Genomic DNA, 72,089 nt, shown 5'->3' with positions numbered 1-72,089 from the left:
GACGAGTCCCTCTAGGAGGGAATGAAAACACTACTATACTTGCCATCCACCACAATCTAACTTAATGACGCAGTATTTTCAAGCTTTCCTCATAGTTATCTATACTCGTTGCCAGGATCTGTCTGTCTGAAAGAGATGGTAGCCAGCTCATTAATTAAAAATATTGAATTTATTCGTTATGTAATCAGAAGTTTTAACAAATTTTTCACTCCAGTAAGTAGACGGAGAACTTGAGCTGTTCAGAAAAGTGCCTTTTAGTAAGGTAATCTCATTTGTAATGTCAATCAAATCCTTTGTAATTATTTCGCGCCAGTCCTGTTGCGACGACTGCTAATAATTTTGAGCCCGTGGGAATCTGCGAAAATTCTGGTTCGCACAGTGACAGTACTACCCAAGAAATATACAAGTATAGAATCTTTGGTACCACCCCATTCTTCATCTGAGCAGAAAGAGATGGCTATCCTCTCCCAGTGTGGTCCAGGTGTGTGTGTGTGTGTGTGTGTGTGTGTGTAGGGGAGACGGCCAGCCAAGGGCAAAAAAAAAAAAAAAAAAATTGAAATAAGGCCCACTTGGGTGCTGGCTCTCTAAAAAGTGGGAAAGCATCAGCCAAAATTAGGGAGCAAATGCCTTGATACCTCCCTCTTAAAAGAAGACAAGTCGTAGGAATTCGGAAATACAGATGCAGGGAGGGAGTTCCAGAGTTTACCAGTGAAAGGGATGAATGACTGAGAGTAATGGTTAACTCTTGCGTTAGGGAGTTGGATGAATAGGGATGTGGGGAAGAAGAAAGCCTTGTGCAGCGAGGGCGCAGGAGGAGGGAAGGCATGTAGATAGTAATATTAGTAGAACAGTTAGCATGAAAATAGCGATAAAAGATAGAAAGAGATGCAACTTTTCGGGGGTGAGAAAGAGGCTGAAGACAGTTAGTCAAAGGAGGGGAGCTGATGAGATGAAAAGCTTTTGATTCCACCCTATCTAGTAAAACTGTGTGACTGGAACCCCCCCAAACATGCGAAGAGTACTCCATACAAGGGTGGATAAGGCCCTTATACAGAGTAAGCAGTTGGAGGGGTGAGAAAAACTGGTAGAAACGCCTCAGAACACCTAACTTCATAGAAGCTATTTTAGCAAGAGATGAGAAGTGAAGTTTCCAGTTAAGATTATGAGCAAAGGACAGGCAGAGGATATTCATTGTGGAAGAGGGAGACAGTTGAGTGTCATTGAAGAAGAGGGGATAGTTGTCTGGAAGGTTGTGTCGAGTTGAGTTTTTGAGGCATTGAAAACTACTAGATTTTCTCTACCCCAATCGGAAATCTTAGAAAGATCGGAAGTCAGGCGTTCTGTGACGTCCGTGCGTGATCTGTTGACTTCCTGAAGGGTTGGTCATCTCTGAAAGGATGTGGAAAGATGTAAGGTGGTATCATAGTGGATAGGGCAAGAAGTTTGGTTAAGAAGGTCATTAATGAATAATTAGAAAGAGAGTGGGTGACAGAACAGAACCCTGAGGAACTGATCCACTATTAATAAATTTAGGAGAACACTGGCCGTCTACCACCGCAGCAATAGAACGGTCAGAAAGGAAACTTGAGGTAAAGTTGCAGAGAGAAGGATAGAAGCCGTAGGAGGACAGTTTTGAAATCAAAGCTTTATGTCAGACTATCAAAAACTGTCTAATGCTACAGCAAAAATTTCACCGAAATCTCTAAAAGAGGATGACCAAAACTCAGTAAGGAAAGCCAGAAGATCATCAGTAAAGTGACCTTGACGGAAGCCATACTGGCGATCAGACAGAAGATTGTGAAGTGACTGATGTTTGAGAATCTTCCTATTCAGGATAGATTCAAAACTTTAGACAAGCAAGAAATTAAAGTTATAGGACGGTAGTTTGAGTGATTGGAATGATCACCCTTTTTAGGAACAGGCTGAATGTAGGCAAACTTCCAGCAGGAAGAAAAGGTAGAAGTAGATAGACAAAGTTGAAATTAAGAGTTTGGCCAGGCATGGTGTAAGCACGGAAGCACAGTTTTTGAGAACAATAAGAGGTACCCCATCAGGACCATAAGCTTTCCGAGTTTAGGCCAACGAGGGTATGAAAAACATCATTACAAAGAATTTTAATTGTAGACATGAAACAGTCAGAGGGAGGCACATGCCCAGAATCGTTCAAGGTGGAGTTGTGAGCAAAGGTTTGAGAGAAGAGTTCAGCTTTAGGGACAGAAGAGATGGCAGTGGTGCCATCAGAATGAAATAAAGGAGGGAAAGATGAAGTAAAGTTATTTGAGATGTTTTTGGCTAGATGCCAGAAGTCTTGAGGGGAGTTTGAGTTTGAAAGATTTTGACATTTTCTATTTATGAAGGAGTGTTTGGCAAGTTGTAGAACAGACTTGGCATGTGTGGGACAGTTACATCTGGCAAACTAGCCTACCGTACGATCAGTTAGGCGAGCGCCAGGCAGCGTGTAGACAGCTGCCGTACGGACTACCCACGCAGCGTGGTACCACTTGTATTTTCCCCTATTGGAGTAGTATTTTGGAGTGTATCTGCTTAACAGAATAGGAACCTTGTTTGGACATCTCATCTGTTGTTTATGTGTCTCTGTACACACATCCTTGCTACCCACGTGCCACAGATGGCTGGACGAGGGTCTACAGCAGGACAACAACAAAGAACATGGCACAGTGAGACTACAACTGAGCAGTCTACTCCTACTACCAGCACTACAGGTGTGTCCAGTGGCAGAGTTTTGTGGCATAATACTGTGATATAGTGCTATATTGTGTAGTGTTAAGGGAAAGACGAAATTGCTGAGAGAGGCGTTAACATCGACGGGAAAAAAGGGGCGCGTGCTGTACACCCCTGCTCTGCACCTTGCCGGGGGGCACACTGACACGACGAACCACACGCACCGGCACCGCGCCACTCTCCCACCTTGTATCCGCCTCAAGCAGAACGCATCGTCTTTTCCCGCCTACATACACTTCACTTCACAAGCACTTATATTGCCACACTGCCTCTGCCATTGTCTCTTTCTACCATGCCGTAATCCCTATTTGAGTCGTTGAGATGTAGGTTGACTAAGAGATACACACAATCATGGATAAGGGACGTAAACCCATGGAAGACGCCTCACGGCCCTCCCCACCCACGGCAGCATCACCCCCACCGCAGCCATCTCATGCGACCCCAGGCGCGGCAAGTTCAAACGACGTGAGTTTGCCTCCCGCTACGGACCTCGCCACCCTTCTTCAGTGGATCACGGTCAGGGACGAACGCCGACGGGAGGATGAAGCTGCGAGGGAGGAACGTCGTCGCGAGGAAGAAACTGCGAGGGAGGACAGACGTCGGACAGACGAAGCCAGACGTTTTGACACCATCCCCATACGACTTGCCTTGCCACAACAAAGTGCAGCCACTCCACCACGCACGACTGAGAGCTCAGACGATGAGGCGTCAACGCCGCCACGCTGCCACACGGCTCCACCGCCAACAAAACCACCCATGCCCGCCCAGCCCCCACCACCCCTTGCCACAGGTGTTACGTACCAGACTTTTCGTGAGTGGAGACAACGATGGATGGACTATGCTACGATGGTGGACTTGGCGAGGTTGCCCCAGCCAAAGCAACTTATTCAGCTGAGGGCGTGTCTGTCACTCCAAATGCAACGAGCACTCGAGTACACGCTACAGGTGCCCCCAGACTCATCAACTCCAGTGGAGGAGGTCCTTGACAAGCTACAGGAGCATGTCAAAGGACAGAACAACGAAGCTCTACGCAGGCGTGCATTCTCTAGCTGCAAACAAGCCGAGAACGAGACGTTTGACGACTTCTTCGTTAGGCTGAAGAGTGCATCAGAAGAAATTGACGTCTGCAAAGTTCACGCTCGCGAATGCGAAGAGGTGTGGATTAAACACGGAATCCTCATGGGTGTAAATGACGAAGAGCTGACGCAAAAACTCATCGCCATGCCTGCCACTTGTTCACTTCAAGAGATGTTGACAGAGTGTAGGTCACACGAGGCCACCAGATCCGCCACCTCCGCGCTACGAGCCCCACCCGCCATGCGAGCAGTCTCACGGTACAAGAAGGACAAAAAGGCAGCACGAACGCAGAAGACTGACGCCTCTCCTGTTTCGTCTTCAACTCACCAAACGGGCAACGACCACAAGAAGCAGCACGGCTCCCAGTCAAATCCGTCTGTAACATGTGTTTGTCGTGGTTGTGGACGCAAGGGACACTATGCACACACGGACAAGTGCCCTGCCCGAGCTGCCAAATGTGGGACCTGCTCTCGGTATGGCCACTATGATCGCTTCTGCAGCATGTCTACGACTTCTACGAAAACTGACAAGAACAAGCGGTCTACACTCAACGTAGTACGAACACAGCCATCACCTGAACCCCGGTGCAACCCTACGCAGCACGACAGCCACATACGAAGAACGTCTGCCAAACGTCCAAACGCACAACCGTCTCCAACCATCTGTATCGCTGTCACCCACAGCGGTAAATCTGGCTTTCTCGATGCCATACCCGACACGGGTGCAGAGACGACCGTGATAGGCCTGCAGCACCTTACAGGCTTAGGCCTCACCAAACGAGACCTAGTACCACCCTCCAAAGTGTCCTACTACAACGCAGACGGTTCCAAAATGAAGGCCACATTGGGTTCATTCTACGCTGAAATCACCTACGGTCCTGTTTCCTGTCATGGATGGATTGATGTGCACAGTTCTTTATCTGCACCACTCCTGTCTTGGGAGCTCTGCCGAGATCTGAGGATTGTGCCGAAGGATTTCCCAAGCAAATACGTGCCCGGCACACCACCACCAGTGGACATGAGAGGACACACACGAAGCCTAGTGCCACCAAACGGAGCTGCCACGAGGCTGTCACTCTCGACCCACCCTGTCTTCTGCTACACCACTCCCGTCCTTCAACTCACCTTCAGAGGCTAAACGTTACTTCCTTGAAGAGTACAAGGACGTGCTCGTGGACAAAGAAGATCTCAGGAGTGCACGGCTCAAGACCATGGCTGGACCACCGATGCGAATCCACCTACGGGACGACGCTCAGCCGTTCGCCATCCACACCCCAAGGTTGATTCCCCTCGCCTTCAGGGACGCTGTCAAGGCGGAGCTTGACTCCATGATGGCACAGGGTGTTATCACTCCAGCTGGCGACGAACCATCTCCCTGGTGCCACCCGATGGTCGTCGTAGCAAAACCAAATGGAGGCATCCACATTACTACTGACCTTTCCAAGCTCAACAACCAAGTATCTCGACCAGCCCACCCTTCACCCACTCCATTCGCTGCCATACGAAGCGTGGACGCCAAGGCACGATACTTCACAACGATTGATCCATTGTGTGGGTACTGGCAGATCGAGCTTGCTGAAGAGGATCGGGCCTTGACAACTTTCATCACGCCATATGGTCGCTTCCAATACTGCCGTGGCCCTATGGGGTTTTGCCGCGACAGGTGATGCCTTTTGTCTACGCGGCGACATGGCACTCCAAGGCATCCAAAACTGTGTTAAGGTAATGGACGACATCCTCCTCTATGACGAGGACTACCTTACACACCTCAACCGTGTCAGGTTCTGTCTAGGTGCAGAGATAATGGTATTACCCTCAATGCTGCCAAATTTACCTTGGCATCACCTACAGTATCGTTCTGTGGTTACTGGCTCTCAGAACAAGGCATCACAGCAGATCTGGAGAAAGTCAGTGCCATAGCAGACTTCACGACGCCTGCTTACCTGACCGACTTACACTCTTTCATGGGCTAATTTCTCCCCCTGCCATTTCCACTGCTGCTGCACCTTTACGCCCTCTGATGAACCCAAAGAGGACCTTCACATGGACTGTTGATCACGACCAGGCCTTCAGTAACATAAAGAAAGCCCTATCCAGTCCCCCAGTCCTCGCTACGTTCGACCCGGCTCTACCCACCGTCCTGCAGACAGACACCTCTCGCCTCTTCGGGGTAGGATACATCCTCCTGTAGAATCACGGCGGTGGAAAGTTCCGGCTCGTGCAGTGTGGCTCGTGCTTCCTCACAGACGCTGAGATGCGCTATGCTACCATCGAGCTTGAACTAGTGGCTGTGGTATGGGCAATGACAAGATGTAAGTTCTACCTAGCAGGCCTACAGAACTTCGACTTAGTCACCGACCATCGCCCACTTGTATCTATTTTGAACAATTACACGCTAGATGCCATAGAAAACCAATGACTTCAGAGGCTGAAGGAGAAGATCTCGGCGTTTGTCTTCACTGCAGTATGGCGTGCCGGGAAGGACCTCTGCATCCCTGATGCCCTTTCCCGTGCCCCAGTAAGCCATCCAACTCCAGAAGACAGCCTGCTAGACACCGAGACCCACCAATCCATAAGACGACTGGTCACGCAACCTGCCACGGACTCCCTTGCTAATCCTCACCAGAATGACGACATGGTCCTGGAAGAGCTACAGACAGCAATGCGTGCCGACCCCTCCTACGTACAGCTCGTGGAAAATGTGAAGAAGGGATTCCCCAACGACCGCTACACTCTTCACAATGCACTACGCCCGTACTGGAAAATACGAGACGAACTCTATTGCGATGGAGATATTGTCCTGTACGGCGCACGGGTGGTTGTCCCTGCTGCTCTACGACGACGCACCCTGGCCCGCCTACATGACAGCCATCGTGGGGCAGAGGCCACGAAGCGTCGGGCACGACAGGCTGTCTACTGGCCTGGGATCGACGCTGACATCGTCAACACGGTTAGGGCCTGCGAACCATGCCAAGTCATGCAGCCCAGCAAACAGCAGGAACCACTCCTATCAGACAACAAACCCACCAGGCCCTTTGAGTCAGTGTCAGCCAATTACTTCAGTGCATCTGAGAAGCACTTCCTGGTTGTTGCTGATCATCTCTCTGGTTGGCCCGTGGTGGTTTCCTTTGGCACAGACACGACATCTGCTGCCACCATACGTCACTTCCAGCACCTCTTCAGGGACCTGGGAGTACCAGTACGCCTCTGCATGGAGGACCCCCAATTCACCAGTTGAGAGCTCGCCGACTTCTTGGAGCGATGGGGAATACGCCACGATGTGTCAACGCCTCCCTATCCACAGTCCAATGGCCACTCAGAGGCTGCTGTCAAGGCAGTGAAATACCTCATCCTGAAAGTGGCTCCATCTGGAAACATCGACTGTGAGGTGTTTGACAGGGGACTGTTGGAGTTACGTAACACAGGACGCTCCCCAGCCCAGACACTCTATGGCCACCCACTTCGCTCGTGTCTCCCTGCCCACATTAGCTCTTTTGCGAAGGTATGGCAGGCCAGAGCAGAGAGCTGCAACCGTTGCGCTGCCAAACGTGCCCAGGACGTTGAAGCACGGTACAATGACCGTGCTCACCCTCTTCCACCTCTCAAGACTGGATCCCTCGTCTATATCCAGAACGCTACTACGAAGCAATGGGATATAGTGGGTACTGTGATGGGTGTCGGACGATCGCGGGACTACCAGGTGAGGATGCCCAGTGGCCGAGTATGGTGGAGGAACCGACGCTTCCTCCATCCTGTCCCATCCCCAGCTCCAGACTCTCCAGCTGCACAAAAGCACCGCAATGGTGAAGCACCTACACCCCACCCGCCCAGCCCTTGTCGCTCTGAATGACTCAAGGCTAAGTGAGACGCTCACGAACTCTGATGCCTATGAGCGTGAGGGGGATGGGGGAGGTGTGGGACAGTTACGTCTGGCAGACTAGCCTACCATACAATCAGTTAGGCTAGTACCAGGCAGCGTGTGGACAGCTGCCGTACGGACTACCCACGTAGCGTGGTACCACTTGTATTTTCCCCTATTGTAGTCGTATTTTGGAGTGTATCTGCTTAACAGAATAAGAACCTTGTTTGGACATCTCATCTGTTGTTTATGTGTCCCTGTACACACATCCCTGCTACCCACGTGCCACAGACTGCTGGACGAGGGTCTACAGCAGGACAACAACAAAGAACAGCATGATTCTGGGCAAAGATATAAAGTGCGTGAGACTCAGGAGATGGAAGACTCAAGTACCTTTTGTGGGCAACCTCTCTATCATGTATACCACGAGAACAGGCTGAGTTAAACCAAGGTTTAGAAGGTTTAAGTTGAGACAAAGAATGAGGAATGTACATACACAGCCTGACAATTGAATTGCGGTGATATGTTCGACTTTTCACTTGCGCGACTTTAACACTTCATAGTTCACAAGAAATTAACACTCGTCTTTGAGACCGCGATGTACATACACATCTTTGAGATCGTGATGTACATACATACATCGCGGTCTCAAAGACGAATGTTAATTTCTTGTGAACTATGAAGGCGCACGAATGACAAGTCGCATGTTTCACAGCAATTCAATTGTCAGGCTGTGTAATGAATTATGAAATTTCTTTTTGTGCATTGTATTTTGTGGTAAATGTGTATCCTCTCTCCGGTGAACTTGACTGTAAACGAACAAACGTCATTGTGGGGAGAAAGTTCATTTAATATTATTACATCAGTTTACGATAAAGTATGCGGATGTGTTCAGTGTCAATCTGTGGCTGTGTAAAGAATTATGCAATTTCCTTTTGTGCATTGTATTTTGTGGTGAATGTGTATCCTCTCTCCGGTGAACTGGACTGTAAACGAACGAACGTCATTGTGGGGAGAAAGTTCAATTAATATTATACATCAGTTTACGATAAAGTATGCGGATGTGTTCAGTGTCAATCTTTCAAAATTTATAACCAGTGCCTTTGATAACAGCTACAGCTATTATTTTTATAAAAATAAATTTCAAAATCTTTCATAATTATTATTATTTTTTTTTTTATATATATATAAACCCCCCTATTACATTAATGCACTTTTTGACTTTTTATTAAATTTCATATACGTAATATAACTAAACACGCACAATAAATAATTGGTTACTGTAATATTATTTTTTTTCCTTAAGCCAGTTATTAAAGATTTATATTTGTCACGTGAAATACGATGAAAATAAAATGAGAAATATATGGTATATAATTTTTGTTTTTGCGCAGGGATTCCTTGAGACATGTAATTTATTTTTAGGGTTAGGCAAGGGTAAAAGGGTTGTGAAATACTGCTATAGAGTATAGACATGGAGGAGTAGCTAATGTTACCGGTAGCATTCTACAGCACTGGAGCGCTGTATTGTGGAAACAGTAATGAAAAGCCAGGACGCCGGATCAGCCACCGGCCTGCTAACAGCAGCAGCCAGCATGGGAAGGCCTCTCAAAGTGATGAATAGTAGCTTGTGACCAAGGAATATACAAGGAATCCTTGCTCGTATCCCTCATAAGCTGAACATTGCATGATTACTTCCTCTGTTCAGAGTTCATTGTTTTCTATTGCTTCTGCAGTTTGTATGTGTGGGAATTAGTGAGATGACTAATTTAATAATTGTTTTGTCAAAGTAACTCTTTCTCTATTAATTATTTGTTAAATATACTTTTTTACCACGCACATACACCCACCCACACACACACAAGATGCAAGGACAAGAGGACATGAAAAGAAGATCAGGATGAGACAGTGTGTGAAGGATATTGGAAAATAAAGTTTTACACACAGAATGGTGGAAAAATGGAATGCATTAGATAATGAAGTTGTTACAGCACATAATGTGCATAACTTTAAGGAAAAATTAGATAAATGGAGATATGGAGACGACACTATGAGCCCCGCTTGAACCCTGTACAATACAACTAGGTAAATACACACACACACACACACACACACACACACACACAGTACAGGTTGAACCTCCCAAATCCAGCAACCACCGGACCTTAGACTTGCCGGACCATGGAAAATTCTGAACTATAGGTGGTCCCCAAAATACCCTCCATATACTTACCCTACATTATACAAGTGTAGCTGTAACATTGTTTTGATATATGAGGCCCCGCGTGCCAAACAATCGTAACCCTAAAATTTGAGATTTTGAGATAACGGCTGCTCCATGGAGTAGAGGGGTGTAAAAGTCATATGGTGATGCCGCCCAAGCCAAATCTGACCTTTTAGGTACCTACAGCAAGGTGCAAAGTCGAGCGAAAACACCTAAATAACTAAACAGAACTACCCAAGACCTTTCATTTCATGTATAATACTTACATATATTCTGACCAATCTTAGGTGCGTAATCAGTGTTTAACTTTAAGCGCGTTTTACTCAAAAGTAGGATTTTCGGGTTACGATTGTTTGGCATGCGGGGCCTCATATGATAGTTGTACATGAAAATATACATGCAGAAGTATATAGAAAAACATGTAAATTAAGTTCAGCATGGAAAATTTTTGCCTGCGCCATTATCATCTCGCCAGACACAGGGACGTTACTGGCGCGCCGAAGCTTAAACCACAGTATGAGAGCATTGTCTAAATCACTGCTTTTACCCTCCTTAAGTGTTCTACAAACCTCCATGTTCTTCTTGCCCTCACACTCACTGTAAAACTTGAGAAGTTGATTCTTCTGCTTTTTTATATCATAGACGGTTTTTTTTTTTTTTTTTTTTTTTTTTTTTTTTACGTAGGGAAGAGGGCCAGCCAAGGGCAAAAAAAAGAAAGTTAGAAAAAAGCCCACTTGAGCGCTGGCTCTCCAAAGAGTAGAAAAAGTGCCAAAACCATCAGCCAAAATTAGGGGAGCAAATGCCTCAATACCTCCCTCTTAAAAGAAGACAAGTTGTAGGAATTTGGAAATACAGATGCAGGGAGGGAGTTCCAGAGTTTACCAGTGAAAGGGATGAATGATTGAGCATACTGGTTAACTCATTAGAGAGTTGGACAGAATAGGGATTAGAGGAAGAAGAAAGCCTTGTGCAGCGTGGCCGCAGGAGGATAAGTCAATGTTGTACTGTTGGCATAGGATCCAAAATGAAACACCTTTATCTAGCTTCCTCAATAGGTCCACTTTCTGTTGCACTGATATTGTCATATGTTTGCACTTTTTATTTGGTTCACACACATCACTATCACTTCTTGGTTGCTTGGAAGCCATGTTTAGGGGCAAATATTACAGAAAAAAAATTTTATGCACCTGGGGGGATGGTGCTTGCAATGAGCGGCAGCGTGGTACTGATCCAAATTTGACCCAGAATGCCCGGCCTCCAAAACACAGTACAGCGCCAAATTACTCCGGCCAATTAAAAAATTCCAGCAAACAAAAATTTTGCCGGATTACAGGTGTTGCCGGATGAAAGAATACCGGATTAAGGAGGTTCAACCTGTAGTAGTAGTAGTAGTAGTAGTAGTAGTAGTAGTAGTAGTAGTAGTAGTAGTAATAGTAGTAGTAGTAGTAGTAGTAACAACAATTATTATTATAATTACAATTATAATTATTAATATTATTATTATTATTATTATTATTATTGTTGTTGTTGTTGTTGTTTTTGTTATTGTTATTGTTATTGTTACGGTTACTGTTACTACTACTACTACTACTACTACTACTACTACTACTACTACTACTACTACTACTACTACTACTACTACTACTACTACATCATTATTATGATGCTATTTTTTTTTCATGTAAGCCTACAGTGTTGTTATTTTTTTTATAAAAAAAAAACAACACTGTAGGCTTATATGAAAGAAAAATAGCATCATAATAATTACGAAGTAGTAGTAGTAGTAGTAGTAGTAGTAGTAGTAGTAGTAGTAGTAGTAGTAGTAGTAGTAATAACAACAATAACAACAACAACAACAACAATAATAATAATAATAATAATAATAATAATAATTATAATTATAATAATAATCATAATTATAAAAATACATAGTGATCATACATAATGATTACTGTACAGGTAACTCGATTTATGCGATAGATGCGTTCCAAGAGGCATTCGCGTATATCAAAATTTGCGTAAAACAAACATGTAATTCTCATAAGTAGGGGGGATGCAGGATGTGGTCCCCAAAAATTTGTACAAAATACTCTATTTATTTGGCTAAATTAACATGTTTTTATTATATACCATTCTAAATACTAGAAGTGTACTTAAAGTAAAGGGAAAAGCAAGAAATAATAAGAGGAAGCAAAAAATACCAAGAGAAAACAACAAAACAAAGAATACATAAACACAACACTCACTGTGTCACTGCCTTCACCACTCACACCACAGTCAGTAACCATCTCCCTCTGAGCTTTTCCACTTTATCAAAAATCCACTTATCAAAAATAACCCCACATGCAGAAGAAGATGAAGGACGTTTTGGGGCCATCTTGGTGAATTATAGGCAGGCTGAAGAGATTCTGTCTGTACTCAGTGCTAGCAGACTGCAAATGAGGCACGAGAAGAGGAAGGAGCAGTGGAGCTCCCACCTATCGACCAGCTGCTGAACTCTCTGGCATGCAGTTTGAAATTGCGTCTGGTGCTCAGTTTGAAAATGCGGTTGGGCCAAATTGCATATAAGCAAACCGATCGCGCAAATTAAATTAATTATAATAATTTTTCAGTCGCGCAATAACAAAAATGTGTAAATCGAGTTACCTGTACATACCTTATAGGATAAGTAAGCAACATGACTAACCTCTCAGCAACCCAAGGATTCTGCAGCAAACCCAGGGGATCTCAAATGCAGGAGACAGCATTTTCAGATGCTTCTTTGTCTTTCCTCGAGTATACACAGTATAAACAGTGTCAGTGGGTGTTGTGGCACATGATTGTTAGTGGGTGTCGTGGCGCATGAGTATCAGTGGGTGTTGTGGAGCATGACAGTGTCAGTGGGTGTTGTGGTACATGAGTATCAGTGGGTGTTGTGGAGCATGAGTGTCAGTGGGTGTTGTGGTGCATGACAGTGTCAGTGGGTGTTGTGGTACATGACAGTGTCAGTGGGTGTTGTGGTGCCTTGACAGTGTCAGTGGGTGTTGTGGCACCTTGACAGTGTCAGTGGGTGTTATGGCGCCTTAGCAGTGCCAGTGGGTGCTGTGACGCCTTGACAGTGCCAGTGGGTGTTGTGGTGCCTTGACACTGTCAGTGGGTGTTGTGGTGCCTTGACACTGTCAGTGGGTGTTGTGGTGCCTTGACAGTGCCAGTGGGTGTTGTGGTGCCTTGAGAGTGTCAGTGAGTGTTGTGGCGCCTTGACAGTGTCAGTGGGTGTTGTGGCACCTTGACACTGTCAGTGGGTGTTGTGGCACCTTGACAGTGTCAGTGGGTGTTGTGGCACCTTGACACTGTCAGTGGGTGTTGTGGTGCATTGACAGTGTCAGTGGGTGTTGTGGCATCTTGACAGTGTCATTGAGTGTTGTGGTGCTTGACAGTGTCAGTGAGTGTTGTGGCACCTTGACACTGTCAGTGGGTGTTGTGGTGCATTGACAGTGTCAGTGGGTATTGTGGCATCTTGACAGTGTCATTGAGTGTTGTGGCACTTGACGGTGTCAGTGAGTTTTGTGGTGTTTTAGTGTCAGTGGGTGTTGTGGCACTTGACAGTATCAGTGGCTGCTGTGGCTCTTGACAGTGTCAGTGGGTGTTGTGTTGCTTGACAGTATCAGTGGCTGCTGTGGCTCTTGACAGTGTCAGTGGGTGTTGTGGTGCTTGACAGTATCAGTGGCTGCTGTGGCTCTTGACAGTGTCAGTGGGTGTTGTGGTGCTTGACAGTATCAGTGGCTGCTGTGGCTCTTGACAGTGTCAGTGGGTGTTGTGATGCTTGACAGTATCAGTGGCTGCTGTGGCTCTTGACAGTGTCAGTGGGTGTTGTGGTGCTTGACAGTGTCAGTAAGTGTTATGGTGCTTTGAAGAACATTTTTATGATTCCACTGATATTTCTAAAAACTAATACATAATATAAAAAACAAGCATCATTTGAGGCTCAGCTGTACTAAATTTGCACTCATTCTTACATGAAACACAATAAATATATTGGCTCTGCTCCTCCATATTGCTCAATGACAGCTTTCCTAACAGCCACACTGCAGTGTCTCCCATTCTTTTATCATATTAATATTTTCAACATTGATATGCAATCCATTAACTGATATAATTGTTACAGGTATTCCTATTTTGGAAGGGAACCAGCTCATTTCCCTGGATGTCCCTCAAACACTCTCCAGCGCTGGCCATTAATCGCTGGCCAGCTGACCTTACTGCTACACCCACACACATCACACTCTCCAGAAGAGCTGTCCCACCACAGTCCCTCATCCGGAGGACTGGCCCGATCAGAAGGCAAAGTGGGTCTCTAGTGAGAAGACTGCATAGTGCCCAGCCAGTAGCCAGGCCTGTGGCAGGTCTTCCCCTGGCTGGTTCTGGAATAGCTTTCGGCAGGCGAATTCCTGCACACTTTGTGAAAGGTAGGAGGTGGAAAACTCTGGGACTTCCTGAACCCATTGGCCAATATGGGATAAAGGACAAGGGAAGAAGGAATATGGTGGAAAGGCTGAGGATGAGAAGCAGAAAGCCACTAAGGAACAAAGGACTTGCCAACATGAGACAAGACAGCTTGAGGAGGGTGGAAGAAAGGCAGTTGAGGCGGCTCCAGCTGGCCTCATTACCTGCAACACTTCAGGTCAGTATATTTCTTCATTGTCTGTCTGTTGAAATTTCCATCCCTGGGTTAGTATGTACTGTATTGTACCAAGGATATTCCATCTCTACAATACACTGATAGCAAACTTGAATAGTGATCATATGAAATTGATTTTGAATAAATAAATATATATATATATATATATATATATATATATATATATATATATATATATATATATATATATATATATATATATATATATATATATATATATATATATATATATATATATATATATATATATATATATATATATATATATATTTAACTGTATATACAGTCTACGCGAAAAGTTACCACGCCAATAGTTTTTCGTTACACGTTTCATGTCAGATCTCCAAAAAACATACAAATTCTAACTACCAAATAATTAGTACTTTATTGCATTTCCTTTTTTCTAGAGTACCTCTCTCAGATGTTTTGGCATACTGTCAGCTAAATTTTGAAGTGTTTCAGGCTTGAAGTCTGTCAAACAATTGTGAAGCTCTTTTTCCAGTCTGGAGAGTGTGGAGGTGTTATGGCCTCATAATTTGGCCTTAATTACAGCCCATAAATTCTCTATTGGAGAAATATCAGGAGAATTGCGAGACCATTCTTTTATGGTGTTGAATTCATAATTATCTAGCCATTCTTTGACAATTTTTGCAGTATGAGCTGGTGCCTTATCCTGTTGGAAAATCTCACCTTTGGTTTTCTCAAATGATGATTCAAGTTTAAGAGTTCCAAATGCACTTCTTTAGTGATAGTAGTGTTTTTAAGGAACAAAACAAGATCACCAAGACCCTTGAAAGTAAAACATCTCCAAACCATTAAACTGAGGGTTTTTTAATGTAGCAGGAATCATCAGGATCAGAGCCTGGGTGCCTGTACACTCTGTTAGATGTTGTACCACTCTCACATACAGTGCTCTCATCAGACCACAGTTTTGGAGGCAACTTCTCTAAGATCCAATCTTGATATTTCTATGCAAACTGGATCCTTTTCTTTCACTGTGAGTCATTTATAAGTGGCTTTTTCTTTGCCTGGTAAATGTGGTACCCAAGGTCACGCCGTAAAGTATTATGGACAGTACGGAGAGAGACACCAGCTAATAAGTCAGGATTCCCTTCCTTAATTTGGCATCCTGTAAGGCTGGGATTGACCTCCAGCTGCCAACTGAGAAGTATTCTTGTCCTCTCAGGTACCTTACGTAGCCTACCAAATGGCTTTTGTGGGAGTGGTAAATTTTTGCCCCTACCAGCTTTGAATTTTTGAATGAGCTTCTGCACAGTATGGAGTTTTAGGCCTTTTCGAATGCAATTTTCTTTGTTGCTAATACCTGCTTTATGGAAATCAATGATAGCCTGAATAGTTTTCTCAGTACACTTTCCACTCATGTCTATTAAGCTGTGATGCATAAGAAATGAAGTGCAATATTAGTGCGGAAAGCAAGAAAAAGCAAACAAGGCAATACCAAACATCTACTCCCTATGACAAATGAGAGTGGCCTGAGCAGCCTCTCTCAGCAGCAAGAGGGTGGAAAGGGGTGTAGCTCTCTGTCAGACATACAATATCTCTCTCACCCCTCTTGGCTTTGTTGCAACAAAAGAAATACAGTCAACTCGTAAAGTCACTGCACCACTCCCTAGACGTGGTGACTTTTCAATGTAGACTGTATATATATATATATATATATATATATATATATATATATATATATATATATATATATATATATATATATATATATATATATATATATATATATATATATATATATATATATATATATATATATATATATATACACAGTAATAATCTGCTTAACAAACGTTCGGCTAACGAATTTCCGGTTTAACGTACCATATAAAGTTCGACCAAAAAGTCCGCATAATGTACAACCACATCCTTTTTAGTGAATTTTCTGGGTTTGAATTTGCCGGGTGAGGGACCGAACGCGGCAGATTCGCTGTGATTGTCTGGCTCCCCGCCTGTCTTTAGCGCTCCTGGAGCTGGATCCAAGATTCTTTAACAACCTCAGAGCAACCTCCTGCCGTGAAATGGCTTCCATGAACGCTTGGAGGGACAGTGATAAGGTTGTTCTGAGGTTGCTGGGAATACCACCTATGGAGGTGGTGTTACTGTCTTATATATGCATATATGTTCACAAAACAACATTTCTATTAGCTTTTTACAAACCTTGCCCCCAAGAAAGGATTGTTTTGTATTGCATAAAGTGAAATCTTACATGGAATACCAAAAAATAAAGCAGAGATGATGAGATCAGCCACAGACAGCGGAGACTGCGGTGACTTGGCCGCTTCTTCTTCTTCTTGTGACCTTTTTAGCTTGGCGTGTTGTCTTTCACCACGATATTAAATTTGTTTCCACTCCTCTATTGCCTGCTATAATGGATATCATATCTTTGTATTCATATACGCTTATGCCATGAGGATAACCTAGACTCCGTGGCAGTGAGTGATAGTGAATTACTAATGAAATATCGCAGTATTTCATTAGTAATTCACTATCACTCTGCCACGGAGTCCAGGTTATCCTCATGGCATGAGCGTATATGAATACTAAGATATGATATCCATTATAGCAGGCAATAGAGGAGTGAAAACTAATTTAGTATTATGGTGAAAGACAACATGCCAAGCTAAAAAGGTCACAAGAAGAAGAAGCAGCCAAGTCGCCGGAGTCTCCACCGTCTATGGCCGATCTCATCATCTCTGCTTTATTTTTCGGTATTTCATGTAAGATTTCACTTTATGCATTACAAAGCAATCCTTTCTTGTGGGTAAGGCTTGTAAAAAGCTAATAGAAATAGAAATACTTATTTTTTTTTTTAACCCATGTGGTATGTTGGGGATCAGCCCAGAACGCATCCCCCCTATTTCCATTATTTCCTATGGGAAAATTACGTTCGCTTAACGAATTTTTGCTTTACGAACAGCTTTGACACCCCCTATCCTGTTCATTAAGCAGAGTATTACTGTATATATATATATATATATATATATATATATATATATATATATATATATATATATATATATAACGAATGTTTACACAACAAATTTTCGCCATAACGAATGTTTTGTTTTATTACCCTTAAATCACAAAACAAACACCAAATCCCGCTATAACAAAATTTTTATTGGGGAAATTTTGGCAGAGTTTGAAAACACCGATGAATCACCACCACCAGGACCCACTGCCGTGTCCGAATTTGACACATTTGGATTTTTTATTTTCATTTTTTTATTTTATATTTATTTATTATTTTTTACTCATCCTAGGACCCCGTACAACGAATTTTCGCATAATGATCACTTTTTTTAAACTTAACTCATTCGTTATGTGGGGTTTACCTATATATATATATATATATATATATATATATATATATATATATATATATATATATATATATATATACACAGTAATACTTCGAGCTACGAACGTTCCAACATACAATTTTTTCGATATACGACGAAAAATTTTATATAGTTTACGCTTCAAAATACGAAGATATCTTTAAGGTACGAATAGCCATCGGTAGGTGACACAGCAATCACTCAGCTACCCGCATCCACCTAAACATTCAGTTCGCGTTGTGTATCGTTGTTCATCCTTTGTGCATGTATGTGTCTGTGCTCCTCAGCAGTGTGTATTTTTTCTTAAGTTTTGTGAACTCAAGACCTCTTGATTATGGGTTCCAAAAGTAAGAATAAGAAGGCTGAAAAGAAGAAACTTAGAAGAATCTCGCAATGAATATGAAACACAAGATAATTGCAAAATATTGCGTATCTGTGACTTGGCCCTGTGCGCTAACGCTAGTAGTAACTGTAAAGTCAAACCATTGTTGGTGTATCATTCTGGCCCCATATCCATGAAACTGTCTTAGACCGATGGCATTGTCCTTAGCAAACCAAAATGGCGGCCATCGTGCCTACCTTGCCAGAAAACGCACTTAAAATTTTTCGTTGGCCCTAACATCATGCTTAGCGCTAGGACTGGGTTGACCCTGTTTTAGTAGCGCTATGGACGACGGAGCTGGATGTAAACAAACAACATGGCAGCGCCACGAGAGCAACAACCACATCAGCCAGGAAGATATCATCATAGAAGGGACGTTTTGCATGAGCTTAATGATGCTGAACTCATCAAGAGGTACAGATTGGACCGTGAAGGTATTTTATTTGTGACCAATCTTGTGAGGGAAGCCCTATGTAGTGAGACCAGTAGGTCAAACCCACTCACCCTAATCTTATCTAAGTAAAGGTAACCTAACCTTACAATCTATAAATCTAATTTGCCTACCGCCCTCCAAGTCAGTGAGTACTAGGGCCTATCATAGTGGGGATAGGATCACTGGTCTGCAGCCCTTACAGCAATAAACTTCAATTAAGAAAAAAAATACTAATAAAATGTTGGGTGCCATATTTTGATTTTACTACACATAGAAGCGGGAAGAGTTTAAATTTGTGACACATGGACATATATAAAATGTTTCAACTGAGCTGGAATGAGGAGCTCTAGGTACACCATGTGGTATTTAGTGAATACTTGGGCCTATCATAGTGTGGATAGGATCACTGCTCTGCAGCTCTTACAGCAATAAACTTTAATTAAGAAACAATTAATAAAATGTTGGGTGTCATATTTTGATTTTACTACACATAGAAGCATGAAGAGTTTTAATTTGTGACACATGGACATATATAAAATGTTTTCAAGTTAGCTTGAATGAGGAGCTCTAGGTGCACCATGTGGTATGATAGTAATGTAACTAATACCTTAAACTTCTCCTATAAAGTAATACTAAGTACTGTTTCTAACACATTAAAGCCTTACCTGATACAGTAGGTGGATAAGTGATGGCTAGAAAAGGCAAAATACTCGTACACTGCTGGCTGGAAAACGCGGGAACCTCTTTGAAGAGCTTGTGTGTAGCTGCTTGGAGTGTTTGCTCGTTACCAATGGGAATACATTTTAATGCATATATTTTTCTTCGGAAATATTTACTTTTATTCTATCTTACTTACTCGATACTTGTATTATGAAATTATATAAATAAAAGACAAAGAAAATGCTAGTATAATCATGTTTTCTTCAATATCACCAATGTCGATATTTTGTAAGCAATGCGTTCTAGCGCAAGCACGGTACATCAAAAGCGATCTAAGCACGACGACTTTCGACGGCCCTAAACCGTTGACCCTAAGCTAAGTACGATTTCAGACTTAACTCACATCGGCCTAAGACAGTTTCGTGGATATGGGCCCTGAGAACCCCAGGGCCTTTAAAGCACATTAGGTTTTTTTTTTTTTTTTTTTCATCTATGCCATGTGGGCTTTTCACAAAAATTTATGGGCTAAAGGGGATACTTTTTTTTGGCACCTCCTATCTCAAAGCCCACCGGCTAGGAAATCCTTGCCCCGAGTGAGGAAGCCCAAACTACACTCAGACCGTGGACAGGATTCGAACCCATGTGCTTGGAGACCCCGCGGACCCCAAAGCACGTATGGTTCCACTGTACCACGGCGTGCCAATAGTAAGCCATGGGTAACGCGCCAATTCCTCCTCTGTACTACATATACGAAGTTCTATCACAGTGTCGGTAAGTAGGAATGCCAGTTGGAAGTTTTCACTCACGCTAACTTGGCAGGTTTGGTGAGAAACACACAAAATAGCCTGTATTCACATACTGATTACACTTGGAAATTCAATAAATGAGTGAGTACAAATGGTGTTCTGGCGACAAGCAACTCCTCTTCTTTGCAATGCAAAAAACCAATAGTCTCTAGATGCTATGGTTACCAAAATATCACAGGTTGAATGAGGTGGTATCGTCGGTGTTCGTGGCCTTCTATCCGATCGGGTTTAGCAGCCTTGGCTAGAGCCATAGAAAACGGGCCCGTTCTCTCTCTCTCTCTCTCTCTCTCTCTCTCCTGTCGCCTGTTCTGATACCACTCTCATTCAGATGTTGTCTTCCTGCTACATGGCGAGAGACCTGAAGTGTAGAAGTAAGGTGCGTGGGAGAGATGGAGGAATCGGACACCGTGAAATCATGTCGCTATCACGTGGAATTGGTGACACAGTGATGTATAGCACATGTTTACTCCTGATGAATGTTGCCAGCTCACAAGCAAAAAAGACGGTAAGAAAATAGCCAAAATATAGCCCAAAAACGCCTAAATGTCTATAGACGTGCCCCAAGTCTTGCATGATGAACGTCTATCAACATGTCCCGAGTTTTGCAGGTTAAGTTGTTATTTTGGGCAATATAGTACATTTATATCATGCATACAATAAACATTGTACAGGCAACCCCCGCTTAACCAAGGGGTTACGTTCCAAAAAACCCTTAATTAAGCGAAACTTCGTTAAGCGAACTGATTATAACAAGTTTAACCGCTGACCTGAACTTCCATTGAGAGTAAACAAAGCGAGAGTGTATCATAGTACAATGAAAGGTTTAATGAAAATAGAAATTATAAAGTTAAACATTTAGGCAGTTTAATTTAAGTCATTATAATGTACACTCAACCCCCAGCTATCGCGAGTAATTGGTCCCTTAATATCGCCGTGATAGCTAAAAACTCGTTAAACATTTAGGCAGTTTAATTTGTCATTATAATGTACACTCAAACCCCAGCTATCGCGAGTAATTGGTCTCTTAATATCGCCGTGATAGCTAAAAACCCGTTAAACATTTAGGCAGTTTAATTTAAGTCATTATAATGTACACTCAACCCCCAGCTATCGCGAGTAATTGGTCCCTTAATATTGCCGCAATAGCTAAAAATGCAATAGCCATTGTTTAGAAATAATAAGGAAAAATAAAATTGGTTCTGGCCAGCCAGAGTAGCGACAAAATTCAACGAATTAGTACCTTGTTTTCCTCTCATCTTACCATTATTTATTGATACCGTTCACATTTCAATTTACTGAGTAAATACAGACATGAAATGCACAAAAACAAACAACAAAACAAAACAAAATAAACAAGTTTACCTTCGTGTGTTGATTTGTAGGTGGGAGGGGTGAGGGGGCTCCGAGGCGTTGGTGGTGGCTACTGGTTTCCACCACCCCTCCGATGAGTCAGATCATTCATGAAGCCATGAAATTCCTCATCACTGTCTTCATCAAAGAGAGAGCTCGAAGAGGAAGGTTGAGGATTGTCAGCAGGCTGGGCAGGTTGTTTTCGTTGCAGATAATCTGAGATTTTACGCTGCCTGAGATTGTTTACATGAGCGCGGTACATCTCATAAGGGAACAAAGCCTGGGTTATAGCTACAATCTTGCCCTCATTATTGATAAGAGTGTCCTATTCCAAGATGTGACGAATTTGAAGGCCATATTCAAGCAGCTTCTTTATTTCACTGATTGGCAGCCCTTTCTTTTCAACACCAGCTGTCTCCTCATTCTCATCAGGACTGGCTTCATCACACAAGGCATCCTCATTCAACATTTCTTGTGCACTGGGTGAATCGGGTCGTAACATTTCTAAGATGTCGTCGTCGGTAGTTTCAGCAAAACCAGAGCCAGGAACATGACGAGCCTCCAATGCAGCTGCCTCCACCTCTGCCGCCACTGTTTGTGGCTCGCCTGCTACCTTTACTTTCCTGTCCTCAGGCATGCCCTTGAGCAGATTATGCCACGCATGGTTGATTGTAGCAGGAGTAACGTCATTCCAGCACGACACTATTAAGTCAACAGCAGCCTTGACACTAAAACTTTTCCAATATTGTAGCACATGGCACTCTGATTCATTATCTCCCACTAGCTCTTCCTCCTCATTTTCACTTTCACTTTCAACCAGTTTCTGGAGAACAGTGGCATCTTCGGTGGCTGCCCGCATCATTCGAAACTGCCGGCGAGAAAAGGCAGCTTTAACCACTGAAATTACTTCCTGATCAAGTGGTTGTATTAGTGATGTGGTGTTAGGAGGCAAAAGCTCCACCCGAACATTGGGATGCACATTTGCAAGGAGTCTTGAGTGGCCAGGTGCATTATCCAAAACAAGGAGAATGTTGAAGCGGATGTTATTTCTCTTGCAGTATTCCTCGACCTCAGGAATGAAACAATTCTTCAGCCAGTCAAGACCAAGCTTGGCTGACACATATCCCTTTGCAGAACTAAGCCAGTGCACATTTAACTTGTTGATATCTTGACCCCTGTAAGCTCTGGGACATTTGGCACGATGAACAACTGTTGGCTTGAGTCTGCAACTTCCTGAAGCATTCATAGCCAGTAGTAAGGTGAAGCGTTCCTTAATTGCATTTCTTCCACGTACATGGGCTGATCTTGAAGAAATAAATGTGCGACATGGCATACTTTTCCAATAAAAGTTGGTCTCATCCATGTTGAAAATTTGATCAGGAGTGTATTGTCTGTCCTCAATTACATGACGCAGTTGTTCTGGGTATTGCCTGGCTGAATCCAAATCTGCACTTGCAGCTTCTTCAGAAATCTTGATGTTTTTTATCTTGCGTCGAGCTAAGAACCTGTCAAACCATCCTTTAGATGCAAAAAATACTGGTGGTTGTTTAATGCCCCACTTTGCTGCCACTCCTTTATAAATTTCCTTTGCTGTATCCATGGCATCCTTCGTGTCCAAATTTTGTTTTGCATGCGGTCAAAGTATTTGCTGAGGAGCTGCTCAGTCTTGAGAAGGACATGATTTGAACTTCGCACAGCATTATGTCCAGCAGTATCACTTTCAGGGTTCATATGTGGTCCTTCTTGAGGTAAATACCTCTCACTGTAGACTCGTTGATACCAAACTTAGCGCCCACTGAACTTTTACTTTGTCCACTTTCAACCAATTTCACTATCTCATATTTCACTGCATATGTAAGGTTCTTCCTCTTCTTAATTTCTTTCCCAGGCGCCGCTGTAGCCTTTCGCTGGGTCGGGTTGAGTGGTAGGGATCTCCCTGGGTGGCCAGGAGGGGGAGTAGAGGCCATTGTCTGGATATAATACACACGTGACCTTAAGGTTCACCATGACACGCACCACGCAGTCTACTGTGTCGGGGGAGCAGAGGAGTGGGGAAGCAGGAGTGTGCTGGGCAATCACAACCTAATGCGTCAATCAAATTCAGCCAATCAGCAAGTCAGATGATATGATGTAGCCTTCACGTCAACATCTGGGATAAAGAGTGATTCATGGGCCGCAATAGCTCCACTACGATCCGCGTTAGCAATGTAGGGGTGCTTTTTTATGTTCCCGCGATAGCTTTGAACCGCGTTAGCGAAACTCGTTATAGCTGGGGGTTGAGTGTACACTAATTATGTATGTAACTTTATAATGTTGATGATCTTAAATTTATGAAGGGAGGGAGAGTGAAATGGGAAAGACACTAACCACAACCTGTGGAATGTAAACAAAGGGCACATCATTATATCACATACAAAACTTATATACCACATTTCCACAAGGTTTTCCAGTTTATATATTGTAGAATCATGAGTTCAGGTGGTTCTTTTAGCTTGCAAGGAAGATAAGGTCTCACCAGCCTTCTTAATAGAGTCTGCTGACTTGAAAATAGTAGAGACAGTAGATGGAGTCAAGATGGTGGCAAGCAATGCTAATAGTTTTCTTGCCTCTCTCGTGTCTGTGAATAATATCCAGCTTCACTTCAAGAGAGAGAGACTTACTGGTCTTCTTAGCAATGCTAGGCGACATTGCAGGGCGTTTTGGTGGTAAGTTTAGCGAGGGAAGACGAGCTGCTGCTGACGCTGTTATTGTTTTGAACAGGTAGTGCGCGTATTGTCCACGAGAGGCGCTGGTTTATTCAAAAGCCTGTCAGCTTGCATGATGCAGCGGGGCTTTCAAACTTGAAAAAAATTACCTGGATAAAACTTCGTTAAAGCGAGTTTGGTGTTTGTTAAACAAGCAGATGGTAGTAAAATTAAACCTTCAGTGTAGCGAAATTTCGTTGTGTGAACCTTCTTTAAGCGGGGGTTGCCTGTATTTATCTTATACTAAATTATATTTGTTTGGTATTTAAAGCATGTCAATTGTTTTGGGGGGTAAATTCATATCACTAGAACGAATTAATTCTATTTCCATTAATTTCTATGGGAAAAATTGATTTGATATACAGGGGATCCACGCAATTCGACGGGGTTAGGGCGGTTTTTCATTGGTTGAATCAGCGTTTATTTGAATCATGAAGCAATTTTTCCCATAAGATACTGAAGAATTAGGGGGGGATTGGGACCAACCTCCAGCCTAGACCCCCTCAAAACATCACTATAACCTCTAGAAAACACTAACTTAAATTAAATCAGTACTACTAAAGGCTTCATTTACATCTAACTTTATTTTAAACACATTAGGGTGCTGCACAGTATGTTTTTGGAAATAAAAACACTTGCAGCAGTCTTGCGGTATTTGTCCCTGTTCTTCCACAAATTGTTAATACCTAGGGATACTTATTTACGTTGCAACAACACTGTGAGCTATACCTGCTTCACACTTTCCTATAAGCTCAAGCTTATCTTTGAAAGGCAGGTAATTGTGTTTCTTAGGGCTGGGGCTGGAGGTGGCTTTCCGTCGTCATGAGTCAGACGAAACGTTCTTTTTCCTCTAGAATATATTTTTAGTCAAATTAAGATCTATGTATTCTAATTAACACTTTTATAATGAAATTAATTTTCTTGTTAATTGAAATGATGCTATAATCTCAAATCAATAGAATCTTGATAAGTAAATGTAAATATATATATATATATATATATATATATATATATATATATATATATATATATATATATATATATATATATATATATATATATATATATATATATATATATATATATATATATATATATATATATATTTTTTTTTTTTTTTTTTTTTCCTAGCCTATCAGTGGAAAGTAGTTCAGTTTCTTTTTTTACATTTTTCTGGCTCTGTGACGTTCCAAGGCTTCTCTTCCAAGGAACAACTGGCCAAGATGAGCAGCTCTGTTGTTTATGAGTGGACAAAGCTGTCTGAAGAGTTTCTCATAGAGAGCATTAAAGGCCAAAAATAGCAATGAAAAATTAGCAACAACTTGTTGGGGGTGAAGGGGCCACCATGTTTGTTTACAGTTGACAAACGACACAAAGGCAGAAGCAAACTTCTGTATGATGACCACCATCAACAAAAGTTGACAGTCTTCAGAAAGTTGACAGAAAAAGTTCACAGAAAAGTGCTAGTGTGATGCCGCCTGTGACACACAGGGTAGTGTCTGTTTACAGTCTAGTCTGGCGGGTTTGCGGCGAATTTGGGGTGGCGGTGTATTTGACCGGGTGGGTGACGTGCGAGATATGAATGTCGAATTGGCAAGTCAGTCGGTTGAACCTTGAGGATTGGGTATCAATTAACTGAGTTCGAATTGGCGATAATTCAAACTGCGAACGGTCAAATCGCGAGGATCCCCTGTACAATTTTTTTTATATAGAACGATCATCACGGAACAAATTAATTTCATATGTCGAAGTACCATTGTGTATATATATATATATATATATATATATATATATATATATATATATATATATATATATATATATACAGTAATACTCCACTTAACGAAGGTTCGTCTAACGAATTTCCGGCTTAACGTACTATATAAAGTTAGACCAAAAAATCCGCATAACGTAAAACCACATTTGTTTAAGTGAATTTTCTGGGTTTGAATTTGCCGGGTGAAGGACCAAACACAGCAGCTTCGCTGTGATTGTCTGGCTCCCTGCCTCTGTCTGTAGCGCTCCTGGAGCTGGATCCAAGATTCTTTAACGTCAGAGCAACCTCCTGCCGCGAAATGGCATCCACGAATGCTTGGAGGGACGGTGACGAGGTTGCTATCTGGTTGCTCTGAGGTTGCTGGGAACACCACCTCTGGAGGTGGTGTTACTGTCTTATATATGCATTTATGTTTACAAAACAACATTTCTATTAGCTTTTTATAAATCTTGCCCCCAAGAAAGGATTGTTTTGTAATGCATTAAGTGAAATCTTACATGGAATACCAAAAAATAAAGCAGAGATGATGCGCGTGGTTGTGGCATCATCTTCCTCTCGTGCCCAGCATTTACCATGGCTCCCAAGCTCCCTTCTGCATCTCCAGCTGGCGGTGACACACCCAAGAGAACAAGGAAGACATATACACTGGAGGAAAAGCTGGAAGTCTTGGACTGGGCAGAAAAAGGCCAGCAAAACAGTGGTAATCGGACCGCATTGGGCATGAACGAAGCCACGGTAAGGTGCATAAAACGCAACGCAACGAAGATCTGAGAATCAGCTAGGCCAGGAGCTCCACTCAAAGGTAGCCAGTCGTCCTATGCTCGTCCTGTGGAGATGCAGAGAATGAAGAAGATGCTAGTTACATGCAAGCTGCATTGGAGTATCCTGCTGTGCTGCAGAAAATCATAGAAGACGGCGATTATTCCCTCACAGCAGCTAGCTTGTCTGAGTGTATGGACTTATTGGCGCAGTCAATGAAAATTCTCGAACAAAATTACCCAAATATTGAAAGAAGCACCGCCGTCTTCAGAGAGGTCTTGGATAAAATGACGTGCTATGAGGTTCTTCTCAAAGAAAAACAACAAAATAAAAAACAGCAATCGATAAACAAGCTTCTTCAGGCCGCACACACCGAGTCAAGTAACAGAATCGGAGACAGACGATGACAATAGTGACACATCAGAGGAGGAAGTAGCAAAATAGAGGAAGAAGGCACTAATAAAATAATTTTGTGTTTAAACATTTCCCTTTTTCATAGTCATTTTTATGTCTTTGTAAGTTTATTAATAAAAGCATTAATAAGCATAATAGAAATGTATTTAATGCAAATTGTATACGTACAGTGAAAGATTATTTTATTTTGAAAACATCCTTCAAAGTCTAGTGGTGGTGGTGGTGGTGGTGGTGGTGATGGTGATGGTGGTGGTGGTGGTAGTGGTGCGAGGACACCCCTGAGCCTCCCCCTGGAGGGCGAGGCTGTTCAACCAAGGGACGAAGTGGATGTGCTGGGAGTCACGCTCATGAGGATCGCGTGGCTGCTTGATGGAAAGGGGCTGGAGGTACTGTACAAAGCTCAGATCCACTCTTTTATACTAAAAAAAAAAAAGTCTAGGGAGTTGGATATTCATTCCTTACTTTATACGATTTTTACTTTATACAGTCCCTTCTGGAAAACATCTACTGTATCAATCGAGAACTACCTGTATATATATATATATATATATATATATATATATATATATATATATATATATATATATATATATATACAGGCAACCCCCATCTAACGAAGGGGTTACGTTCCTAAAAACACTTCGTTAAGCGAAACTTCGTTAAGCAAACCGATTATAACAAGTTTAACCCCTGATTTGGAGTTCCATTGAGAGTAAGCAAAGCGAGAGTGCATCATAGTACAGTAAAAGGTTTAATAAAAGTAAAAATTATGAAGTTAAACGTTTAGGTAATTTAATTTAAGTCATTATAATGTACACTAATGTATGTATGTACGTAACTTTATAATGTTGATAATCTTAACTTTATGAAGGGAGGGAGAGTGAAACGGGAAAGACACTAACCGGCAACCTGTGGAATGTAAACAAAGAGCGCATCATGGTACCGCATACAAAACTTATGTACCACATTTCCACAAGGCTTTCCATTTTATCCATTGTAGAGTCATGAGTTCAGGTGGTTCTTTTAGCTTGCAAGGAAGATACGGTCTCACTAGCCTTCTTAATAGAGTCTGCTGACTTGAAAATAGTAGACAGTAGATGGAGTCAAGATGGTAGCCAGCAATGTTATTAGTTTTCTGGCCTCTCTCGTGTCTGTGAATAATACATAGCTTCACTTCGAGAGTAAGACACTTCCTGGTCTTCTTAGGAACATTAGGCCACATTGCAGGGCGTTTTGGTGGTAAGTTGAACTAGGGAAGATGAGCTGCTGGTGACGCTGTTATGTTTTGATTGGAGAGTGAGTGGTGCGCGTGATCTTGATCTTGATCTTGATGCTACAGGTGACGCAGAATTTCTTCTGAGTCAGGCCTTTGTATCGGCAGCACCTGTGTTGTCCATGAGAGGTTTGATCTTGATCTTTATTCTACAGGTGTCTCAGGATTTCTCCTGAGGCAGGCCTTATTACCAGCAGCTCCTGATGTATTCAAAAGCCTGTCAGCTTGCATGATATGATGGGGCTTTCAAATTTGGAAAAAATTACCTGGATAAAACTTCGTTAAAGTGAGTTTGGTGTTCGTTTAACGAGCAGATGGTAATAAAATGAAACTTTCGTTGTAGCGAAATTTCATTGTGTGAACCTTCGTTAAAGGGGGTTGCCTGTATATATATATATATATATATATATATATATATATATATATATATATATATATATATATATATATATATATATATACAGGTAACTCGATTTACACGATAGATGCATTCCAAGAGGCATCGTGTATATCAAAATTCGCGTAAAACAAACTTGTAATTCTCATAAAAAACAATAGATAATAGGGGAGATGTGGGATGTGGTCCAAAAAAATTTGTACAAAATACTCTATTTATTTGGCTAAATTAACATGTTTTTATTATTTACCATTGTAAATACTAGAAGTGTATTTAAAGTAAAGAGAAAAGCAAGAAATAATAAGAGAAAGCAAAAAAAAAAAAAAAAGAGAAAACAACAAAGAATAAGTAAACATTGCTTTCACCACTCACACCACAGTCAGTCACCATCTTCCTCTGAGCTTTTCCACTTTATCAAAAGTCCACTTATCAAAAATAACCCCACAGTATAAAAGTAAACTCTAGTAAAAAAATAAACGCAGGACGCCAATGTCTTCACCCCTCACAAGCACTCGCCGTCGCTGTCCACCTCCTAGTCAAGGACGTCATCATCCATCTGCTCTTCCTCTGCTTCCACCGCTTCCACAGGATCATCCACATCCTCTTCTGGTACTACATCTTCCACTGGTGTTTTCTTGAAAAACTGCAGCATGGTGGTCTGGCACTTTTTCTTGGAAAATTCTTTTTGCAGCAGAGCACCCACCTATCGGCCAGCTGCGGAACTCTCTGGCACAGTTTGAAATTGCATCTGACGCTCAGTTTGAAAATGCGGTTGGCCCAAATCAAGTATAAGCAGTCTGATCGCGCAAATTTAATTAATTATAATGTTTTTTCAGTCACGTATTAACAAAAACGTGTAAATTAAACATGCGTAAATCAAGAGTTACCTGTATATATATATATATATATATATATATATATATATATATATATATATATATATATATATATATATATATATATAAAATCCTATTGCATCCTTTTTTTCAGATTTTCATAAGTAAATGCAAATTCTTTCTGGCTGCCAAGCTGTCTTTTGACCTCATAGACAAAATGAGCCACTGACAAAATTAAATGTGTTTACTAGATGTCTTTAAATGCTTCAGTTGAGTCTGGGGTCTAGGGTGTTTGTAGTGGTGCTGACAGTGCCACAAAAATATACCCAAGTACATACATCATCTCACATGTTCCCTCTACTACCTCATGACTGCAGGTGGATGGAAAGGTGACAGCACTACAGAAGATGCCTGCACAGTATGCCTATTATGGGCCAGGGGAGCAGCATGGTGCCTACCTCCTGCACCGCGCTGGGGGCAAGATTGTCAGGGTCACCTACACTGCTGACCAGAGAGGTTTTCGACCCAAGTTTAGGTCACACATCTATACCCATTTTCTCTTTAGATAAATAAATAAATCAATGAATACATGAATACACACACACATAGAAAAGGACCAGACTATAATGTGTATATTAATATCAGTCACGATGCATTTTACAAAAAATTGTTAATGTATTATCTTTCTACTGCAGATCCTTTAGCAGCAGTGCAGAACTGGATGCTTTCCTAGAGCAGCACAGTGTTCCCTCAGCCTTGAAGGGTGGCAACACCTCCCTGCACACCATTGGTGGCATACCCGCTATTGCTCCCATCCAGGATAACTCTTTGAATGATGCCTTACCAGCTGCTGATGAAGGGAGTAGTAGGTTGACGACACCCATTGGTGACCACTCTGCTGCACCAACTCTACACATCCTTTCTCCAACCACACCTGTAGATAATGACACCTCACCACCCACAGCCTCTAGCACCACTACCACTACTACTGTACCACAGCAACAAGGGACTACCACTACACCACCAGCTGAAGACTCTGCAGCCATCACCAAGGCACCACAGGAACCCATTACCACCCTGACATTGCCAGAGGATGATACATCCACCATATTGCCAAAAGAGCCAACCAGCGTCACCACCCTAACCCCAGGCCTCGACAACACCACTACCACTGCATCCCCCGGAGACAACAGCTTCACCATTACTACACCATTACCAGCAGACACCACCATCATCACATCACCTACAAACACTGCAAGCACTACTGAGGCAATTGACGACATGCAACCCACTGAAAAAGATCTGACATCATATCAAGACATCACCACATCACAGACAGAAGCCATCACATCATCTGAGGACACAATCATCATGACTACACCACCAGGCGACACTGCTGTCATTGCCATTACAGAAAGTGACACCACTACTGTTGCTCCTTCAGGCAGTGCTCTAGCCATCAGTGAAGGGTTTGAGGGGAATGTGGTCATCACTCTTGACCCTGATGCCACCCCCAACACAACCAATGCCAGTACCCTTGTACCCAATGTCACCAGTTTCTTTAGTGGTGATGCAACAGACAACAATATACAAACCACACCAAATGACACCAACACATTCAATCCTGCACCTCAAGGCAACACATTAGATGACATCACCCTCACCACCACACCGGACACTGCCTTCACAGACCCACTCAATGATATCACGTCTCTCACCAGTTCCGAGGAAACGACCACCATCCTTGACACACCCACTCCTACACACACCACCACCACATCACTTGATGATTCCAGTGAACACAACACCACCACCACTACAATGATTCTCCCTGACACAACATACCCTGCTACTTCAGTTACTGATGACATAACTATTACTCCCTCCACATTTGGTGACAACATTACTGTAACTACAGATAATCCCTCCTCACCCACTATAAGCACCAATGCCAATACTGATGCTGTTGCTATTACTATTAATGGTGTAACTACAATAAGCTCCTCCACTGATCCCTCCACACCAAGAGACAACACACCGAGTGAAAACATTGACACCTTCGGTTTTACAGATACAACCACCATGATAAGTGACATCCTTGTCACCAACCCTGTGACTGAGGCTACCATTATGTCAATAGACACAACCACCACCACAGAGACAGATGACACCACAATGACAGAGAATGATATATAACCTTCACCTTCACTACTGACCCCTAACATCATCATTACCTCTGAGGAAGATGAAGACATCTTCACTGCTCCACCTGCCGAGTCATTCTAGTTTGGCAGGGCACTCTCTCTACTTCAGCCTAGTGCTGCAAAGTAAAGCAAACACATCCCTCCAGAGATGAGGATGGCAGGTTAACTTCAAGGTAATGAAGGACTCATTGTCACCTTCAGGAACACCACAATGGTGCTCTTCAAATATTTTAGTAACTGCTGATTCCATTAAAAATAAAGAACATTTCTCTAGCATCACTGTTAGCATGATTAATTGTGTGGTTTTGAGCCATCAAGATGTACATACTATTACATGCCATGTTGGCCATGATTTACCCAAACACCATTCCTCATATCTCTTTTCTCCACAACATTATTGGCATTTTACATCAGATGGATATAAAATTCAATGGACACCATCTGTTTCTTCTTAACACTGTCCTTTCCACTCACTTGCTTAAGACCTATGGTGGGATAAAAGTAATTTGGCGTAATAACTACACAAAATCACAAAATGCTAGCACAACATGAGAAATGTTTCCATGATGATAAAAAAAAGTGAACTGGACACTTCAGTAACATTCAATCAAAATTAGTGCAATTTTTGTTAGTTTTTAATTTCATGTATCATATCAACACAAGATTGAAATAAGCTCTCATACTTACTTAGCACTCACATTGTGGACACAAGATTCATACCTTCACTGAGATGGAGGTGTGATAAAGAGGTCAGTTTCTGTAGACAGCATCTCCACTTGCCACTATATACTGAAGTTCAGAATACCTCTCAACACAATGGTGCACTTTGCTTACAAAAATCATAAAAATATCATACAAACAAACACATAAACACTTAATCAAATTTATAAATCACTTTTCTCACTGGTGGCATCACAGATCGCTACTTAAATTTTAGTTCTATTTGATCTAACTGTTTTGTAGTCCTTAAAAACTTGTTCCATATCATTGGGAAGGCAGGTCGTATTTTGCCTGGTTCTTCTTTTCTTGCCTTTACTTCTTCATTTAACCAGTGAAGAAAGTTCCTTGCAAGATTCTGAAAAAAGAGTAAATTATTTTTCAGGCTTGCATCATAAAGAACCTTCAGTCTAAGAGGAGCACAGTGATTTGCACCAAATTACCTCTCGCTGTGACTACTTTTACCATTGATAAATTAAAGTGGAAGTTCATTACCTTGGCCATCATTCCAATAACCATTCAAAACCACGTAAAAGAGTTAATACTGAGATAAATTATCTAAGGGATAAGTGACACGACACGCGTGTGTGTAATTCACCACAGTCGTCTGCTGGTCACCCATCCAATCTTCCCCATTACGGAGCGAGCTCAGAGCTCATAGACCTCTGAGACCACAACACACACTCCACACACCAGGAAAGCGAGGCCACAACCCCTCAAGTTACATCCCGTACTTATTTACTGCTAGGTGAAGAGGTGGTACACATTAAGAGGCTTGCCCATTTGCCTCGCTGCTTTCCGGGACTCAAACCCGGACCCTCTCGATTGTGAGTCGAGCGCGTGTGTGTGTGTGTGTGTGTGTGTGTGTGTGTGTGTGTGTGTGTGTGTGTGTGTGTGTGTGTGTGTGTGTGTGTGTGTGTGTGTGTGTTCAAGTTCAAGTTCACCATATTATTCCAAAACAATGCATATATATATGAAGAAAAAATACATTCGTTGAAAGGTTTGCAGAAATAAATCTCATTATGCAGACCTGTGGACATTATACATGATTTATTTCACTCAGTCCAAAATTGTAACAATACACTCTTGAAAATCCTCTAAAAAAGATAACATTATAAGTCTGAAAATTTATAAACCCTAGCAATATGAAAAAAAAAAAAGCCATTTATTCAGGAAATTGTTGTACGCATGATAAATCAATAATACGTATAATTCTATTGTATACATACATGAGCATTACTGTAACGATTGAAGATGATAAAAGATGCTCTTTTACTCTAAATTTGAAGCTATTGACTGACAATGTATTATATTCACATTTTATTGATAGAGAAGTGTATTCCAAACTTCAGAACCAAGACACATAGTAGAATTTCAAAGGAGTGTAGTTCTAAAAGAAAAAAACATATTTATCTGGTTATTACGAGTGACACGAGAATGTTCTTGAATAGAAAAAATGTCAGCATTATTTTTTAATGATTTGAAAATATTGAGTAAGAGGAAAAATTTATGAATGTAGCTTAACTTAAGTAATTTTAAGTTGGAAAATATTTCCTGTCGAGTCATATTTTTGCTTGTAGAATATCATTCTTAAAATAGATTTCTGATTTTTGAGTAATACATCTTGGAAAGATGACCATGTACAACCCCAAATAGAAATACAATACATTCATCTAGAGTAACACAGTGTATAGTAAAGAATTAGCATTGATTCTACAATTAATTTACCTGTAACATGATACAATATTTCAGTGAGTTTTGATAAAGTTACAGACATATTAACAATATGTTCCCTCCAATTTAGATAATCATCAACTGTAACTCCTAAAAATTTTGTAGTTTTAACATGATTAACAATGTGATTACCTAGTTTTGCTGGCGCTAAGTTATGAACCAAAGACCTATTCTGAAACAGCATAACATGTGTTTTATCAATATTTAATTTCAACTTGTTAGCTTTAATCCAATTATTGACATTATTTAACTCCTGGGATAATTTTGAGTGAACAACATGGAGGTCAGAATCGGTGATTGTGAAACAACTGTCATCAGCATACATAGTAAAATGAGCATTACAACTAGAATTACAATATCATTAATGTAGATCAAGAATAAAATTGGACCTAGTATTGAGCCTTGAGGCACACCTTGTTTAATAAATTTGTACTCAGAAAAAATATTACATATTACAAAAGACTAATTGTTTGCGGTTAGATAAATAACTTTTCAAAAGATTAAAACATGGTCCCCTAACACCAACATCATTTAACTAGTAAAATGTCATGGTTTAGTGTGTCAAAGGCTTTGGAAATATCAAGAAACACATTTACAACAAAATACTTCCTGTCTTATTCAGTATATACCTTTGAAATAAAATTCAGAACTGTTGCCTGTGTAGACAATTTTTTTTTCCTAAATCCAAACTGGCTTTTTATTATTAGATTATTGTCCTCAAGAAAAGCACAGAGTCGATGTGCAATGGCCTTTTCAAAGATTTTACTAATAGATGGAAAGATAGATATTAGTCTGTAATTATCAATTACATATTTGTCCCCAGACTTGTGAATATGTAAGACTTTTGCTATTTTCATTTTCATCAGGGAAAACACCATGATGGAAAGATAAATCTATAATATGCGTAAGTGTAGTCAAAATGCTACCCAGTGTTTATTTTAATAAAGAGGCACTAATTTCATCAAAGTGTGTGTGTGTGTGTGTGTGTGTGTGTGTGTGTGTGTGTGTGTGTGTGTATTTACCTAGTTGTATTGTACAGTGTTCGAGCGGGACTCATAGTGTCCTGTCTCCATATCTCCATTTATCTAGTTTTTCTTTACATTTATGCACACTATGTGCTATGACAATTCCATTACCCAATGCATTCCAATTTTCCACCGTTCTGTGTGGAAAACTGTATTTTCCAATATCCTTCACACACTGCCTCATCCTGATCTTCTTTTCATGTCCTCTTGTCCTTCCATCTTTATCTATCTTTTCAATATCATTTACTATCTTATACATTGTTATTAGGTCCCTGCGTTCTCTTCTATCTTGTAAAGTTGGCAGTCCCATTTCCTTCAGTCATTCTTCGTATGTGAGGTCTTTTAATTACGGCACCATCTTTGTAGCAATCTTCTGTATCCTTTCCAGTTTTCTTATATCCTTTTTAGAGCTGGGAGACCAGACCATAGCTGCATATTCCAGCCTTAGGTTTATCATGCTTGTGATGATTTTTTTCATCATATCTATCCATGTAATGAAATACCACTCTTATATTAGTCAAAATCTTATATGATAGTCCAAATATTGTAATATTGTAGAACAGATTGGTGGGTGGGTGGTGTAAAGAAACTCAGGGAGAGCAGGAGCACTTTATTTCTCTTACGTTTCACCCATAGGGCTTCTTCAGAGAGAATGACAGGCAGGCAGGTAGAGCAGTATATATACATGTCAGGAGAATCACGCTGCGGTGTGCTGGAGAATGGAGCGCGCAGATTGGTTGCTTTCGGGAGGCATCCCAGTCGCCCCGATGGTGAGCTGGAAGAATTTGTTTGCCTTTCCTGCACAGCAGCGCAGCTCACCATCGGGGCGACTGGGAGGCCTCACGAAAGCAACCAATCTGCGTGCTCCATTCTCCAGCACACCGCGGCGTGATTCTCCTGACATGTATATATACTGCTCTACCTGCCTGCCTGTCAGTGTATATATACTGTGTCTCCTTCTCTCCCTGAGTTTTTTACACCACCCACCCACCATAGTCCAAATATCTTGCTTATATGTTTATCAGGTCTCAGATTTTCTTGTATGATCACTCCAAGATCTTTTTCCTCTTTAGTCTTACTTATTTGCTCCTCTCCCATCAAATAGTTCCATACTGGTCTTCTATTACTCTTTCATAGTTCTATTATGTGGCATTTCTTGGCATTAAACTCCAATTTCCACTTCTTGCTTCATTCATAGACCTTGTTTATATCTTCTTGCAACAGCAGATAGTCCTCTTTGGTTTTGATAACTCTTAGCAACTTTGAATCATCAACGAATAAATTTATATAACTGTTTATCCAAACGTGAATGTCGTTTACATAAACCTGAAACATAATGAGGGCTAACACTGACCCTTGTGGCACTCCACTAGTTGCTTTACCCCAAGATGAGTCTGTATCTCTAATCACAGTTCTCATTTCCCTATCCTTCAAAAAATCTCTTGTCCATTCGAGCAAGGTTCCACGCAGTCCTCTTATGTACTCTAGTTTCCAAAGAAGTCTTCTGTGCGGGACTTTATCAAAAGCCTTTTTAATGTCCAGGTATACTGTGTCTACCCATCTATCTCTGTTTTCAAGTCCTGCAATAACTCTCAAGTGGAACTTTCCCTTCATTTATTGAACTTATAATTATTTCCCAAATTGGATCCAGTAATTGCTCTTTACATTTTAACACCCAGCCTGATACACTATCTGGTTCCATTGCTTTTCTGACTTCCAACTTATCCAGTAATCTTCCAATGTCCTCTTTGTGCACTGCTATCTCCTGTAATCCTTGGCAATCCAATGTCCTATTAGGTTCTGTGAAGTCATCTTCTGCAGTGAATACCGTTTTGAAGCTCTCATTCATTATTTCACACATTTCCTTCTATGTTTGGTATGTCTTCCCTTCTTTAATTATTTTTTCAATTGCTTCCTTATTCTTTGTTTTGCCGTTTATAAACTTGTAGAAAAGTTTAGATTCATCCTTGCTTTTATCCACTACATCTTTCTCAAACTTTCTTTCTTCCTCTGTCCTTACTCTAATATATTAATTTCTTGTATCTTTGTACTGCCGACTATTATGCTCATTTCCCTGCTTTAAGAGTTTTTTCCACGTTTTATCTTTTGCCTTTTTTGCTTGTATGCATTGTTGTTATAAAGTAGAAAACTGTTTTTCATCCTCCACTAAACCTTCCGACACTTAAATTTTCTTCAAGTACATTTATTTTTCTTCAAGCTATAAACTTGTATATCTATTGAGTTAGTGAAAAAAAGTACTTGTTTTGTCATTTTTTTCTTTCTTTTGCCTTTGCCTGATTCTTGTATGCATCTAGCATTGTACCAAGCATGTATTTTTTCTTAACTCTATAAACAGGAACAAACTTTTTTACTCCATTGTATTTCTGTAAGAATATATCATATTTCTCTTGTACTGTCTTCCCACACATAATATTACTCCACTCAATATCAGCAAAATAACTCCTTAATTTTTCAAAATCCGCTCTTGCATAATTTAATCTCTCTCCTTTATAGTCCTCTCTGTAACTTATCTCATCTTCCTCCTGCATTTGCATCTCTAATGTCACATGATCACTTTTCCCCATTGGACTAAGGTATTGTATTATTGGAGGGGACTCTGGTTTCTTTGTGAAAACTAGGTCAAGCAATATTGGTTCTTCTTCCCCCCTATACCTTGTTGACTCCTCCATCCACTGGTCCACTGCATTAACCATAGTCAACTGTAACACTTTCTTACTTCACTGCCCAGCATTATCCATTACTTCCATCTCTCTCCAGTTTATTTTTTTACAGTTAAAGTTTCCAACTAAGAATATTCTTCTATCTCTTCTCATCATGTTATCTAGGCACTTTATCTTTTCATATCTTTATGCGCTTCTGATCCCCATGTATTAGTCTTGGTGGAACATCTGTAACTATAATTTTTCTGTTCTTCAAATCTTCTGTTCTTATTGTTACTTCCACTTTGTCCTCACCATATTCCATATCCTCAACACATATATTATCACGAACCATTATTAGCACTCCTCCTCCCTCTTTATCCTTCCTGTCCCTCCTCCAGGCATTATATCCCTCCTCTTTAAAGTTGATATGTATCTCATTCTTCAGTTTTGTTTCAAAGATACACATTACATCTGGCTTTTTCTCTTTCAAATAATCCCAAACTTCCAATATGCTTGATAACAAACCATCTATGTTAGTATAAGTCACTCTTAATTTATTGTCTCCTCCACGACCTCCTCTTTTTTCCTTAGGTACCACTTCTTTAGTCTCATATCGAGAACCCTCCAGTAAAAATTCTTCTTCTCTATCTCTGTCCTTTTCTTGTTTTTTTCCTTAGCTTCACTTCTTAGCACTTTCTCCTTTTCCCTTTCCTCTAAGTTCATATTTCCTTTTATCCATATTTCCTTGTGATTGATATCATCGGCCAGCTTCCCTTTTCTAGTCATAATTTCCTCTACAGCCACTTGAGATCTCAGTTTCACCTTCATTAGTCTCTTACCCCCTTACTGTACCTTCCCAGCCTAATCACTTCTTCCACCTCCTGGTCAAATTCTTGTGTGCTGTCTTGTATTCGTTTGATAACAGTTTTGGCCATTTCCCTTTCTTTACGTCCTCTTGTGAACTTATTTGGATTTTTCTTTTCCCTCATCCTGTAAATCACGAAGCTTTTTTTTCTTGTCCACTGCATCCGGCACCAAATCTTTCTTTTCCTTGGTAACTTCTATTACAGCAACTTTTGTGTTTTCCTGAATTTGTCTCCTTATCACTTCTGAAAATTTGTCTTTTTCCTCTTCTTGCTCCTGTTTCCATTCATTTCTTAGTTCTTTCAATTTGTTATCACCTAGACCACCTTTCTGCCCTGTCTGTAATCCCGTCCTGCACTTTATCCTCCAAGCTCTTTAAAGAGCTTACATAATTTTGGCATGTGGTTTTTAGAACATCATTTTGCTTCCTTATTTCCAGAATCTCCTCTTTCAATTCCTGGTTTATTGCACTGACTGACTTTCTCACATTCAGCTACTCTCAATTTCAGGGCTGTGTTCTCCGTTAGCAGTCAGTCTCCTCCTTCATATATCTTAATTCTCTTTGTACATTAATAAGCTTTCTCATATTACCTCGTTCATCCCAGAAACCCAAGAAATCCTTTTCCATAGTATCATCAGTCAATTTCCTTAAACCAATAGGGGTTTCTATAAAGCGTTGGTTTTCACTCGGCGTATGTTTTGATTCTGCCATGCACCTGGCAGCACTACTTGGTTCCATCTCTCTCTTGTTATTCATTCCTTATATGTGATCTAACACTTATTTCATTTGGAGATATGAGAACCTATGGCCCCCTCTCTCCCTGTACATACGTCTAAGCCTGAGTCCAACTCCTTTTGTAGTAATCTCTGCGAGCTGCTCATATGCGTGCGTCCTGCTCAACGGCTGCGTTCCATATGTGTGTGTGTGTATTTACCAAGTTATATTGTAAAGGGTTCAAACGAGGTTCATGGTGTCCTGTCTTCATGTCTCCATTTATCCAATTTTTTCTTACAGTTATGCACATTATGTGCTGTAACAAATTCATTATTCAATGCATTCCACTTCACCATTCTGTGTGGAAAACTGTATTTTCCAATATCCTTCACACACTGCCTCATCCTGATCTTTACATGACCTCTTGTCTTTCTATCTTCTGTCACCAGCACCAGGTCTTCCTTGTCTATCTTTTCAATGCCACTGACTATCTTGTACATTGTTATTAAGTCTCCTCATTCTCTTCTATCTTGTAAGGTTGGTAATCCCATTTCCTTCAGCCGTTCTTCATGTGTTAGGTCCTTTAGTTCTAATACCATCTTTGTAGTAATCATCTGTATCCGTTCTAATCTTCTTATATCTTTTTTAGAGTTCGGAAACCACACCACAGCTGCATATTCCAGTTCTGGACGTATCATGCTTGTGATGATTTTTTTCATCATATCTTTGTCCACGAACTGAAATGCCACTCTTATATTAGTCAACATTTTATATGATAATCCAAATATCTTGCTTATGTGTTTATCGGGGTTCAGATTTTTCTGCATAATCACTCCCAGATCTTTTTCCTATTTAGTCTTCATTATTTTTTCCTCTCCCATCAAATAGTTCTATACCAGTCTTCTTTTCCTCTTTCCTAATTCCATTACGTGACATTTCTTGGCAAGGAACTCTAATATACACTTCTTGCTCCACTCACAGATTTTGTTTATATCTTCCTGTAGCAGCAAACAGTCCTCCTGGGTTTTGATTACTCTTAGGAGCTTTGCATCATCAGCAAATAAATTAATATAACTGTTTATCCCATCGTGAATGTTGTTTAGATAAATTTGAAACATAATGGGGGCTAACACTGACCCTTGTGGTACTACATTACTTTACCCCAAGATGAGTATACACCTCTGATCACAGTTCTCATCTCCCTGTCCTTCAAATAATCCCTTGTTCATTCTAACAAAGTTCCTCGCAGTCCTCCCATGTTCTCTAGTTTCCAGTGTAGTTTTCCATGAAGGACTTCATCAAAAAGCCTTTTTTATGTCCGGGTATACTGTGTCCACCCATCCATCTCTGCTTTCCAGTCCTTCTATTACTCTCGAGTAGAAGCGTAATAAGTTCAACACACATGTCCTGTCCTGAACCCAAATTGTATGTTTAATATAACTTGTTCTTCTTCCAGATGTTTACCCAAATTTTTTTTATTTTATAATTATTTCACACAACTTCCCCATAATGCTTGTAAGTGACACCGGTCTGTAATTTGATGGTTCAGTTGCCTTTCCTCCTTTAAATATTGGTATTATGTTGGCTCTCTTCCATTCTCGTGAAACTTTCCCTTCATTTAGTGAACTTGTAATTATTTCCCAAATTGGATCCAGTAGTTGCTCTTTACATTCTTTTAGCACCCATCCTGGTACACCATCTGGCCCCATTGCTTTTCTGACACCCAAATTATTTAATAATCTTCCAATATCCTCTTTGTGGACTGATTTCCTATAATCCTTGGCAATGCTGTCCTATTATGTTCTGTAAAATCTTCTACAGTGATTACCATTTTGAAGCTCTCATTCATTATTTCACACATTTCCTTCTCTGTTTGGTAAGTCTTCCCTCCTTTAATTATTTTTTTCTATTGTTTCCTTTTTCTTTATTTAGCCATTTATAAATTTGTAGAAAAGTTTAGGTTCATCTTTGCTTTTACTCAACACATTTTTCTCAAAGTTTCTTTCTTCCTCTTTCCTTACTCTAATATATTCATTTATCGCATCCTTATACTGTTCTTTGTTATTGTCATTTCTCTGGTTTAAGAGTTTCTTCCAAGCTTTATCTTTTGCCTTTTTAGCTTCTGTGCATCTAGTATTGTACCAAGCATGTATTTTTTTTTTTTCTTAACTCTATAAAAAGGTAAGTATTTCTTTACTCTTTGTTACATTTCTGTAACGATATTTCATATTTCCCTTGTATTGTTCTTTTGTACATAATGTTTCTCCATTCAATGTCAGCAAAAAAGTTCCTTAATTTTTCAAAATCTGCTCTTGCATAATTTAATCTCTCTTTTTTAGTCATCTTTGTATCTTATCCCATCCTCCTCCTGTATTTCCAGCTCTAATGTCACATGATCACTTCTTCCCATTGGAGGAAGGTATTATATGTTGGGAGGGGCCTCGGGTTTCTTTGTCAAGCAATAATGGCTCTTCTTCCCCCCTGTACCTTGTTGACTCCTCCACCCACTAGTCTATTGTATTTACCATAGTCAACTGTAACACCTCGCTCCACTGTCTTTTTTTTTGTCTGTCTAGCATTATCCATTACTTTCATCTCTCTCCAATTTACTTTTTGAGTTAAAGTTTCCAATAAAAAAAGTATTCTTCCATCTCTTCTCATCATATTATCTAAGCACTTAATCACCTCTCTTTACATATCTTTATGTTCCTCAGTTCCCCATGTATTTGTCTTAGGTGGCACATATATAACTATAATTTTTCTTTTTTTCAATTCCTGTTTTGATTGTTACTCCCATTACTACTTCCACCTTGCCCTCACCATATTGCACATCCTCCACACATATGTTATCACGAACAATTATTAGCACTCCTCCACTCCTTTACCCTTCCTGCCTCTTCTCCAGCTATTATATCCCTCCTCCTTAAAGTTAACATGGATCTCCGCTCTTAGTTTTGTTTCAACGATGCACATTACAGCCGGCTTTTTTTCTCTCAAATAATCCCTAACCTCCAACACACTGGATAACAACCCATCTATATTAGTATAAGTCACTCTTAATCTCTTGCCTCCTCCATGACTTCCTCATTCTTCCATAGATACCTCTTGTTTAGTCTCATATCTAGAACCCTCCAGTAGAAATTCCTTTTCTCGATCTCCATCCTTTTCTCGTTTTTTCCTTAGCTTCATTTCTTAGCACTTTCTCCTTTTCCGTATCCTCTAGATTCATATCTCTTTTTATCCATATATCTTTATGTTCAGTATCATCGGCCAGTTTCCTTTTCCTTGTCATAATTTTCTCCACCGATCTCATTCTTACTTTCATTAGTCTCCTAACTCCTTCACTAAATCTTCCCAACCTGGTCACTTCCTCCACCTCCTGTTCCAGCTTCTGTGTGCTGTCCTGGACCTGTCTGATAATAGTTTTTTGCCAATTCTCTCTCTTCACACTCTCTCATGAACTTGTTTGGATTTTTTTTCCTTCATCCCAAAAATCACAAAACATTTCCTCTTATCCACTGTATCACTCATTAGATCTTCTTTTTCCTTAATTACTTGTATAACAGCATTTTTTATTTTTCCCTGAATTTGTCTCTTTACTACCTCTGAAAATTTAACTTTTTCCTCTTCCTGTTTTTGTTTCCATGCATTTCGTAATTCCTTCAGCTTGTTTTCACCCAATCCTACATCTACTCTGTCCTCAATCCCATCCTGTACTTTATTCTGCAAGCTCATTAAGGAGTCATCATAGTTGTGACATGTAGCTTTTAGAATATGATTTTGTTTCTTTATCTCTTGTATCTCCTACCTTAATCCCTGATTGATTACACTGACCTTCTCACATTCAACTAATCTCAATCTCAACTCTTTTTCTGTTATCAGTCTGTCCTGCTTGTCCATTAAACTCAACATCATTTCTTTCATGTACCTTATTGCCTCTTTCATCTCTAAATCCAGAAAAGTCCTTATCCATATTATCCTCAGTCAGTCTCCTCAGTCCAACAGGTGTTTCAATAAATCGCTGATTTTCACAAGATGTCGTTTGTTTTGATGTCATACATCTAGCCGCACCACTCAGTTCCATTTCTCTCTCCATTTTTCCATCTATACAATCAAAAACTTACTTATCATGGAAACAGGAGAACCCAATGACCTCCTACCCTCCCCCCCATACATATGTCAAGTTCCAATGCCTGCTGAAGTGCTCCCCCTGGGAGCTGCTCAGCAAGTCTTGTCAGCACAGTGTCAACAGAGTGTATATGTGTGTGTGTGTGTGTGTGTGTGTGTGTGTGTGTGTGTGTGTGTGTGTGTGTGTGTGTGTGTGTGTGTGTGTGTGTGTATTTACCTAGTTGTATTTACCTAGTTGTAGTTTTACAGGGCCTGGGCTTTATGCTCGTGTGGCCCCGTCTCCATATCTACACTTATCTAATCTTACTTTAAAAGTATGCACACTCGTTGCAGACACTACTTCTTCATTTAAACTGTTCCACATCTCAATACATCTCTGCGGGAAACTATATCTTTTAATATCTCTCAGACATCTTCCTTTCTCAGCTTTTTACTATGCGATCTTGTGCTTCGGATGTCATATTCTTCTCTCAGGATCAGTTTCTCATTATCCACTTGGTCCATTCCATTGATCAATTTATAAACTTGTATCAGGTCTCCTCTCTCCCTTCTTTGTTCCAGGGTTGGTAGATCCATAGCCTTTAGTCTCTCCTCATATGTCATCCCTTCAAATTCTGGAACCATTCTTGTAGCCATTTTTGTAGCTCTCCAATTTCCTTATGTGTTTCTTTTATGAGGGGTCCACACTACTCCTGCATATTCCAATCTGGGTCTTATTATAGTACTTATCAATTTCTTCATCATTTCTTTGTCCATGTAGTGAAATGCTACTCCAATATTCCTCAGCAAATTATATGTTTCTCTAAAAATTCCATCAATATGGCTTACTGGTTGATTGTTTTCTTCTATCGTCACTCCTAAGTCCTTTTCCTTTTTAACTTTCTCCAATTCTACTCCATCTCCCATCTTATAGATTCTCACAGGTCATCTTTCACTCTTTCTCATTTCCATGACATGGCTTTTGTTCACGTTGAATTCCATTTCCCACTTTTTACTCCATTCCCAGATCTTATTTAGGTCTTCTTGCAGTATTTCACAATCCTCCTTTTGTTTTATAACTCTGCACAGTTTTGTATCATCTGCAAACAGATTTATGTAGCTGTTCACTCCTTCTGGCACGTCGTTAATATAAATGAGGAAAAGTATTGGTGCCAATACTGACCCCTGTGGCACTCCGCTTTCTACTGCTCTCCACTTGGACTTCATATCTTTAACTACCGTCCTTATTTCTCTCCCCCTCAAATAATTTTCTATCCATCTCAATGTGCTTCCTTTTAAGCCACCCTTCTCCTCTAACTTCCATAGTAATCTTGCATGTGGCACTTTGTCAAACGCCTTTTTTAAATCCAAATAAATACAGTCAACCCATCCTCTCTCTCTTGTACTCTATCAACTATTCTAGAATAGAAACTCAATAAATTAGTTACACAAGACCATCTTTTTCTAAAACCAAATTGGCTATTTGATATTAATTTGTTGTCTTCAAGGAACTCGATCCATTGTTTCTTTATTATTCTTTCACACATCTTGCATATTACACTAGTTAGTGATACCGGTCTGTAATTTAAAGGTTCTTCCTTCCTTCCGCTCTTATATATGGGAACCACCTCAGCTCTTTTCCATTCTACTGGTACTGTTCCATTTTCTATTGAGCATTTTATGATGTTGTATATAGGACTTGCTAGTTCTTCCCTACATTCTTTCAGTATTCTGCCTGAGACTTCATCTGGTCCCATTGCCTTCTCTTCATCCAGTTCCTTCATTAACTCTTTTATTTCAAGCTTGGTTACTTTAATCTCTTTCATATAGATTGTCTCTATTACCCTGTGGCCTCTCAAATTTGGATTCCTTAGTAAAGACCTCCTGGAATTTTTATTTAATAGTTCTGCCATACTTTTGGGTCTTCCACCATCCGTTCTCTCCTTTTAACCTTTCTATTGTTTCTTTTGCCTAATTTTTCCATTTATGAATCTATAGAACAATTTTGGTTGCTCTTACATTTTTCGACAATGTCTTTTCAAGTTCTTTTCCTCTTCCTTCCTCACCTTAACATATTCATTTCTCGCTGCCTTGAAGTTTTCCTTATCTACTGGATTTGTATTTCTCCTCCACCGTTTCCATGCTCCATCTCTTTTCTCCTTTGCCCTAGCACACCTTGCATTAAACCAATCTTTCTTTCCTTCTTCTTTAGGTCTATATTTCGGGACATATTTCCTGACTCCTGTTTTGTATATTTCCAAAAATAAGTTATATTTGTCTTGCATTGTCTGAGTTTTCCATCTCCTCCCAGTCTACGTTTTAAAATAGTTCTTGAGATTCTCAATATCAGCCTTTCTGTAATTTAATCGGTCTCCTTTGTATGAATCGTCTCTATCTTCCTTTCCTCTTCTATATCTATTTCTAATATTGCATGGTCACTCTTTCCCAATGGGCACTTATATCTTATATCATCATTCATTTGTATACCCCTTGTAAAAACTAGGTCCAATCTCGCTCGTCGTTTCCTCTGAATCTTGTGCATTCCTTTACTCTCTGGTCCATCATATTGTCTATCATTAGGTTCAAGAATCTTTCTCCCAGGCTTCTTCCCCATACCACTTTCATAATTTTCCCAGTCCACTTCTTTACAGTTGAAATCTCCTACTAATATCACTTTTCTCCTTTCTTTAACGATTCTCATTAGACTCCTTATTGTGTCATCTATCATGTCTTTATATTCTTGATTGGTCCATGAATTTGTTTTTGGTGGCACATATGTTACAATGATTGTTAACTCTTTTTTATTAATATGCATCTTAATATACAATACTTCTGCTTTTCCTTCCCACATTCCACTTGGTTTATCACTATCTCCTTCCTTAACATAATCATGACTCCTCCTCCTCCTTTACCCACTCTGTCTCTTCTCCATACATTATACCTATTATCCAAGTCTATTTTAATTGCCTTATTTAGTTTTGTTTCAGCCAGGCATACAATATCTGGATTTTCTTTCTTTATGTAATCTCTTAATTCTAGTTTACTTGATAAAACCATGTCTATGTTCGTATACATCATTTTTAGTCTTTTGCCTTTATCATTTTTAGTTAAACTTGTTCCACTTTTTTCTCTTCCTTCTCGTTTATATACCATTTCCTTATCCTGTCTCCTAGAATTCTCCAAAAAAAATGACTTCTCCTCTTCTGACCTTTCATTATTCTTTTCCCTTACTGCTGCTGCCAGTTCATTGTATCTCTTCCTTTCTTCCTCATTTCTATTTTTCTTTATATAGATATCCTTGCAGCCTTCTGTTTCTCTAAGTTTTGTTGTTCTATATAATATTTCTTCTGTTGCTGCTTGTGATTTTAGTAGTATTTTAATTGGTCTCGTTTTTCCTTCTTGATATGGTCCCATTCTGTTTATTTCTTCTACTTCCTCTTCCAAGTTCTGCCTATCTTCGTCGTTTAGATTCTTCAGTAGGTCTTTGACTGATTTCATTTCTTCTTTTTCTCTTTTTGGTCTATATTTTATATTTTTTCTTTTATTCCAAATACGACTACACTCTTCTTTTTTTCTGCAATTTCTCTAACTAAATTTTCTTTTGTCTTGAGGACTCCTATCATTTTGCTTGTCATATTTTCTTCTTTTCTTTAAGTTGTTCTTGAATCACCTCCTGAAAATCAGCCTTATCTTTCTTATCTTGGACTCTCCATGCTTGTACTTCTTTTTTAATCACGTTCTGTACTCTTTCCTCTTCCTTGTTTACTAGATCTTTCAGCTTCTCTTTTTCTTTCTTGGCTTTACCGAGTCCTTCTTCCATCTACTTTTTGTAGTTAGCTACTTCCTTTTTAAGTTCTTCATTTTCCGCTCTTAGCCTAGCTTCGTTTTCTTCCACTTTTTTTTATCCTTTCTCTCAGTTTTATAAACTCTTTATCCTGTGTGTGTGTGTGTGTGCGTGTGTGTGTGTGTGTGTGTGTGTGTGTGTGTGTGTGTGTGTGTGTGTGTGTGTGTGTGTGTGTGTGTGTGTGTGTGTAATTCACCACCACCATGGTCGTCTGCTGGTCATCCAGCTAATCTTCCCCATTACGGAGCAAGCTCTGAGCTCATAGACCAATCTTCAGGTAGGACTGAGACCACATCACTCACAATACACACCGGGAAAGTGAGGCCACAACCCCTCGAGTTACATCCCATACCTATTTACTGCTAGGTGAACAGGGGCAACACATTAAGAGGCTTGCCCATTTGCCTCGCCGCTTCCTGGGACTCAAACCTGGGCCCTCTCGATTGTGAGTCGAGAGTTCTTACCACTACACCATCTATCTGTGTGTGTGTGTGTGTGTGTGTGTGTGTGTGTGTGTGTGTGTGTGTGTGTGTGTGTGTGTGTGTGTGTGTGTGTGTGTGTGTGTTCACCTAGTTGTAATTTTACAGGGCCTGGGTATCATATTCTGTGGCCCGCCTCCATATCTACACACATCCAACTTTCCTTTAAAACTATGCACACTCCTCGCTGACACCACCTCCTCTCTCAAACTATTCCACACCTCCACACATCTCTGTGGGAAACTATATTTCTTCACATCCTTCAAGCATATTCCCTTGGCTATCTTTTTACTATGCGATCTTGTAGTTCTATTTGAATTTTCCTCTCTCAACATCATTTGTTCATTATCCACTTCATCTAAACCATTCAACAGTTTATAAACCTGTATCAAATCTCCTCTTTTTCTTCTTTGTTCCAAGGTAAGCAAATTCATTTCTTTTAATCTCTCCTCATAGGTCATTTCTGTCAATTCCGGTACCATTTTTGTTGCCATTCTCTGCAATCTCTCCAATTTCCTTATAACCTTCTTTTTATAAGGGGACCAAACCACCCCAGCATATTCCAATCTTGGTCTAATTAATTTCTTCATCATATCTTCATCATATCATCATCCATAGCAGTCTCATGCGCAGTACCTTGTCAAAAGCTTTTTTTAAATCCAAATATACACAGTCCATCCATCCCTCTCTCTCTTGTATTTTGTCAAAGACACAGGTCTATAGTTAAGAGGCTCTTCTTTACTGCCTCCCTTATAAATGGGCACCACTTCAGCTCTTTTCCACTCTACCGGTACTTCCCCGGTATCTAATGAGCCCCTTACAATATCATATAATAGATCCATCAATTCTTCTCTACATTCCTTCAATAATTTGCCTGAAACTTCATCTGGTCCCATCGCTTTATCATCTTTAAGTTCCTCCAACATTTATATAACTCCTTTTTAGGTATCTTAATGTCATCCATGTACACATTTCCTTCTACATTCTGAGGCTTTACAAACATTGTTTCTTTAGTAAATACTTGTTGAAACCTATTACGTATTTAGCAATTCCGCAATATTCTTAGGGTCATCTACTATCCCTTGCTCTCCTTTTAATCTTTCAATGGACTCTCTCTTTTTAAGTTTACCATTTATGAACCTGTAAAACAATTTTGGATGTTCCTTACTCTTGTCTACAATATCTTTTTCAAATTTTCTTTCTTCCTCCCTCCTTACCCTCACATACTCATTTCTTGCCACTCTATAATTCTCCTTATTTAGTATATTCCTGCTCTTTTTCCATCTTTTCCAAGCCACATCTCTCTTTTCTTTAGCCTTAGCACAGGTTGTGTTAAACCAATCCTTTCTTTCTTCCTCTCTCGGTTTATACTTTGGTACAAATTTCATAACTCCTTTATAATATTTCATAAAAATCTCATATTTTTTTTGCACTTCTCTGCTTTGTAACATCTCCTCCCAATCTAATGTTCTGAAATAGTTTTTTTAAATTTCCTGTGTCCATCTTTCTATAATTCAATCTTTCACTCATGTATGTCTCCTCTCTCCTTCGCTGTGTTATTGCCATCTGCATTTCCATATCCAAATGATCACTCTTCCCCAATGGGGAAGTGTGTGTGTGTGTGTGTGTGTGTGTGTGTGTGTGTGTGTGTGTGTATTTACCTAGTTGTACTGTACAGGGTTCGAGCAGGGCTCATAGTGTCCTGTCTCCATGTCTCCATTTATCTAATTTTTCCTTAAAGTTTTGCACATTATGTGCTGTAACAATTCCATTATCCAATGCATTCCACTTTTCCACTATTCTGTGAGGAAAACTGTATTTTCCAATATCCTTCACACACTGCCTCATCCTAATCTTCTTTTCATGTCCTCTTGTCTTTCCATCTTCTGTCAACAGCACCAGGTCTTCCTTGTCTATCTTTTCAAAGCTATTGACAATCTTGTACATTGTTATTAGGTCCCCACATTCTCTTCTATCTTGTAAGCTTGGCAGTCTAATTCCTTCAGTCGTTCTTCATATGTTAGGTCCTTTAATTCCGGTATCATCTTTGTAGCAATCTTCTGTATCCTTTCCAATTTTCTTATATCCTTTATAGAGCTTGGAGACAACACCACTGCTGTATATTCCAGCCTTGGATGTACAGTATCATGCTTGTGATGATTTTTTCATTATATCTTTGTCCATATATTGAAATGCCACTCTTATATTAGTCAACATTTTTATATGACAATCCAAATATCTTGCTTATGTGTTTTTCAGGACTCAGATTTTCCTGTATGATCACTCCCAGATCTTTTTCCTCTTTATGTGTGTGTATGTGTGTGTGTGTGTGTGTGTGTGTGTGTGTGTGTGTGTGTGTGTGTGTGTGTGTGTGTGTGTGTGCGTGTGTGTGTGTGTATTTACCTAGTTGTATTGTACAGGGTTTGAGCGGGGCTTATAGTGTCCTGTCTCCAATTATCTCATTTTTCTTTAAAGTTATGCACACTATGTGCTGCAACAATTCCATTATCCAATGCATTCCATTTTTCCACCAATCTGTGTAGAAAACTGTATTTTCCAACATCCTTCACACACTGCCTCATCCTGATCTTCTTTTCATGTCCTCTTGTCCTTCCATCCTCTTCTGCCAACAGCACCAGGTCTTCTTTGTCTATCTTTTCAGTATCATTTACTATCTTATACATTGTTATTAGGTCCCCGTGTTCTCTTTTATCTTGTAAGGTTGGCAGTCCCATTTCCTTCAGTCGTTCTTCATATGTGAGATCCTTTAATTCCGGCACCATCTTTGCAGCAATTTTCTGTATCCTTTCCAGTTTTCTTTTATCTTTTTTAGAACTCAGAGACCATACCACTGCTGCATATTCCAGTCTTGGGCGTATCATGCTTGTGATGATTTTTTTTCATCATATCTTTATTCATATAATGAAATGCCACTCTTATATTAGTCAGCATCCTATATGATAGTCCAAATATCTTATTTATGTGTTTATCAGGGCTCAGATTTTCTTGTATGATCACTCCAAGATCTTTTTCCTCTTTAGTCTTAGTTATTTGCTCCTCTCCCATCAGATAGTTCAATACTGGTATTCTCTTACTCTTTCCTAGTTCCATTATGTGACATTTCTTGGCATTAAATTCCAATTTCCACTTCTTGCTCCATTCATAGATCTTATTTAAATCTTCCTGTAGCAGTATACAGTCCTCTCAGGTTTTGATAACTTTTAGCAACTTTGCATCATCAGCGAATAAATTCATATAGCTGTTTACCCAATGTGAATGTCGTTTACATAAACTTGAAACATAATGGGGGCTAACACTGACCCTTGTAGCACCTCGCTAGTTACTTTACTCCAAGATGAGTATGTATATCTGATCACAGTTCTCATTTCTCTATCCTTCAAATAATCTCTTGTCCATTCGAGCAAGGTTCCACGCAGTCATCCTATGTTCTCTAGTTTCCAAAGAAGTCTTCCGTGAGGGACTTTATCAAATGCCTTTTTAATGTCCAGATATACTGTGTCTACCCATCCATCTCTGCTTTCAAGTCCTGCAATAACCCTGGAGTAGAAGCTTAATAAGTTTGATACACATGACCGCCCTGTCCTGAACCCAAATTGTCTGTTCAATATGACTTGCTCCTCTTCTACAAATTTAACCCATTTTTCTTTGATAACTATTTCACATAACTCTGTGACCCTTGTAAGTGATACTAGTCTGTAGTTTAGTGGCTCAGTTGCCTTTCCTCCTTTAAATATCGGTATTACGTTGGCTCTCTTCCACCCTAGTGGAACTTTCCCTACATTTATTGAACTTTTAATTATTTCCCATATTGGCTCCAGTAATTGCTCTTTACATTCTTTTAACACCCAGCCTGATACACCATCTGGCCCCATTACTTTCCTGACTTCCAACTTGTCCAGTAATCTTCCAATATCCTCTTTATGATCTGCAATTTCCTGTAATCCTAGGCAATTCAATGTCCAATTAGGTTCTGTGAAGTCATCTTCTTCAATGAATACCGTTTTGAAGCTCTCATTCATTATTTCACACATTTCTTTTTCTGTTTGGTATGTCTTTCCTTCTTTAATTATTTTTTCAATTGTTTCCTTATTCTTTGTTTTGCCATTTATAAACTTGTAGAAAAGTTTTGGTTCATCCTTGCTTTTATCCACTATATCCTTATCAAACTTTCTTCCTCTCTCCTTACTCTAATATATTCATTTCTAGTATCTTTGTACTGCCAACTATTATAAGTCATTTCCTTGCTTTAAAAGTTTCTTCCACGTTTTATCCTTTGCCTCTTTTGCTTGAAACATCTAGCATTGTACCATATATGTAATTTTTTCTGAACTCTTTAAACAGGAACAAACTTTTTTACTCCTTCATTGTATTCCTGTAAGAATATGTCAAATTTCTCTTGTACAGTCTTCCTGCACATAATATTACTCCACTCAATATCAGCAAAATAACTCCTTAGTTTTTCAAAATCTGCTCTTGCATAATTTAATCTCTCTCCTTTATAGTCCTCTCTGTATCTTATCTCATCTTCCTCCTGCATTTGCATCTGTAATGTCACATAATCACTTTTTCCCATTGGACTAAGGTATTGTATGATTGGAGGGGACTCCAGTTTTTTTGTGAAGACTAGGTCAAGTAACAATGGTTCCTCTTCCCCCCTGTATCCTGTTGACTCTTCTACCCACTGGTCCATTGTATTAACCATAGTCATCTGTAACACTCTCACTCCACTGCCCAGCATTGTCCATTACTTTCATCTCTTTCCAGTTTATTTTTTTACAGTTAAAGTCTCTAACTAAGAGTATTCTTCTATCTCTTCTTATCATGTTATCCAGATACTTTATCATCTCTCTTTGCATATTTTTATGCTCTTCTGATCCCCATGTATTAGTCTTTGGTGGAACATATGTAACTATAATTTTTCTCTTCTTCAAATCTTCTGTTCTGATTGTTACTCCCAATGCTTCCACTTTGTCCTCTCCATACTGCACATCCTCCACACAAATGTTATCACAAACCATTATTAGTACTCCTCTTCCCCCTTTATCCTTCCTGTCCTTCCTCCAGGTATTATATCCTCCCTCTTTAAAGTTGACAAGTATCTCATTCTTCAGTTTTGTTTCAATGATACACATTATATCTGGCTTTTTCTCTTTCAAATAATCCCAAACTTCCAATACACTTGATAACAAACCATCTATGTTAGTATAAGTCAATCTTAATTTATTGCCTCCTCCACGACCTCCTCTTTTTTCCTTAAGAACCACTTCTTTAGTCTCATATCCAGAACCCTCCAGTAAAAATTCTTCTTCTCTATCTCTATCCTTTTGTCATTTTTTTTCCTTAGCCTCACTTCTTAGCACTTTCTCCTTTTCCGTTTCCTCTAAGTTCATATCTTTTTTTATCCATATTTCCTTGTGTGTTTGTGTGACAAAAGGAAAGGCAGCTATGCTCGTGCTGTCCTACCTCCATTATTTTAAAATATATCCAACTTCATCTTGAAATAATGCATTGTTGTTGCTTCAACCAATTCTCTGACCAATACACTCTGAACTTGAATAGTTCTACATGGACAGCTGTGCTTCTTGATGTCATTCTTGCCTAAGTCCTCCTCCCATTTCTTCCTGTGCCCTCTTGTGGTTCCCTCGTCCCACACTTTCAGGTCCTCTCTATCAACTTTCTCCAATCCTTCCATAAATCAACAAATTAATATGCATAAATATGTAAAAATGATGTACATAAATTACATCATAGATGAAGGAAGCAACTATACAAGTTTTTTGGCTGATGATGCAAAGATGCTAAAGAAAATATGCAGAGTTGTATGTATTTAAACTAGTCTTGATCTTGAGAACAGTATCGAGATCTGATGATTGGTGCAATCTTGGCTTGATTCTTAAAGCTTCTGACCTCATGATTTGGCTCAAGACCAGATTAAGACCAATATTTCAAAATATCATAGCAATGAGACAGTCAAAATATAAGCTAATACATGGAGAAAAATGCACATGAGTTAAGAGAGCAAGCAAGATGATAAAAAATAGTCAACCTCAATGATTATCTCCAGTATTCATTAAAAAGTACATCAATCTCACAGCAGCAATTCTTACTTGTCATACTTGTCAGCTTCTTATATTCTGAACATTTTTAACTCAATATGCATTGTAAATACTGTACAGCCACCACTGACTTTGAAAATTTCACTGGCTTTCTGAGGGCTGCTAATGCAGAGAGCATAACAGCACCCACTCATAACTAAATCACTAACTGCCCTTTGAGGAAGAATGTGTGTTTATATGTGCATTTGGCAACTTCTATATGCTAATGTGAAATAGATCATGTTAATCGGATTTTTGGAGAGAGAGAGAGAGAGAGAGAGAGAGAGAGAGAGAGAGAGAGAGAGAGAGAGAGAGAGAGAGAGAGAGAGAGAGAGAGAGAGTAATAGACTTACCTGCCAGCTATGAAGATACTCATCAGAAAACTTGAGCCATTTCTGAATCTCGGTGAATCGCTTGTGGGTTGATCTGACACAATCTGATATGTCCCAGTGTGACTTCTTTTTTCCTGTAGTGAATGAGTACACAGCCTTCTCCCGCAGTGCTCTCAGGATAACATACCACACTGTCTTCACCTTCACCAGGCCAATGGTATCATCATTCTTGTCTAGGTAATAGAACACCTCTCCTTCACTGTCTATTTTTCTTCTTACCTGAAATATACACTCAGTTACCATTTCATTCTGTGACCAGCATTCCCACATGTTTCAAGGTTTCATACTAGTACTGTAGTCACTGTGGGTTAAACATCCACACACACACTAACACAGACGCCCGGTAGCTCAGTGGTTAGAGCGCTGGCTTCACAAGCCAAAGGACCGGGGTTCGATTCCCCGGCCGGGTGGAGATATTTGGGTGTGTCTCCTTTCACGTGTAAATCGAGGAGTTGTGACCTTGTTGTCCCAATGTGTGGTGTGTGCCGAAGATCGGAAATAATGAGCTCTGAGCTCATTCCGTAGGGTAACGTCTGACTGTCTCGTCAGAGACTGCAGCAGATCAAACAGTGAAACACACACACACACACACACACACACACACACACACACACACACACACACACACACACACACACAAATGGAGATATGGATACAGGACACTATGAGCTCTGCTTGAACCCTGTACAATACAACTAGGTAAATACACACACACACACACACACACACACACACACACACACACACACACACAAATGGAGATATGGATACAGGACACTATGAGCTCTGCTTGAACCCTGTACAATACAAGTAGGTAAATACACACACACACAGAGAGAGAGAGAGAGAGAGAGAGAGAGAGAGAGAGAGAGAGAGAGAGAGAGAGAGAGAGAGAGAGAGAGAGAGAGAGAGAGAGAGAGAGAGAGAGAGAGAGAGAGAGCAGCAAGTAGTTGTACTCCTATAATGGGTAACCTGCTCACCAGTGCCTTTTGGTCCATGGCTTGAGTGACAGGTATGACAGTGTAGGTGACAGTGCGCAGACCCAGAGCACAGCAGAAGTCAAGCAGATGGTGAGGTGGTACAGCCAAGAGGCTCTTCTCCTGACATCCGGTGTAAGTGGGTGTCATAGCTATTATCACCACCTGTGGCTTGGTCAGGTGGCTTAGATTTACAATGTGTTGGCTCTTTTCCTGCAGGATCTCACCCACCAGTGTACACCTTGTGTGGTGGAGGAAACTAAGCAGCAGATGTCGCTTCCTTGCATCTAAGGATGCTAGGGTGTCACAAACAGTCGCAGCAATAGCCTGCAATAATGAATTATGTAGTGTTGGCACTGTTTGAAATGAAGCGCACACAATTTTACAACTGGATGGTTCAGTGGTTAGTGGTTAGTGTAAGAAATTTGAGCTAATTCTGGTAATGGTTACACAGGTATTTTGAAGCATTAGACAGACCCACAAGACAGGTATCAGACAACTCAAGAGAATAACAAGATAGAGTACCTACATAGGTGTACATATAAGATGGCCACTGAAGCATTCACTTACTATTTCCACTGACAATATTACAAAAACAACAATAAACAAAATTAAATAAACTGATGAATAAATAAATAAAAAAAATGAAAAACGGAAAAGACTCACAAGATGAGACTGCAAGTTAGAAAAAAAAAAAAAAGAGAGAGAAATGACTGGCTTTGGAAAGAACAGGATACTAATCTTGCATTAATAGATCAAATCAATAAGTAACTATTTTTCAATATTAATCATGATTTGCATATAAGAAACAAGAGTGTTCTATGACTGACCTTTGCATACACATATCTGGATCCTTCATACTGATCAATATCACAAGATCCTCTGATGAGCATGTGAACATTCTTGCTTCCCACAATGAGATAAAACTGATCATCAATATATCTGTAAGTCAAAACAGCATGTTATTGTAAGCATTTATTTGTTATTGCATCTTGAAGGCACATTCCAACTTCTTGAAGACAATCCCAAGAACAATATACTGTAGGTGAGTAGCAACTGCCAGTGCCTAATACACTTAGGTCTTTTGGAAGGAAATTTTGCTGCCACCCTTTGTCTAATTCTGCTAACATAGAAGCAAAAGCAAAATCATTTTTCATTAGTTTGATCTCAAATAACCACAAGCAGCTTGATTTGTGTGCAAAAAACTTCAATTTCAATAACTAAATTATTGTCAAGCAGCCTTCAGTAAAACATGTTGGTTTCAATGAGCCATCTCTGTCAGTGATCTGCCCACAGAAGTAGTGTCATTCAACTCATGGAAAGTAGCTTCATGGCTATACCACTTGCTTCAACAACAAAAACAAAATAGACATGGGCACATTATTGGTGAGATACCCAAAAGGACAAATTTATGGATATTACAAGTTGCTAGTATGGGATGCAGTTAGTTAGATCATGCAGAAAGGAACACTGGCAGGTGAAGAACCATTGTTATAATACACTGAATTGCTGTTGTAAAGGAAGAATTTCCTCAACAATATGATGCAATATAAATCTTCTGTCTTTTTTTATCATTTCCAAACTAAGAGTTAATCAATTCAAAATACTTTTTTCAAAACAGTAAATATCATAGTCAAAGGTGTTAAGAAGTAACTCTTTGTGTTTGATGTGAGAATGATCAGTCTGTTACAATATTCTGTTCAATTTCTAAATAATATTTAGTTTTCCGAGATTTATATTTTCAGAATTCCACAACCCAATAGTTGCAGCAGCATTCATTAAAGGATCAGCATATATTTTCCTTCAGAATATACACAAATAAAAATGTGTTAAAAATCCAAAGCCTGCTCACCTGCAGCTAATGTGTGCCGCCTCTCCATTCAGCTTGTCCATGCACACTACTGAGGTCGCCTCGCTGGGCTCTGCTATGAAGTACTCACGCCACTTTTCATTATTTTCTGGCTGCTCATTATCTTCATCCCCAATACCACCAGTGAATTTCTTGTGGCCATAAATAACAACAGAGCTCCAAGAGCTCTTTTTGCTCCTCCACTCCAGGATAGTGGCACCACGTGGAATCTGACAAAATAGATGCGCTGTCAAAGTTATGGTGTTAGGTCCGAAACAAATTCGTATCCAGCTTACTTCAGATGCTGGGAGTCAGTTACACTGAAGGAGCAATCAGAATTACACTCCTGCTCTCACTCATGCAGTCACATTCAAGAAGCTGTTGGAGATATACTGCATCCTGCTCCCTCACTCAGCTGTCATGTTCTAGCCAACATCCAACACATTTCCCCATTCCTTCAACTCAGCTTATTACTACTTCAGACAGACACTCCACCCCCAAAGGTGTTTGTCTAATCTCAGGCCTGTGTCCTGATAGATATTTCACCTCTTGTGTGTCTGCCTAAACGAAGGTACTATTCTATAACCTAGCATTTAGCCTGTATATGCTAATTACCCACACTTCAGTCCCTTCATTCAGCCTACTTCCTTCTTGCCACTGCATCACAGGACACCTACCACTATTACCAAGTCATAACTATGTGAGAGCTGAAGTAGCAGCAGATATCACAAACAGTGAATTTAAAATGAGAGACACTGTGCTTCTTGTTTACTGATCATGTTATGTGTTTGGACCAAAACCATTTCACATTACAGATGGCTTTGAGTGACTGTTTATTCACAGAATTTATCTCACTGGCAACTTTTATAGCAAGGAATTAATTTACTAGCAGGAAACTTACTTTCTGCTAATCTCTTGTTAACCTCCCAAAATTATTTTCTAATTAATCACCAATGATCTGGTCCTTGTGAGTATTTTCCGAGGTCTTAACTGGCCTGAATCAGCTGCAGATGCAAGGGATGGATGAATGAAAGAAAGTGCTAATCTGGTCTCTTCACCAAACACTGAACTGAGTAAGTTGTAGAAGCCTACAAGAATTTATAAGCTTGTCCTGAATGATTACACGGTGTAACACAATTTTGACTTTTTTTTGTCTTTGGTCAATTAATGTTATTTTCTAATTCCTTTCATCTAAAAAACGAAGAATATAATGCTTATTCTCTTTAAACTTTGATTTTTATAAACTGGCCAGTGATGTTTTGAAACAAGCCTATTATAATTATTATTATAATTATAACAGAGCTATGAGATTTGCAATCCCCCGAATTTGGAAGGAACCAACTGATCACTCAAGCAATTGCTTTTTCTGTATGGTAGAAACTTCCAAACGATGAGCAGGCAAAAATGCGCCTACTATCATATATCCTGACCTTCTGTCATCCATTGCACCAGTGCCACACTGCTCTGAGCTCCCCGTACCCTCTTCTCCTACGAGAGAGCAGCAGTGTTTACAAAAGGAAAGTAGTTCAGAAGAACATGAAGACACTGATCCAGAGTTCAGAGATGCAACTGATGAGAGAAATCCATACTATCCCAGCCAAGAAGACATCAATGACCTGATCAGAGATCTTGGCCTCACGAAGTCAAATGGCGAGCTTTTAACGTCGAGACTCAAGCAGTGGAATTTGCTAGATGAGAGTGTGCACATATCAGGTCAGAGAAAGCATCACCAGCATTTTTCAAACTTTTACACTCGTCAAGATGAGCTTTGCTTTTGCCACAATGTGACCGGTCTGTTTGAGTCAATTGGAATTACCCTTAACCCCAAAGAGTGGCGGCTCTTTATCAACAGCTCTTGCAGAAGCCTCAAAGCAGTGCTGCTTCATAACGGGAATATGTACCCATCTCTCCCCCTCGCCCACTCTGTCCAGCTCAAAGAGGAATACAAGAGTGTCAAGATGTTGTTAGATGCCTTGAAATATGAAGAGTACGGTTGGGAGGTTAAAGGAGACTTCAAAATGGTGGCTTTCCTGATGGGTCTCCAAAGCGGCTTTACCAAGAATTCTTGTTATCTTTGCCTTTGGGACAGCAGAGATACCATGGCACACTACCTCAAGCGGGACTGGCCACAGCGAACCAAGTTTAGTGTGGGGAAGAACAACGTCAAATAGGAGCCAATGGGAAACCTGTGTTAGATAGCATAGCAGGAACACTATATAATTAATATTCTTTCTCAAATAGTACAGCAGTGTGTTCTCATTTCACATGTTTTGTACCCAGTGAATATTTAAAAACACCAAGAGGCTACACCACAACACTTCTACCTGGCCATATGAACATCACACCATCCCATGAATAACTACTTGGATCACTTGCCTCAGAGACAACAATGCTGAATTTGAATCACCAATAACAGTGGAATTAAACAAGATAATATAAAGTTATCCAGGTAAGATAAACATTTACTTTCTTTCACTGTGCATATTGACATGACTTCAAAGTCTCCAGCATACCATCATTCGAATATCCGCATGTTTGTTATAGATTCTGTCGTCAGGACCACTTCTGCCTGCCCGAATATCAAAAAGATCTGCACAGCAGCCAGGTGGTAGAATGCTGCTGGGAACAGCTGCACTGATGACGCTCAAAAGTTTTTCAGATTTTTTTGAATTTGCAAAACTTAGCAGCCTGTGGAAAGAAGAAACCAAGTTTGCATAAACACAGATAGGATGCCCAAACCTTTGACTTTTAGTCTTACAGTATCCTGAAAGTATACTTTCCACCACTACATTATAGTAAAGTGACTTCCTTTAGTCTTATAAGATAAGATAAGATAAGATACTTTATTTGTCAAATTGTAATACATTAAATTTTGTATACAATATGAAATTCATTTTGGGTTAGGAGCTCCCTGGTAGTTATTTGTACATTAAAAATAAATCAAATCAATGCAGCAATAAAAACATTTAAAATCATTTAAAAAATGTTACTTAGGCTGTTCAAATGAAATGTTGATTTCCTTTCTTATACATTCAATAGTAAGTTATTTCTACCTTTATCACAGACTATCACATACAGTTATCACCTAAAAGCTATAGTGATAATAGGTGGTTGAAGAGAAGAAAGCTTTTAGGTACAAATGACTTTCTATATCTGTCAGTGTGCTGCATGGGCAAAGCCAACCCTCTACCATATCTTAGATATGTATAACAATTATGAAGTGGATGAGTTATATCTTTCATAATCCTTTCTACTTATTTCATTGTACCTGTCTGATAAAGCTTATCTAGTGATATGGTCTCTGCACCTAGTTATTCCTGCCTTTTTTAACAATCTTATGGAAAGAACACCGTGGCACATACTCCTCAGCTCTTCGGCTCTCCTCAGTCTCTGCAATACTGCACTCCATTTGTGTCTGTAGTTGTGGACAGAGGGTCTGGTTAGATGCCTTCAGCACCACACTCTGAAGCCCCATCTGCACTGCCTCACACGGCAACAGCACCTCCTGCAATATCTTCAAGTGTTAGCTACATGAAAATTTAGTGTTATCTCTGTCTCTCTCTCTCTCTCTCTCTCTCTCTCTCTCTCTCTCTCTCTCTCTCTCTCTCTCTCACACACACACACACCTCCAATCATACAATACCTTAGTCCAATGGGGAGAAGTAATCATGTGACATTAGAGATGCAAATTCAGGAGGAAGATGGCTATAAAGGAGAGAGATTAAATTATGCAAGAGTGGATTTTGAAAAATTAAGGATCAATTTTGCTGATAATGAGTAGAGAAATATTATGTACAGAAAGACAGTACAAGGGAAATATGACATATTCTTACAGAAATATAATGAAGAAGTAAAAAAATTTGTACCTGTTTATAGTTAAGAAAAAAAATACATGTTTGGTACAATGCTAGATGCATACAAACTAAAAATGCAAAAGATAAAGCGTGGAAGACACTCATAAAACAGAGAAATGTTATAACAGACAGCAGTACAAAGATGCCAGAAATTAATAAGTATATTAGAGTAAGGAGAAAGGCAGAAAGAAACTTTGAGAAAGATGTGGTGAATATTAGCAAAGACGAACCCAAACTTTTCTACAAGTTTATAAACGGCAAAACTAAGAACAAGGAAACAATTGAAAAAATAATTAAAGAAGGGAAGACATACCAAACAGAGAAGGAAATGTGTGAAATAATGAATGAGAGCTTCAAAACGGTGTTCACTCCAGAAGATTCCACAGAACCTAATAGGACATGGCATTTCCAAGGATTACAGGAGATCGCAGTGCACAAAGAGGTTATTGGAAGATTATTGGATAAGTTGGATGTCAGAAAAGCAATGGGGCCAGATAGTGTATCAGGCTTGGTGTTAAAAGAATGTAAAGAGTAACTACTGGATCCAATTTAGGAAATAATTACAAGTTCAATAAATCAAGGAAAAATTCAACTAGAATGGAAAAGGGCCAACGTAATACCGATATTTAAAGGAGGAAAGGCAACTGAACCACTAAACTACAGACCAGTGTTACTTACAACACTTATAGGGAGGCAGTGGCATAGTGGATAAGGTGGTGAGCGTGGGATTGGGCAGACATCCATGCGTAGGTTCAAATCCCACCACATACAGCCTTAAACACTTTGTCGAGTGGTTTAAAGTTACCTACATGTCACCAGGATACCCAGGTTCTAGGTGGTTACACCCAAGATGAGCTTCAGGGTGATATGGGCCCTAATATGGTTACCACTAAAAATAAAATTGCCTGCGCCACTAATGGGTGGAAGCTGAACAGCACTTCCCATACACTCTTCAAGTGTGCCTACAGGCGCTATAGGCCTTAACGTATAAGAAAAAAAATAAAAAAACAGTCTTGGAGAAGTTGTGTGAAATAATTATAAAAAAAATGGGTTAAATTTCTAGAAGAGGAGCAATTCATATCAAACAGACAATTTGGGTTCAGGACAGGGAAGTCATGTGTATCAAACTTATTAGGCTTATACTCAAGAGTTATTGCAGGACTTGAAAATAGAGATGGATGGGTGGACACAGTATACCTGGATATTAAAAAGGCTTTTGATAAAGTCCCTCATGGAAGATTACTTTGGAAACTAGAGAACATAGGAGGGCTGTGAGGAATTTTGCTAGAATGGGCAAGAGATTATTTGAAGGATAGGGAAATGAGAACTGTGATCAGAGATACATACTCATCTTGGGTAAAGTAACTAGCAGAGTGCCATAATGATCAGTGTTAGCTACCATTATGTTCCAGATTTACGTAAACAACATTCACATTGGGGTTAAGTTATAAAAACTCATTTGCTGATGATGCAAAGCTGCTAAGAATTATCAAGACCAGAGAGGACTGTCTGCTGTTGCAGGAAGATATAAACAAGATCTATGAGTGGAGCAGGAAGTGGAAATTGGAGTGTAATACCAAGAAATGTCACATAATGGAACTGGGAAAGAGGAAGAGAAGACTGGTATGGATCTATTTGATGTGAGAGGAATAAATAATGAAGACTAAAGAGGAAAAAAATCTGGGAGTGATCATATATGAAAATCTGAGCCATGAAAAACACATAAGCAAGATATTTGGACTAGCTATCATATAAAATAAGACTGGCATTTCAATACATGGACAAAGAAATGATGAAAAAAATCATCACAAGCATGATACATCCAAGGCTGGAATATGCAGCAGTGACATGGTCTCTGAGCTCTAAAAATAATATAAAAAATTGGAAAGGGTACACAAGATTGCTACTGAGATGGTGCCAGAATTAAAGGACCTAACATATGAAGAAAGACTGAAGGAAATGGGACTGCCAACATTACAAGATAAATATAGTCAATGGCACTGAAAAGATAGACAAAGAAGACCTGGTGCCGTTGACAGAAGATGGAAGGACAAGAGGACATGAAAAGAAGATCAGAATGAGGCAGTGTGTGAAGGATATTGGAAAGTATACTTTTCCAAACAGAATGGTGGAAAAATGGAATGCACTTGATAATGAAGTTGTTACATCACATAATGTGCATAACTTTAAGGAAAAATGAGATAAATGGAGATATGGAGACAGGACACTATGAGCCCTGCTCAAACCCTGTACAATACAATTAGATAAATACATGCAATATATCTGGAATACATAAATAAATAGGAAAAGAATTTTTGTCGGAATCAAAGACTAGCGATTAAATGTCAGGAGAGAGAGAGAGAGAGAGAGAGAGAGAGAGAGAGAGAGAGAGAGAGAGAGAGAGAGAGAGAGAGAGAGAAATTAACATTAGCAGGAGTTATGTAACAAGGGTTTCAGCTGATATTGAAAATGCATATAATATATTTCCTATAACTCTCTCAAACTGACAGATTTAACTCTCTAAATAAGGAAAACTCTGATTTTAGATTTTAAAAACACTATAAACCAAAACTAAGAAATTATTAAAACTAGCAGTCACTGGCTCACACACACACACACACACACACACACACACACACACATATATCTATATACAAATTAAGGATACAACTCTACCTAAAGCAATATATATATATATATATATATATATATATATATATATATATATATATATATATATATATATATTGCTTTAGGTCACGTTAGGTTAGGCTTATGTTAGGGTTAGGTTAGTGTGTAGGGGAGATCCGGTTAGGTTAGGTATTTTTACTCATGAATTTTGTGATTTTCCCCCTTTTTTTAATCTTAAAAATGGGTATTTGTTCCTTAAATTTTTTCGGACCCCCAAATTGCCTCATTTTTGCTTTCCCCACCGAAAAACCCCGCTTTCCCAGGAGGTCCCCAAGCTTGTTAGACTTAGGGAAAAAGAAATTTAAGATAGGGTGTATTGGCTCAAACTGCAAATCATATATATATATATATATATATATATATATATATATATATATATATATATATATATATATATATATAAAGAAAAGAAGGTTGTTTACATTAGTGTGCTCCCTCAAGTAAATAGATGAATCAAGAAGGATGGCCAGCTTAACTTGTGAGATCCTCCTCAAAATGTGTTAGTCATAGGAAAGAGAAACGGAAGCAGGAAAAATTTTAGTTTTACCAATGAAAGGGATGGAAGAGTGAACATAATGTGGTTAACTTTTGCTTAAATTAAGGTGGAGAGAATTGAGGTAAGAAGAAATTTAATGCAGTGAGACAGCAGGAAGGGAAGAGGAAAGGGGAAGGGAGGCATACAGTGAGCAAGTACGGATGAGAAAATAATTATCTACGACATAAAAGTCGTGTACTGACTTATCAAAAATCAATCATAATATTAATTGTAATAATAAAGAAGAGGATACTCACTGCTATTAACTGGTGCGACACCATAGCGGTGGCAGGGTTGTGCCTCTTTCAAGAAAATTAAGCAATGTTGGCTTATACGTTTGTTCCATCTTATAATGGAAGTTTTCGGTAAGTGTGAATTCGGCTCCCTTATACTGCTTGTACCATTGCCCATTAATTTTCACTCATATCATCGCATTCTTATCTTGTCTTCATTCATAGGGTTGTTCAGCAGTTATGGAAGAAAAACATTTACCATTTACATAAGGTGTGCCGAGTAATATCAAGAACAGATAAGAGCTCGGTAGCTGTGGCTGCGTGAAATATATAGTCTGTTGGAGAATTTATGCCCTACGAAAGTGACTACATACATTGAAGACCAACATGATTTAAAACTTGGTTCCTCTGAGCTAAATGCGAAAAAAAAAAATATGTACTGCTCATTGCTGTGGTTTGATAATACAATAGTCTGACATTGTTCCCCGTTTTTACTCCCTGTCCTCATATCGGATATATCATTGGTGACCGCCATACTCAAGATGTTTTAGACGAAGTCTAATACATCGTATCGCTTTCGAAATTCTGGCGGAAAGGGGAAAGAGAAGAGCGAGAGAAAAAAAAAAAAAAAAAAACGAAGAGGAGAAAGAAGTCTCGGTCATTTCCATTCCGCGCCCGCTTGTTTCTGTCCTCATTTCTGGCATACATCGTCTGTCATGCACTTATCACTTAATTCAGTAATAAATATTTCTTGAAGGAAAAGGATATGTATTCTGACCAGTCAAAAGTTGTTGGCCGAACAGCGTGAGTTTTGTTAAATAGATGAAGAATCACATTATGTTGACAGTTTACTTCAATTTAAGGGAAGCAGTATTGGGAAAATGTTGCTTACTTAATGCAGCTATAGGTTATATGTGTGCATATTGTGTGTATTTGTGTGTGTGTGTGTGTGTGTGTGTGTGTGTGTGTGTGTGTGTAAGATACATGGGAGGAAGAGGATTTACATCTTTAATCAGAAGTAAGAAAATAACTATGTTCCTTACATTTAGATATATTTTAAATGTTGGTGTACGTTTTGTTAAGATTTGGTACGTTTTCTTCATCTGATCTGTTACGATTAGCAAAAGGAGTGGCAATCTGCAGCGAGACAGGCGCATATATCTATCGCGCTGTGATAGGCTCAGGAGTTACTCTCCTGAGCATGACAGGCAGCAAAAGGTAAGTACGTGGTGAGAGGCGTATGCCAGGGAGCATGACATCATAATTATACTGTACAACACCACCAAGTCGGAGTGTTTGGTTGTTCCACACAAAAACTCCAAAGTTCTGTAGGTGCGGACAATAATCCTGAATAATGAACCATTACAGTTCGTGGACAGCTTCACTATACTTAGGGCATGTGTTGTGTGATTCACAAGACGATCTGACGTCAAGAAATAGCTAAATTAAACCACAGTTGTAGGAAACACTATATCCTGAGGAGGTTTTCCTTCTCCACCAGGGAGGTGAAGCTAGAGCTATTCATGAGTTACTGTTACAGCATATACTATTGTAAGTCAGTGTGGGCCAGCAGATACAGTTTCTTCTATACATAGGTTTCGTGTCTGTCACAACGACGTCTTCACGAGGCTATTGGGCGTGCAAAGCCGTGCATCTGTGGTATAGTTCCTTAGAGACCTTGATGCCATAACATCAAGTGTCTGGAAGTCGTTAGGAAGCACTCAGTATCTAGTTTAAAGTCGATAGTGAAACAATCATGCAACACTGTCGTCACCAACATCAGACATAGTGCCTACACTAGGAGGGTTATGCGCCAGAAATGGTTTCACCCGGGATAATGTGCTGCCCTGCATGATACATATACTAGAGTAACTAGACACTGGTTAGTTGTACATCCTTTGTGTTTCCAAGTGTATATGATATGCTCGCGTACGTGTGTAGATATGTATGTGAACATTGAAATGCCTCTCTTATATTAGTCAACATTTTATATGATAATCCAAATAGCTTGCTTATGTGTTTTTCGGGGCTTAGATTTTCATTCAGTCACCCATATCACTCATATACCATTTTCTATATGTGTGACACACGCTCTCCCTCTATTTTACAGACATACTATTACAATTAATTTCCTTTCTTTTTACATGCTATTCTTCCTATGCACTACAACTACAAACATTCACTCACACGCCACATATACAAATTCCTCCTTGTATTTCATTACCTACTACACTGATGATTTACACGTACACACACCATACATAAATATTTCTGCATATATCTTCATTTCGCCTCGAGATGGCAGGCCAGCAGCACCAAGGCGAAGTCAGGTGGTACAACCAGAAGCGTGGTTACGGCTTCATCAGGGACCACAGTACAAAGACAGATACACTTCTCAGGCCTCAAGCGGTCCCTACAAAAACGTCTTCCTCGTGAAGGAGACAATGTAGTCTTCACCGTCCATGGGGGAGACAAAGGATCGGAGGCCCGAGACACCAGGAGGACCAGCATGACTTCACACCCAAAGCCACCTCTCAAGACGTGGGATGTGGAAGCCAAGATATCGGCTTGCATCTGCGCCGCAAAAGTCCTTGCCGGCGGCAACGCCCGACGTCTGCAAGCTCTAATTCCACTGCTGCTGATGCACAATGGCCTACCCGGCATAAGAATTCCACCACAAGCCTTCGGAACCTTGTTCCCATACACATCGAAGCCACTGAGGGGCCACCAGCCGTCTCGCCAAAACAAAGTCCAACCTCGCTCCGAAGACCTACAGGAAGAGGTTGAGATCGTTGAGGAAGACGAGGAAGAAGAGGACGAGCTCGTCGATGTGGAAGAGAGCGATTCAGACCAGCCACTTCCGCCTGTCGAGCTTCCACCAGCAGAAGAAGTAGGCTGGGAAACGCCAAAGAAGAAAAAGAAGAAGACGAACTCTACTTCAACAACACTTCCAGCCGAAGCTGAGCCAACTTCCCAGCCAAGCCCACAGACGACCGACCATTATCTCCTGAGGAGGAAGAAGCAAGGCACAAGACACACCACACACCACCCAAAATATTAACTTTCTCAGATGTTATACAGAAGGGATATGGTAAAAAGAACAATATAGACACAAAGGAGCAGACAACGACCCAGAACCCAGTCCGCCAACTGGCCCGCCGTGGAGGACTCGCCACCTAGTGATCCACCCCACTCCTGACACCAACATCGACGCTGCAGCCCTTCCTGACAAGACCATGCCGCCCCCCCGCACAAGCACCGCACCACCTCTGCTGAAGACGAGAAGCTCATCGCAACACAGCACCATCTTGCGCCTGGGTCAAGCCCCAGTGATTTTACTCTCTTACTAAAGCTCCTTTCTTATCACCCCAGCTATTCTTCCCCTATCCCCACTTCCCCCCTCCTACTTTTTCTATATATCCTGTTCCTGTTCCTGTTCATTTCACTCATTCGAATTTATTTGACCCAGATTCTATAGTCCCATTATGTAATATTTCTCTGCATTAAACTCCAAACCATTCCAAACTAAACTCCAAACCATTCATTTAATCACTCCCCGATCTTTTTCCTCTTTAGTCTTCATTATTTGATCCTCTCCCATCAAATAATTCTATACCGGTCTTCTTTTGCTCTTTCCTAGTCCCATTATGTGATATTTCTAGGCATTAAACTCCAATTTCCACTTCCTACTCCACTCATAGATCTTGCTTATATCTTCCTGTAACAGCAGACAGTCCCCCCCTGGTTTTGATAGCATCTTATAATAGTATAGTAGCTTCGCACCATCAGCAAATTAATCAATATATCTGTTTACCTCAATGTGAATGTCATTTACATAAATCTGAAACATAATGGGGGCTAATACTGATACTTGTGGCACTTCACTTGTTACTTTACCTCAAGATGAGCTCAGCATGTATCTTTGATCACAGTTCTCATCTACCTATCCTTCAAATAATTTCTTGTCCATTCTAGCAAAGTTCCTCGCAGTCCTCCTATGTTCTCTAGTTTCCAAAGTGGTCTTCCATGAGGGACTTTATCAAAAGCCTTTTTTTTTTTTTTTTTCTTTTAAATCCAGGTACAGTAGGTCCTCCTTATACGGTACTTCGTCATCCGGTAAATTCACAGTTACGGTGTTTGGCAATTACTACCCTCGATTTTATTTACGGTAAGAAAATTTCATAGATACGGTATCCGCTCGTATTTTGTTTATATCGTACCTAGCGCCACCATGCCTCCACAACAATCATTCTTTTCCCGTGTTTCCCGCTGAACACGTTAAGTTTTTGTGGATATTATTATCACGACGTAGAGTGACGCACCCATAATGGCACCAAAACATTCTGCAGACACTGCTGGAGTTGAAAAGGCAAAGCGAAAGAGGAGCAAGATGTATTAGACTTTAAGTCTTGTCTAATACATCTTGGGAGGAGTAATCTGACATTGGAGGTAAAATTATATATTTTGAAGAGGAAAGAGCAGGGAGAAGGTACGTCTGCCATAAGTCGAAACTTGGGCCTAGCCCAGTCGATAATTTGGACGGTGTTAAATAATCGTGAGCTATAAAAAAAAAAAAAAAAGTTGGCAATAATGCAACGGATCTGCAGAGCAGAGCCTCGTCTGCCCACTCAGCAAAGATGAGTGAGGGCTGAAATCCCTACTGTCCCTTAGCCTCGGGAGGGACATCATATGATAGAATACGTGATGAGTGAAAGGTAAATAAAAACATTTTCCATTTATTTCTTTTGTGCATTACTTTACATTATTTTATATGACTATTTTCATGTCTGTAGAGGTGACTTTCAATGTGTTGGAACACATCCATTATTACATATTATAATGGGTTCGGTATACGGTAATTTCGAAATGTGGTAAGGTTTTCAGGAATGCATATGTACCGTATAACAAGGACTTACTGTATACTGTGTCCACCCATTCGTCTCTTTTTTTTCCAGTCCTGCAATAACTCGAGTAAAATCTTAATAAGTTTGATACACATGACCGCCCTGTCCTGAACCCAATTTGTCAGTTTGATATGACTTGTTCCTCTTCTAGAAATTTAACCCATATTTCTTTGATAATTATTTCACACAAGTTCCCCAAAACACTTGTAAGTGACACTGGTCTGTAGTTTAGTGGTTTAGTTGCCTTTCATCCTTTAAATATCAGTATTACATTAGCTCTCTTCCATTCAATTGGAACTTCCCCTTCATTTATTGAACTTGTAATTATTTCCCAAATTGGATCAAGTAGTTGTTCTTTTATACATTCTTTTAACACCCAGCCTGATACAATATCTGGCCCCATTGCTTTTCTGACATCCAACTTATCCAATAATCTTCCAATATCCCCCTTGTGTGTGTGTATTCACCTAGTTGTATTCACTTAGTTGTAATTTACAGGGCCTGGGTATCATACTCGTGTGGCCCCGTCTCCATATCTACACACATCCAACTTTCCTTTAAAACTATGCATACTCCTCGCTGACACCACCTCCTCACTCAAACTATTCCACACCTCCACACATCTCTGTGGGAAACTATATTTCTTCACATCCTTCAAGCATATTCCCTTGGCTATCTTTTTACTATGCGATCTCGTAGTTCTATTTAAATTTTCCTCTCTCAACACTGGTAGCTGTGGTGGCGAGTGGACGTGTTGTGTGTGCGCTCCGTTTCTGGCTGTGGTTTTTATAGTTAGCGAGTGGTGTTTGTGCTTGGTGTCTGTGTGTGGTGCTTTTGAGTGTTAGTGAAGTGAAAGTGTGTACTGCAAGTGTTAGATTAGAGTGAAATAGTGGTTAGAATCAGTGTTTGTGAGTTAAAAGTATTTTTGTAGAGCGAGGAGACTAGGCTTGTAACCGTCAAGTTGACCTTGAAAGAGGATTAGTTGACCTCACTTAGGCCCTCCCACCACCGCGGTTCCCCACCCGCCGTCACCTAGTATTTTTATTTGTTTGTGAGTTAACATATTGTAAATTAGTATGGCGGTAGCTACTGAGGTATATCAGAGTGTGATTGAGTGCGTGAAAGAGAGTGTTGAGGTGGGATTGGGAGAGTTTGTTGTGTGTGAGATGTGTGGGCACGACAGGAAGGTCGTTGACTTTTCTGAGTGTATGGTGTGTAGGCTCAAGAGCGAGAATTTAGTTCTTTCTCTTGAGCACCGAGAATTGCGAGAGGAAATCAGAAAGCTAAGTGAGGGGAAAAGTGCGAACGAAGTTCTCATCTTTGAATTGAAGGAGGAGGTTAAGAGGCTTGGGGAGGCAGTGGAAACAATTAGGCAGGAGATCAGTGTTAGGCCGAAGGTTGGACCTTCTGAGGGCGACAGGGTGGCTTGGCCCTCTGTCGGGAAGAGCAGAGTGGGGAAGAGGGAGCAGGCGAGCCAGACTGGGAAAGATAGTAGTCAGGATAGGCAGAGATGGCAGGTTGCGAGGGGAAGGAAAGCGGAGACAGTTAGGGAGGATAGGACTAAACCTGTTGAGTGTGAAAATAGGTTCGGTTTGTTGGAGGGGGAAGGGGAGAGTGAGAGTGGAGTGAATGAAGTGGTTGTGGTGAGTGAAAGGAGAAAGAAGGGGGTAGAGGAGAGGAGGAGGATGGTTGTGCCTAGCACACCTCAGGTGTGTGTGGTGGGTGACTCTCAGGTTAGGTATTTAGATAGCACTTTCTGTGGGAAAGACAGGGATAGGAGGACGAACGTGTGTATGCCTGGTGCAGGTGTGAAGGCAGTGAGTGAGGAGGTGCAGAAGAGGGTTGGGGGGATGGAGAGGGAGGGTGTAGTAGTTTTGCACGTAGGTGGGAACGATGTCAGAGCAGGTGGGTCGGAGGAGTTAGTGGCAAGATTTCGGGAAATGTTAGGCAAGATAAGGGAGAGTGGTAGGAGGTGTGTAGTGTCAGGAATCTTGCCTCGTGTGTATGTTAGCAGGAATGGTTGTCTAGAGCCATTGGTGTGAATGATCGGGTAAAAGGGATGTGTAAGGATGTGGGTGTCAGCTTTGTGGATGTATGGGATAGGTTCTATGGGCGAAGGGATTTGTATGCTAGGGATGGTGTGCATCTGAGTAGGAAGGGTGTGGATGTGCTGAGTGGATGTCTGGAGGGGAGTTGGGATGGAGTGTAGGGGGTGAGGTAGCAAATGCATTCCAGAAGAAAGATGCTAGACATAAATTAGATAGGATAAACAGAGATAGTGAAAAGATTAGGAAAGATTTCCAGGTGCAAATAGGAGAGAATAAGATTAGGATTCCAAATAAGGAGACAGCATCTAGGAAGGTAGCAGGACTTAAATGTTTTTATGTAAATGCCAGGAGTCTTAGGAA

General features: G+C 40.2%; 2 protein-coding genes across 2 annotated transcripts; both read right to left on the bottom strand.

The window, feature by feature from the left end:
* Positions 1-21,903: 21,903 nt before the first annotated feature.
* Positions 21,904-23,178, bottom strand: LOC123514916 (tigger transposable element-derived protein 1-like). Its single transcript, XM_045273173.1, has one exon. The coding sequence runs from the start codon at positions 23,176-23,178 to the stop codon at positions 21,904-21,906; it is 1,275 nt and encodes a 424-aa protein (XP_045129108.1).
* Positions 23,179-32,601: 9,423 nt separating this feature from the next.
* On the bottom strand, positions 32,602-64,958 carry LOC123514706. Its single transcript, XM_045272770.1, has 8 exons — positions 64,802-64,958; positions 60,827-60,969; positions 59,978-60,152; positions 57,468-57,694; positions 56,446-56,557; positions 55,619-55,942; positions 54,600-54,857; positions 32,602-33,057 (listed from the first exon to the last, which is right to left on the bottom strand). Exons 1-8 carry the CDS (start codon positions 64,823-64,825, stop codon positions 32,905-32,907), a joined length of 1,416 nt encoding a protein of 471 aa, XP_045128705.1. The 5' UTR covers positions 64,826-64,958; the 3' UTR covers positions 32,602-32,904.
* Positions 64,959-72,089: the final 7,131 nt, after the last annotated feature.

Source organism: Portunus trituberculatus, chromosome 38, assembly GCF_017591435.1.
Source record: "Portunus trituberculatus isolate SZX2019 chromosome 38, ASM1759143v1, whole genome shotgun sequence".
Lineage (NCBI taxonomy): Eukaryota > Metazoa > Arthropoda > Malacostraca > Decapoda > Portunidae > Portunus > Portunus trituberculatus.
Note: the sequence above shows the minus strand (reverse complement) of the source record. Positions and strands in the feature narration are given on the sequence as shown.

What these genes read in the sequence shown, in the direction of transcription:
- LOC123514916 (XM_045273173.1), bottom strand. Translation starts at nt 23,178, where the DNA reads ATGGATACAGCAAAGGAAATTTATAAAGGAGTGGCAGCAAAGTGGGGC.
- LOC123514706 (XM_045272770.1), bottom strand. Translation starts at nt 64,825, where the DNA reads ATGGTGTCGCACCAGTTAATAGCA. An exon ending in CCAGATATGTGTATGCAAAG is followed by an intron (nt 55,943 to 56,445) that starts GTCAGTCATAGA and finishes TCATTATTGCAG; the next exon opens with GCTATTGCTGCGACTGTTTG. An exon ending in CCATGGACCAAAAGGCACTG is followed by an intron (nt 54,858 to 55,618) that starts GTGAGCAGGTTA and finishes TGTATATTTCAG; the next exon opens with GTAAGAAGAAAAATAGACAG.